Raw genomic sequence first — 68,826 nt, forward strand, 5'->3', positions numbered from 1 at the left:
CTGTGGCAACTTCTTACTTACCTTAGTAAGATGGCCGCCGGGATCTTCACCCACGATGCACCGCGGGTCTTCTCCCATGGTGCACCGTGGGCTCTGTGCGTTCCATTGCCAATTCCAGCCTCCTGATTGGCTGGAATCGGCACACGTGAAGGGGCGGAGCTACGAGGAGCAGCTCTCCGGCACGAGCGGCCCCATTCACCAGGGAGAAGACCGGACTGCGCAAGCGCGTCTAATCGGGCGATTAGACGCTGAAATTATACGGCTCTATGGAGACGGGGACGCTAGCAACGGAACAGGTAAGTGAATAACTTCTGTATGGCTCATAATTAATGCACAATGTACATTACAAAGTGCATTAATATGGCCATACAGAAGTGTATAACCCCACTTGCTTTCGCGGGACAACCCCTTTAAGGTGTTAAATATGGCGCCTCCCACTACTGGGAAACACATAGAAGGACTAAGATAGAAGTGTGGCTCCTCCCACTACAGAGTGACGGATAGAAAGACTAAGTTACAAGGATGGTCCCCCCCTACTACAGGGTGGCACTTACCCTCCTCACTACTCCAGGAGAGACTGCTGTGCGGAGATGCAGCTCACTCCCATCATCCTCTGTCCCGATGCGATCTGCAGAAATAAAGCACAAAGGTCATCCCTATCGTGACCATAAAGTCATTAGGAAAAGAAGACGTTTTAACCCCATAGATGCTGGACATCCAGTACTCCACGGAGTACGGAGACCTCTGGGAACGCGCCTAGGGAGTACGGAGACCTCCGGGACCGCGCCTAGGGAGTACGGAGACCTCCGGGACCGCGCCTAGGGAGTACGGAGACTTCCGGGACCGCGCAAAGGGAGTACGGAGACCTCCGGGACCGCGCCTAGGGAGTACGGAGACCTCCGGGACCGCGCCTAGGGAGTACGGACACCTCCGGGACCGCGCCTAGGGAGTACGGACACCTCCGGGACCGCGCCTAGGGAGTACGGAGACCTCCGGGACCGCGTATAGGAAGTACGGAAACCTCCGGGACCGCGCCAAGGGAGTACGGAGACCTCCGGGACCGCACCAAGGGAGTACAGAGACCTCCGGGACCGCGCATAGGGAGTACGGAGACCACCGGGACCGCGCATAGGGAGTACGGAGACCTCCGGGACCGCACATAGAGAGTACGGAGGCCTCTGGGAGGCAGCAGACAATCATCACAAAGTATCAGGGAGACAGTAAAATATGCAGAGGATTCCCCATATTACTGGGTACAGAAGGCGGGGGCCATAATGATACAGCACACTGAGATCCCCTTTTCTACAAAGGCCAGAGATAGAGGAGTTGTGCGGATTTACAATGGTGGAGGGAAGGGACTATAATGGTTACGAGCTGACCCAGAGAGGACAAACATGAATGTAACGGCTGGAAAACAGATGTGACCCTGGCAAAAAGCAAGATGGAAAACAAGGTGTCACTAAACAGTCGAGCTTTATCAGGGATCATCGCAACACCCAAATAAAGACCAGCCACAAGAGCAAAAGGATACGCTACTGGTCCATCACACTCACCCCAGTCACTGGAGCAGACGTATCACAGAGGAACTGCTTAGATACAGCAGCTCAGTAGACGTATCTAAGTCGATCGTGTGTGATACATCTACTGAGCTGCTGCATCCAATAGAATCGGCTTAGATAGAGCAGCTCAGCAGACAGTATCAAACATGATAGTTGCCCCAGTAGTAATACAGCCCCCCCAATGGTTGCCCCAGTAGTAATAGACCCTCCCCAATAGTTGCCCTAGTAGTAATACAGACCCCCCCAATAGTTGCCCCAGTAGTAATACAGACCCTCCCAATAGTTGCCCCAGCAGTAATAGACCCCCCCAATAGTTGCCTCGAGCAGTAATACTGACACTCCCAGTAATACTGACCTCCAATAGTTGCCCCAACAGAAATAGTCACCCCCCCATAGTTGCCCCAGAAGAAATAATGACCCCCAATAATTTCCCCAGCAGAGATAGTGACCCCCAATAGTTGCCCCAGCACTAAAAGTGACCCACAAAAGTTGCCCCACCAGTAATAATGACCTCCCATAGTTGCCCCAGCAGTAATAGTGACCCCCAATACTTTTCCCAGCAGTAACAGTGACCCCCAATACTTTCCCCAGCAGTTTTAGTGACCCCCAATAGTTGCCCAAGCAGTAATAGTGACCCCCAACAGTTGCCCCAGCAGTAATAGTGACCCCAAATAGTTACCCCACCAGTAATAGTGACCCTCAAGAATTGCCCCACCAGTAATAGGGACCCCAATAGTTGCCTCACCAGTAATAGGGACCCCAATAGTTGCCCCAGCAGTTGTAGTGACCCCCAATAGTTGCCCTACTAGTAACGGTGCCCCCCCCCAATAGTTGCCCCACCAGTAATTGGGACCCCCAAAAGTTGACCAGCAGTAATAGTGACCCCCAATAATTGCCCCAGCACCAATAGTGACCCGCAATAATTGCCCCAACACAAATAGTGACCCCCAATAGTTGCCACAACACAAATAGTGACCCCCAATAATTGCCCCAGCGGTAATAGTGACCCACAATAATTGCCTCAGCGGTAATAGTGACCCACAATAGTTGCCCCAGCAGTAATAGTGACCCCCCCACTGTTGCCCCAGCAGTAATAGTGACCCTCAATAATTGCCCCAGTGATAATAGTGACCCCCAATAATTGTCCCAGAGGTAATAGTGACCCTCAATAGTGTCCCCACCGGTAATAATGATCCCCAATAGTTACACCGCCAGCAAAAGTGACCCCCAATAGTTACCCCAACACAAATAGAGACCCCCAAGAATTGTCCTTGCACAAATAGTGGCCCCCAATAATTGCCACAGCACTAATAGTGGCCCCCAATAATTGCCCTAGCACTAATAGTGACCCCCAATAATTGCCCCAGCACTAATAGTGAGCCCCAATAATTGCCCCAGCACTAATAGTGACCCCCAATAATTGCCCCAGCACTAATAGTGAGCCCCAATAATTGCCCCAACACTAATAGTGAGCCCCAATAATGGCCGCAGCGGTAATAGTGTCCTCCCACAGTTGCCCCAGAGGTATTAGTGCCCCCAAATAATTGCCCAAGCACTCAGTGACCCCCAATAAATGCTGCAGCGGTAGTAGTGACCCCTAATATTTTCCCCAGCAGTATTAGTGACCTCCCACAGTTTCCCCAGAGGTAATAGTGACCCCCAATAATTGCCCCAGCAGTAATGACCCTTAGTAATTGCCCCAGTAGTAATAGTGACCTTAATAATTGCTCCAGGAGTAATAGTGACCACCAATAGTTGCCCCAGCAGTAATTGTGACCCCCAATAATTGCTCCAGCAGTAATAATGACCCCCAAAAGTTGCCCCAGCGGTAATAATGACCCCCAATAATTACCCCTGAATTAATAGTGACCCCCAATAATTGCCCTTGCACAAATAGTGGCCCTCAATAATTGCCCCAGCACTAATAGTGGCCCTCAATAGTTGCTCCAGCACTAATAGTGGCCCCAAATAATTGCCCCAGAACTAATAGTGAACCTCAATAATTGCTGCAGCAGTAATGTTGACCCCTAATAATTTCCCCAGCAGTAATGACCCTTAATAGTTGCCCCAGTAGTAATAGTGACCCCTGCAGTTTCCCCAAGCAGTAATAGTGACCCACAATAGTTGTCCCAGCACAAATAGCACTTATAGTGGCCCTCAATAATTGCCCCAACACTAATAGTGACCCCCAATAATTGCCCCAGTAGTAATAGTGACCTTAATAATTGCTCCAGGAGTAATAGTGACCACCAATAGTTGCCCCAGCAGTAATTGTGACCCCCAATAATTGCTCCAGAAGTAATAATGACCCCCAAAAGTTGCCCCAGCAGTAATTGTGAGCTCCCACAGTTGCCCCAGCGGTAATAATGACCCCCAATAATTACCCCAGCATTAATAGTAAACCCCAATAATTGCCCTTGCACAAATAGTGGCCCTCAACAATTGCCCCAGCACTAATAGTGGCCCTCAGTAGTTGCCCCAGCACTAATACTGACCCCCAATAATTTCCCCAGAACTAATAGTGAACCTCAATAATTGCTGCAGCGGTAAGAGTGACCCCTAATAATTGCTCTAGCAGTAATAGTGACCTCCCACAGTTGCCCCAGAGGTAATAGTGACCCCTAATAATTGCCCCAGCAGTAATGACCCCCAATAATTGGCCCAGCACAAATAGTGACCCACAATAATTGCCCCAGCAGTAATGACCCCCAATAGTTGCCCTAGTAATAATAGTGACCCCTAAAAATTGCCCCAGCAGTAATGACCCACAATAGTTGTCCCAGCACAAATAGCACTAATAGTGGCCCTCAATAATTGCCCCAGCACTAATAGTGACCACCAATAATTGCCCCAGCACTAATAGTGACCCCCAATAATTGACCCAGCACTAATAGTGACCCCCAGTAGCTGCTGCAGCACTAATAGTGACCTCCCACAGTTGCCCCAGAGGTAATAGTGACCCCTAATAATTGCCCCAGCAGTAATGACCCCCCAATAATTGCCACAGCACAAATAGTGACCCACAATAATTGCCCCAGCAGTAATGACCCCCAATAGTTGCCCTAGTAATAATAGTGACCCCTAAAAATTGCCCCAGCAATAATGACCCACAATAGTTGTCCCAGCACAAATAGCACTAATAGTGGCCCTCAATAATTGCCCCAGCACTAATAGTGTCCCCCAATAATTGCCCCAGCACTAATAGTGACCACCAATAATTGCCCCTGCGGTAAATGTGACCCCCGGTAACTGCCCCAGCAGTAATAATGACCCCCAATAGTTGCCCCAGCAGTAATTGTGACCTCCCACAGTTGCCCCAGCAGTATTAGTGACCTCCAATAATTACCCCAACATTAATCATCCCTAATAGTTGCCCCAGCAGTAATAGTGATCCTCCACAGTTGCCCCAGTGGTAATAGTGACCCCCAATAGTTGCCCCAGCGGTAATAGTGACCCCCAATAGTTGTCTCAGCTGTAATAGTGACCTCCCACAGTTGCCCCAGCAGTAAGTTACCCCAGCAGTAATAGAGACCCCCAATAACTGCACCAGCACTCAGTAACCCCAAGTATTTGCTCTAGCAGTAATAATGACCCCCAATAGTTGCCCCAGCAGTAATAGTGACTCCCAATAGTTGCCCCAGCGGTAATAGTGACCCCTAATAGTTACCCCAGCAGTAATAATGATCCCCAACATTTGGCCCAGCAGTAAAGACCCCCAATAATTGTCCCACTAGAAATCCTGTCTTTAAAATGAAATTTGATTTTTTTTCTCCTCTGAATTGCATTAATTCCTGAAAAGAAACTGTGGGGTCAAAATACTAATGACACTCCTCAGTGAATACTTGAAAATGGGGTCATTAGTGGGGGTATCTAACATTCTGACACCTATGAGCCTTTGCAATCTTGGCTTGGCGTAGGAAAGCAAAATGCTCCTTAAAATGTTAATAAATGGTACATTTGTACGTCTCTCAAATAGTTTTTCCAATCTGCGTCCAGAATAAAGTAAACAAATGGAAATATATATCTCCTCAAAAATTTGTACAGTATGCTTGCACATGTTCGAGATATTGCAGTTGAAAAAGTGAACAAAATGACAATTTTTTCAAAATGTTCCTAATTTTGGCGCTTTTAATAAATATACACAAATTCTATCAGTCTATTTTTACCACCTATGTCTGCAAAAACTTTCCGGATTTATTCTGTGTTCAAGTAACACGTCAGATTTCCAAAATTTGGCCTGGTCATGAACCGCAAACGCTTGGTCAGTAAAGGGTCAAGATCCAGGGTAACAAGCAGTGAAGTATTGGATTGCATCAAACCAGGAACATCGCTAGAAGCTGGAGTCACTACGCTGCGACTGACTTACTTTGGCCACGCCATGCGCAAAATCGTTAGAGAAGTCAGTAATGTTGGGAATGACCAGTGGAACTAGAAGAAAAGGCCAACAAAGAGCACGTTGGTTTAACAGCACCAATATGTGCATCAAGCAGTTAAAAGCAGCAGTACTTGACAGGGAAGCATGGAGAATGTTCGCCTATACAGTCACCGAGACTCAGACACGACTAAAGGGATAAATTGATTGATATATGTGCATTTTATATCAGGATATTACATATAGGGTTATTTACCGTATATGGGACATTATATAGATATATATGGATAATACATATAAAGATGTTACATGTTGGGAAATATAAGGATTGTGTGTGTGTGTGTGTGTGTGTGTGGATATCATAAAGATATTACATATAATTATGTTATATTTAGATTTAGTATACATCTGGCTATTATATATAGGATATAATATACAAAGATATTATATAGAGATATCTGGATGTTACATAAATTGATGTTATATCTAGTTTTATTATATAAAAAGATATGCTATATAGGGATATTATATACTGCAGAGGTCACTCTATACGGGTTTACAGAGGTGTAAGCGCATTTCGGTCATGCAAATACGCTCCATATTTTTGCTTATGCATGCGTTTTTGACAGCTCCTGTGTGTATTTGTGTTCCCAAGTATACTGCGTATTTAGTTTACTTTCACCAATAAGAGCTGTGTAGAGAGAACACAGGAGAAGACCGAACCGAGAAACCCCAACAGCAAGAGGAGAAGTAGAGCCGGTAAGTGATGCACTGAGGTCAGAGAGGAGGAGGGAAACCCTGAGAGAGCAAGACGGAACCAGAGGGCAGAGGAGGAGACGGGACGTGTACAATACACAGATACATACTGGACAGAGGAGGAGACGGAACACGTACAATACACAGATACATACTGGACAGAGGAGGAGACGGGACACGTACAGTACACAGATACATACTGAACAGGGGGAGGATACAAGACAGATACTCCCCAGACAGAGGAGGATACGGCACAAGTACAGTACAGATACACGGGACAGAGGAGGCAGGACACGTACAGTATAGATACACCCGGGATAGAGGTGGAGATGGGACACGTACAGTACAGATACACCCAGGACAGAGGAGGCGACGGGACACGGACAGTACAGATACACCCGGGACAGAGGAGGAGACGGGACACGGACAGTACAGATACACCCGGGACAGAGGAGGAGACGGGACACGTACAGTACAGATACACCCGAGACAGAGGAGGAGACGGGACACGGACAGTACAGATACACCTGGGACAGAGGAGGAGACGGGACACGTACAGTACAGATACACCCAGGACAGAGGAGGAGACGGGACACATACAGTACAGATACACCCGAGACAGAGGAGGAGACGGGACACGGACAGTACAGATACACCTGGGACAGAGGAGGAGACGGGACACGTACAGTACAGATACACCCGGGACAGAGGAGGAGACGGGACACGTACAGTACAGATACACCCGGGACAGAGGAGGAGACGGGACACGTACAGTACAGATACACCCGGGACAGAGGAGGAGACGGGACACGGACAGTACAGATACACCCGGAACAGAGGAGGAGACGGGACACGAACAGTACAGATACACCCGGGACAGAGGAGACGGGACACGTACAGTACAGATACGCCCAGGACAGAGGGGGAGACGGGACAAATACAGTACAGATACACCCGGGACAGAGGAGGAGACGGGACACGTACAGTACAGATACACCCGGGACAGAGGAGGAGACGGGACACGTACAGTACAGATACACCCGGGACAGAGGAGGAGACGGGACACGGACAGTACAGATACACCCGGGACAGAGGAGGAGACGGGACACGGACAGTACAGATACACCCGGGACAGAGGAGGAGACGGAACACGTACAGTACAGATACACCCGGGACAGAGGAGGAGACGGGACACGAACAGTACAGATACACCCGGGACAGAGGAGGAGACGGGACACGGACAGTACACAGATACACCTGGAACAGAGGAGGAGACGGGACACGGACAGTACACAGATACACCCGGGACAGAGGAGGAGACGGGACACGAACAGTAGAGATACACCCGGGAGAGAGGAGGGTATGGGATATTGTACAGTACAGATATACAAGGGACAGATGAGAACACGGGATATGTACAGTATAGATGTACACAGGACAGAGGAGGATACGGGATATGTACAGTACAGATATACATGGGACAGAAGAGGATACGGGATATGTATAGTACTGATACACCAGGGACATAGGAGGAGATGGGACAAGTACAGCACAGATATACAGGGGGCAGAGGAGGCTACGGGATATTGTACGGTACGGATATACACGGGATAGAAGAGGATGCGGGATGTGTGCAGTACAGATATACACGGGACACTAACGGGGACAGAAGAGCTCGCTGCACGCTGCAGTCGCCTCACCTCTCCAAGCACCACGTGGCCGACAGCGCGCGCTGTGATTGGCTGATCCCGCCCCTGATAGTACCTTGTCCTCGCTGTGAGATAATTCCCGCGGGTTTCGTCGACTGCACGAAGGGCGGTGAGTGTGGAGCCCTACCCGAGCTGCGATACGCGGTGATACCTGAGGAAGTTATAGCCTGACCACAGCGTCCTCACAGCAGCCCAGAGGATACAATGCCCCGTCCCCGCGGCAGCCCGGAGGATACAATGCCCCGTCCCCGCGGCAGCCCGGAGGATACAATGCCCCGTCCCCGCGGCAGCCCGGAGGATACAATGCCCCGTCCTTACAGCAGCCCGGAGGATACAATGCCCCGTCCCCGCGGCAGCCCGGAGGATACAATGCCCCGTCCCCGCGGCGGCATAGGGGATCCAGTCAGAAGTGTAACTTGAAGCTCCTGGGCCCCAATGCACAACCTGTAACAGGGCCCCCAACTATAATGCTTTATTCATAGTACTGGGCTCCATATATGGAGAACAGAGGCCTTAGGGGCCCCCTAAGGGACCTGGGCCCGGGTGCACCCGCCTCCCCTGTAGTTACGCCCGTGGATCCGGTGCCCTGTCCCAGCCCGGAGGCTGTAATGTGATTGTTATCCTCCTCACTGTCCTGTATTTCAGGTTGTGTCCCCAAGTCCCACACTGTAGCCGGCCTCATGCAATCAGGTTTGAATTGTGGAACCCGCTATTATCACTCACATGGATGGTCAGCGGGGTTCCGCACACATTGAAACAATAGAACCCTCACACGAACGGACAGCGAATGTGACTTCTGCTCGCACAAATAAAGTTGTAGCATGTTTTTTTAGTGCGGATATTAGCCGCCCCACCCGCGGCCCTTCTGCGGGGAAAAAAAGATGTAAAAAACAATCTGTACCGCACATGACCGACGGCGAGTGTCCGCAGCATAGGATGTACCAGGGTCGCCGGCAGGGGACAGGAATCCGACCAGCCGAGATCTGACTGCTCTATACTCCACGTATAACAGCGGGGAGGATATGGAAGCTGCGGAAGAATGCAGTCTGCCTGTTTCACAGTCGCTTCCTACAGCGGAGTATTGTTATCACATCATTAGCAGAGGCGGGTAGACCCCTTTAATATAGTATGTTCTGAAAAAAGCCATATGTCCATGCAGTTCAGCCTATTACCCCCCAGTGTTGATCCAGGGGAAGGCATAAAAACTCCAATGAGATAGAAGCCAGTTTTCCTCATTTTAGGAAAACAAATCCTTTCAGACTCCAATCTGGCAATCAGAATATTCCCCGGATCACCGACCCCTATGAAGTAATCAGTGTTATACCATGTAATATTGCATCGCTCAAGAAAGATGTCCAGGCCCCTCTTCAAGGCTTTCATTGAATTTGCCATCACCTCGTACTCAGGCAGAGAGTTCTCACTGCTTTTACAGTAAAGAACCCCTTCTATGTTGGTGTAGAAACCTTCTTTCCTATAGATGTAGGGAGCGCCCCTTGTTACAGTCCTGGGTATGAATAGATGATGGGAGAGATCTCTGCATTGTCCCCTGATATATTATACATAGCTATTAGGTCGCCCCTCAGTCGTCTTTTTTTCTAGACTCAGTAATACCAGATGGCAGCCTGGCGTGCCTTCTATGACCGCAACAACGTGGCTAGCAGCGGCTAAAGGAGCCCCGAGGGGAGCTTACATGGCAGAAGGCAGACAGCGCCGCTACCAAGCACGCCGCTTGCAGCTGAAAAAGGAGGGCATTGGGGAGCTTGCATGCCAGGATTACGACAGCGGAGAAAGGAGGACAGCGGCCAGCCGAAACAGGAGCCCAGCCAATCGGCAGCTGCGGGTGTACCCTATACCCTCCCTAGCATAATCCTAGGTCTCCACCTATTGTTTTGGTGGAGACAAGATGCACCAATCCTTCTACCAGGTCATTATATTAGAATAGAGCCCAGTACTGCCCCCTGTGATACCCCACTAGTACCCAATCAGAGTATGTACCATTTATAACCACCCTCTGCTTTCTGTCAGTGACCAGTTACTTACCCACTTACACACATTCTCACCCAGACCAAACATTCTCATTTTATATACCATATTTTTAGGTGGCACAGTATCAAATGCTTTGGAAAAGTCCAGATAAACAAGATCCAGTGACTCTCCCAGGTCCAGTCTAGAACTTACCTCCTCGTAGAAGCTGATCAGATTTATTTGACAGGCGCTATCTTTCATAAACCCATGTTGATACGGAGTTGTACAGCCATTTTCTGCAGCTTAAAATGCTGAACGATGATCATTCAGTGTAAACAGCAGCAGTTTAGTATTAAACAGCCACTGCTAAAGTGAATGCAGAGGGGCGGGGGAGAGTGAGGAGTGAAATCTCCAGCCATCTCGGTCCCCTGCTGGCTGCTCTGTGAGTGAGCCAGCGATACTTGCTCCTGTGCAGCAGCATGGCAGCGAGTACACACATGGATGAGTGTTGGGCATTGTTTGCCCGACATTCGTCCAGTGTAAATGAGCCTGAAGTCTTTTATATGTGTAAGGTATGAACCGCTCCCAGTAACTATTTAGAAGGTCTTTAAACGTTTCCCATTTATTGTCTCTGCTGCTATTTTTGAGGACATTATCCCAGTCAATAAAGTTAAGAGCATCACTAAGCTGATCGAACTTGGCGTTCCTAAAGTTTTAGTATTTTCATTGCTCCCCTAAAAATCTTTCTCTTGAAAGACAATTTGAAATGTGTTATATTATAGTCACTATTTCCCATCTGCCTCCCAACCTGCACCCTTGTTATACTGTCAGGTCTGTTAGTTAATATTAAGGCCAAAATGGCCGTCCGCCTAGTCGGGTCCTGTGCAAGTTGGGTAAGGTACCGTATATACTGGAGTATAAGCCGAGGCACCAAGTTTTACCCCCCCAAAAACTGGGAAACCTTGTTGACTTGAGTATAAGCCTAAAGTTGGTTTATACTTGAGTGAGGTCCGTGCACCATTGCTTTCAATGGGGCCACCACTGCTGCAATGGGCTGTGTGCAGTGATTTTGGGGGAAAGGCTTTAAATATAAGCCCTTTCCTAAAAAATCAGCCCTAATGTGTAAAAAATACTCACCTCTCCACCGCTGTCGGGGCCCAGGCACGTCCAGCACTTGGTCCTCCGGCAGTGTAGTGAAGTTCTTTTAGGAGGCGGGGATTTTAAATTAAATCCCCGCCTGCTGGAAGGGCTGTATTTGATTGTCTGAGTGCTCAGCTAATCACAGGCAGCGCTCAGTCCTCCCAGTAATATGTCAACGCGATCCGTGATGTGTTGAACTTGAGCGCCAGGAACTCTGTCTCCCAGTACCCGTCTAGCCTGCCCTACGCTCCTATTCCCCTTCTTACTGGAGCAGTCATTTCCCTGGCGGTCAGAGGGCACGTCGTACTGAAGGAGTGCTAACCATGTAATGGCACCCCCCTCATCTGCCAACTTTACAAACTTGTTGAGCTGTGCCAGTTCAGGACTAGCCTCCCTGCATCTTCTCCCTCTACCCCTCCTCCTGTCACCGAGCTAGCTGCCTGCTCATCCTGCTCTCCCAAACTAACATCCACCCCCATATCTACCCCAGCGAGTGCCCGCTTAATGAGAAGCAAACTCCTTTCCATGGTGCCAGTGGATCTCAGTGTTGCGAGATGCTAATTTAGATCTAGGATCTGGGCTTCCAAATATGCAGCACACTCACATCTCGTACAACAGTGTGCACCCTCGCATGGGTGTTTAAGGACTGCATACCACCTCTAGCTTAGATACAAGATGTGATACTGGCGGGCTTGGAGGCATACAGGTTCTGTATGGTATCCTGCAGCATATTGGTCCACATTTACTGTAACTGAGCCTCTAAATCGTGTAAACTTGTAGGCTGTGCAAGTTGGTGTCCCAGATGGTCCCAAACATGTTCTATTGACAGTAAATCGGATGACCAGGCAGCCACAGAAGTGTGACAATGTTGTGGGGACATTCCTGTTACCCCCTTGTATGTACAGCCGAGCATTATCCTGCTAGAAGCCGCCATGAGAGGAACACATGTGGCTGCAGGATGTCCTGAACATATCGCTGAGCTGTCATTGTCCCTCGTACCACTACTGGGGGTGACTGTCTGTCGTATGCGATGGCCCCCCCAGACCATCACACCAGTAGAAGGCAGTGTGCCGCTCCACAGCAAATCCAGGATTAAGGAGAAAACCCCAAGGTCTCTGGACACAAACCCTGCCAGTCGTCAGCACCCAAACTAAACCTGGATTTGTCGTCCACTCCGTTGCGTCTGGTTTCATGGTTCACAACATCACTGCAAACGGAGGTGACGGTGGGTGTCAGAGGCCGTACATGTAATGGGAGTCCTGAGATCAAATATTCTTACAGCCAGGCTTGGAAATGGCTCTGACAGACACAGAGGCTTGTAACGATGGCGCCACCTGTCTCTGGATGGCGGAGAACTCACCAGTTGGAGCTGCCTATGCTTGTCAGACAATCAGACAGTCCTCTCTACTGGTGGACTGTCGGGCGTCTCGAGCCCAGTCACCTTGTGTGCCCTCACATATGCGCTGGTCCCAACACCTCCTACCAGTCTGATCAGAACGGTCGGTGGGGAACAATTCATGGATACGACCATCCAGCTTCTCACATCCCAATAATGCGCCCCCCTCAGACTCTGGTAACGGGTGACATCTCTTTTCTGCGTCATATAGGCGTCTAGTGGTCAACAAGCTCTACACAAGCAGAAGACGAGGTCACTATACACAAGGAGCCTTCGAGAGCCTTTTATAGGCCATGGGGGGAACTCGCATCAGGAGCACCTGATCATCTGTTTTCTAACCCTCAGCAGCACCACAATTCTCAGCATTCTCCAGCAATCCCCACTGATCCCTCTTGTCTCTCAATGTAAATGATCCGAGCAGTTAACTGACTATTAATCCTCTGTACCCCTCACTGTTTCCAGTCATTCTACTGCTCTGCTTCTTTCTATATTTCAGCTGCTGTCAAACCCATCATTTATCCACATCAGCTCTTCTCTCCTGCCCTGGCAGCACTCCCCTTACCCCAGAACGCTGTCTACATTCTTCCTCTCTCCTACCCACAAATCGTTTAATCTGTGTTCCTCTATCTCCTGCCTACAGACACTCTATCCATATTCCCCACTTTTTTGCTCCTCAGAGCACTCTATCTACATACCTTTCTCTCCTGCCGCCAGAAGCAGTCTATCCACATCCCCCTTCCCTCCTAACCACCAGACAAAGCGCTGCTGCACTCACCTTCTCTCCTATGTATGATGCACTTTATCCACATCCCCCATCTCTCCCAACTCAGGAGAACTCTCTCCACATCCCTCCTCTCTCCTGCCCCCCCGAGCGTTTTGCCACATCCCTCCTCTCTCCTGCCCCCCAGAGCGCTTTGTCCACATCCCTCCTCTCTCCTGCCCCCCAGAGCGCTTTCTCCGCATCCCTCCTCTTTCCTGCCCCCCAGAGCGCTTTGTCCACATCCCTCCTCTCTCCTGCCCCCCAGAGCGCTTTCTCCGCATCCCTCCTCTCTCCTGCCCCCCAGAGCGCTTTGTCCACATCCCTCCTCTCTCCTGCCCCCCAGAGCGCTTTGTCCGCATCCCTCCTCTCTCCTGCCCCCCAGAGCGCTTTGTCCGCATCCCTCCTCACTCCTGACCCCCAGAGCGCTTTGTCCGCATCCCTCTTCTCTCCTGACCCCCAGAGCGCTTTGTCCACATCCCTCCTCTCTCCTGACCCCCAGAGCGCTTTGTCCACATCCCTCCTCTCTCCTGACCCCCAGAGCGCTTTATCCACATCCCTCCTCTATCCTGACCTCCCCAAAGCGCTTTGTCCACATCCCTCCTCTCTCCTGACCCCCCAGAGCGCTTTGTCCACATCCCTCCTCTCTCCTGGCCCCCAGAGCGCTCAGTCCGCATCCCTCCTCTCTCCTGCCCCCCAGAGCGCTTTGTCCACATCCCTCCTCTCTCCTGCCCCCCAGAGCGCTTTGTCCGCATCCCTCCTCTCTCCTGCCCCCCAGAGCGCTTTGTCCGCATCCCTCCTCTCTCCTGACCCCCAGAGCGCTTTGTCTGCATCCCTCTTCTCTCCTGACCCCCAGAGCGCTTTGTCCACATCCCTCCTCTCTCCTGCCCCCCAGAGCGCTTTGTCCACATCCCTCCTCTCTCCTGACCCCCAGAGCGCTTTGTCCACATCCCTCCTCTCTCCTGACCCCCAGAGCGCTTTGTCCACATCCCTCCTCTCTCCTGACCCCCAGAGCGCTTTGTCCACATCCCTCCTCTCTCCTGACTCTCAGAGCGCTTTGTCCACATCCCTCCTCTCTCCTGACCCCCAGAGCGCTTTGTCAACATCCCTCCTCTCTCCTGACCCCCAGAGCGCCTTATCCACATCCCTCCTCTCTCCTGACCCCCAGAGCGCCTTGTCCACATCCCTCCTCTCTCCTGACCCCCCGAGCGCCTTGTCCACATCCATCCTCTCTCCTGACCCCCAGAGCGCCTTGTCCACATCCCTCTTCTCTCCTGAAGCCAAGAGCGCCTTCTCCACATCCCTCCTCTCTCATGACCCGCAGAGCGCCTTGTCCACATCCCTCCTCTCTCCTGACCCCCAGAGCGCTCTGTCCACATCCCTCCTCTCTCCTGACCCCCAGAGCGCTCTGTCCACATCCCTCCTCTCTCCTGAACCCCAGAGCGCTTTGTCCACATCCTTCCTCTCTCCTGACCCCTAGAGCGCTCTGTCCACATCCCTCCTCTCTCCTGACCCCCTGAGCGCTCTGTCCACATCCCTCCTCTCTCCTGACCCCCAGAGCGCTCTGTCCACATCCCTCCTCTCTCCTGACCCCCAGAGCGCTTTGTCCACATCCCTCCTTTCTCCTGACCCCCAGAGCGCTCGGTCCACATCCCTCCTCTCTCCTGACCCCAGAGCGCTCGGTCCACATCCCTCCTCTCTCCTGACCCCCAGAGCGCTCGGTCCACATCCCTCCTCTCTCCTGACCCCCAGAGCGCTTGGTCCACATCCCTCCTCTCTCCTGACCCCCAGAGCGCTCGGTCCACATCCCTCCTCTCTCCTGACCCCCAGAGCGCTCTGTCCGCATCCCTCCTCTCTCCTGACCCCAGAGCGCTCTATCCGCATCCCTCCTCTCTCCTGACCCCCAGAGCGCTCTGTCCGCATCCCTCCTCTCTCCTGACCCCCAGTGCGCTCTGTCCGCATCCCTCCTCTCTCCTGACCCCCAGAGCGCTCTGTGCACATCCCTCCTTTCTCCTGACCCCCAGAGCGCTCTGTGCACATCCCTCCTTTCTCCTGACCCCCAGAGCGCTCGGTCCACATCCCTCCTCTCTCCTGACCCCCAGAGCGCTCGGTCCACATCCCTCCTCTCTCCTGACCCCCCAGAGCGCTCTGTCCACATCCCTCCTCTCTCCTGACCCCCAGAGCGCTCTGTCCACATAGTTTTTTCTATCCTGATTCCGAAGCAGTCTGTTAACATTACTCCTTTCTCCTGGCCGTGGAGCACTCTATCCACATCCCTCCTCTTTCCTGGTCCATATGGCTCCTGGCCCTGTGGTGAGCCCTGTCTCCTAGTGGGGATTTTATGGAGGAAAACGATATAACTGAGCCCCCACTGCCTCTCCTAGAGCCATTTGTGCTCTTTCCTCCAGGACTTCCTGTGTTGCTGTAGGGGCAGCTGGTTGTACTGACACTACAGGTGGGGCCTGATAACTTGCAGTGTAATCGTGCTGCAGGTGATCTGTAGAGGACACTTATAAGTGGCGTCTGTGCCCATTCTTCTCACCTTATGTTTATTCTCCACAGATGGCATCATGCAGCTCTCGAGGACGCTGCACAGACGAGCGAGACAAGAAAACGGGTAGGAGGCGCAGTACCCAGCAGGGGCAAGAACATTATATCGAGCACAGATATAAGGACATGCTATTCCTCATTCTCCCTGACACGGATGAAACCGACACGGAGGAAACCGACACGGAGGAAACCAACAGCGTGGTGAAGAGAGTGTGCAAAACAAAGGTCACCCATCCCTCCATCACCACAGACTGGGGCTGGGGCAGCGCGATGCCACACGAGATCATCCACAAGATCTTCCAGCTGGTGGTGGATAGTGAGGGAGCAGTGCCCACCCTCTGCAGGTGAGTTCACCTGTGCGTGATGTGTCATGCTGATGGTGGAGGGGGTCTTTAGGGTCCTTGGTATTCTGAAAGCCTCTGGTTTCTGTCAGAGAATGAGAACACAGGCCAATAAGCAGTCCTGAAGTAATAAGTCTCACAGCTGATGGCTACAGTGTTCCAGTCCAAGCAGTTTTCTGGCCTGCAGAGTGTTCCCATCACTGACAGCAAACAGAGATCCTGAAAAAACAGCCTGTTACCACCTATTAGAGAAAGGAGTGGCCATTTATAAGGATCCCATCACCTCATCTGAGGCTAATTATATTTCTAGCCTAATCTGTCTATATTTTTGGTTTTGTATATGTCTTCTCAAGATGAGCTCATTATGCTGCGTCCCTTCCATGTGTAGAACCCCCATGCATACGGCACTATACGTATTCCTAGTATCACCTTCCCACCCATAATAATCCCTTCTATAGTTTACTGTCCGATGTCATTACCAGGCTGGCACAGGTGTGTCGTCTCTGGCGTCAAGTGGCCTCTAGCCCGGACCTGTGGCAGCGAGTTTCAGTGAGCCACTGCTGGAAGATCCCAAACAAGAAGTGCCCACCCAAAATCAAAGACAAGATCAAGAAGACCATAAAGGCTGTAATACAAGAGAGGTGGGTTATATACGGCTATCCTCTAAAGTTATCACAAAGGTCAGTGGTCCCAATACAGTACATGGGGTATGTATATAGATAGTTACAAGAAAAAGTAAGTGAGCCCTCTGGCATTACCTGTATTTCTGCATTGATTACTAATAAAATGTGTCTGATTGTATGTTAAGTCACAATTATAGACAGACACAATGTAAGTAATAACACACACATATTTGTACCTTTCATCAGCCACAGTGCAGGGCTGTGTTAATGACTTCTCTGAGAGCTAATTGGTAAAGGTACTTCAATTTAGTAACATGGTGTGTAAGGCTGACAAAAACTTATTATCCCACAATGTTGACCTAGAGGAAGCCAAAAAAGAGATAGAAGCTAATTTCCCTCGTTTTAGGGGGAAAATTCCTTTCCGACTACAAATCCAACAATCAGAATAATCCCAGGATCACCGACCCCTCTGAAGTAATCAGTGACTATTACATGTAATATTGTTACACTCAAGAAAGCTGTCCAGGCCCCTCTTGTACTGTTTTAGTGAGTTCGCCATCACAACGTCCTCAGAGTTCCATAGTCTTGCTACTCTTACAGTAAAGAACCCCCTTCTATGTTGGTGTAGAAACCTTCCTTCCTCTAAATGTAGAGGATGCCCCCTTCTTACAGTCATAATCTTTGGACCAAATATATGGTGGGATAGATGTTTGTATTGTCCCCTAATAGATCTACAGATACGTAGATATTGGGTGACCACTCAGCCGTCTTCTTCTTTTTTTTTTCTAAACCGATTAACCCAAATTTTGATAACCCCCTCTGGGTATTGTAATCCACCCATTCCATTTATTAGTTGCCTGTCTTTAAATCCACTCAAGCTTCGATATGTCCTTAAGTACCGATGACCAAAACTTTAAAAGAGATGAGATTGGAAGTATGAGTTCACAGGTATTTTACCTATTAAATAAAGGCCTGGTTACTGACAGATGTGATCTTCTCAATGACTAATTAGTGTGAACCGTGCTTTGATGTAAGCTACTTTCAAAAGACGTGTTATAGCGATAGATGAAGCTGGAAAAGGCTACAGAACCTAAAGAGCTGGGTGAACATCAATCCATGGTGGTTATCAACAGCTGGAGAACTTTTAGGACTATTCTACTCTTCTCAGGAGCGTACTGTTGTCACCCCAAGAACACTACGGGCAATCCAGAAAAATGTAAGAAAGCACTTGAGGGTAATGACACAAGACCTACAGAAGACTATATACAGATTGCAGAAAGCTCTGTTTTTGTGTCCACTTTTAGAGAAACACTGATTAAGAATGGTGTTTATGGAAAGACACCACGAAAGAAGCCACTGCTGGCAAAAATAACGTTGTGGCTCATATCAGGTTTACCCAACACCACCTGGATTTCACACAATGCTTCTGGAAAATGTCCTACGGACTGACGAGGCAGTAGTGGAAGTTTATAGTACAAATACACAACACCGTGTCTGGAGGAAAGAGAACACTGCAGACCAAAACCACATACAACTGTGAAGCGTGGTGGTGGAGCCATCAGGGTTTCAGCTTTGGTCAGTCAGTGGACATCAAAGTTTGGGTCTGCTTTGCTCCTTAGGACCTTGGACACCTTGTGTTCACTGAGGGAACAATGACCTCTAAGGTGGATCAGAACATCTTACAGGTAAATGTAAGGGAGAAGTCTATGACCTGAAGCTGAAGAGGCTTTGGGTGATGAAACAAAACAATCACCCAAAGCACAGAAATAATCACACTAAGGAGTGATGAAAAAGATTTTGTTTGTTCTGGAATGCCCAAGTTAGAGTCCTGACCTTAACCCTACGGAAATGCTGTGGCATGACCTGAAGAGCGCTGTGGTACACCAGACATCCTAGAAATACTGATGAAGTGGAACACCATTAGCAGGAAAGTAAGGTCCAAAATTCCTCCTCAGCGTTGTGTAAATCATAGTTGCAGTTCCTGGAAATGCTTGATGGAGGTGATTTGCTGCTAAGGAGGGATCTACAAGTTATTAAAGGGAACCTGTCGCTTTCCTACAGCACCATAAACTAAGTTATGGTTTCGTTAGAGGAGGTGGCAGGAAGGTGGGTGATGTATTTTAAGTACTTGCCCGGTCCCTGGTCCTGAGCTGTCACCCGCCAAGAATCATGCACCGTTGTGGCTGAACATTATAGCTGCCTCGCTGTAAGCAGCTTCTAGGTTGTGCTGCTGGCAAACCCTTTCTTGTATTTGCTGCACAGCGCAGATATCTGACTCCTTTCAGATTGCTGTGCAGGCACTCTCCCATACAAGCCTATGTGAGAGCATGCGCCCGGTCATCCGTAAAGAGATTTCCCTGTGGCACGCAATATTTGGCAGGTAACATAACAGGAACCAGAGAGCTGGGGGTTAGTATAAAAAAAAAAAACACCCATCTTCTTGTCACATCCCCTATCAGCACCATGACAAGTTCCATATAAGTTCAAAGGTTCACTTTATTCCCGCACTGTGGGTGATGAACGGTACAATTATCTGTATGTTATATTTTATCCAAGTGACAGTTAGACAAACACAATCGGACCACATTTTATTAATAATCTGTGCAGAAATCCAGAAAATTCCCAGCAATGCCCCTGCACGCACTATGTAAATCAATAAATACTCCTTCAGATCCGATGTCATCCAATGTATGAAAAAAATTTAAGGGAACAATAGTGGGGGATCTACAAGCCCATGCTCATAAAAAACGCTCAGATACTGGAGGCTCTCCTCCCCCAGCACCCTCTCTATTGTACAGAAAGCTCATATCACGAAAACTATAGAGAAATTTCAGAGAACATACAAATCAACTACACCCAGGACCAGTTTCGAGGGAGCCCTGGGGGAGAAGGAAGCGGATCAGAGGAAGTTAGCTAAAATAAAGAAACGTTTCATTGCCCCAGTCACCCCCATTAAATCAGCCTTTCTCCTATCATGGGAAAGAGAGCTGAATATTACCCTCACTCCAGAAGAAACGAGAGTTATTATGAAAACGGCATTCGACTTCTTCCCCTGTGTGCTAATTCAGGAAAGCCATTATAAACTATTAGTAAGATGGTACAGGACCCCCCAATGGTTATACGCATACAAATTGACACCCCACAATAAATGCTGGAGATGCGACGCCAATATAGGCTCTTATATACACATCTGGTGGGAATGCCCAGTCATCACCTCCATCTGGAAAGAAGTAGAGAGAGTCCTCAAAAACATTACACCTAACCTTGTCCTCACAGCTGACATCTTCCTCTGGAGACCAACAGCTAACTTTCACCCATTTAAAAATAAACTAACAGCACTACTGATAGATGCAGCAAAAGCCTTGATTCCTCTTCTCTGGCTCCAGAAAATCCCCCCTACTTTAAAAAAGTGGGCAAACAATAGACATGATGGGTTTGTGGAGATGTGGACCCCCTGGAAGGCCTTGGTCTGAGTCTCCTGTGGGGATTGGAAGCAGATGCTAATGTATTCTCGTACAGGTATCAACACGGTGAGTCCACGGGCGGTGAACCGGTGAAAAGGATGGGAAATGCGGAGCAAGTATCATAAGATATACCGCCTCTAATTTAACTCACCCTTTCCTGCCTCAATCCCTTCCCCCCCCCCCCCCCCACATGTTCGTTTACCCGCGATTCCCCCACCCTCCCTGCTCCCTTGTCTCTATACCATGTGTTATAAGTGTTAGTTAAAGGGGTGGTCTCGCGAAACCAAGTGGGGTTATACACTTCCGTATGGCCATATTAATGCACTTTGTAATATACATCGTGCATTAAATATGAGCCATACAGAAGTTATTCCACTTACCTGCTCCGTTGCTAGCGTCCTCGTCTCCATGGTTCCGTCTAAATTCGCCGGCAGCTTGCTTTTTTAGACGCGCTTGCGCAGTCCGGTCTTCTCCTTTCAGCACGAGCTGCTTCACTGTGCTCCCCGCTGCAGCTCTTCTGCGCATGCGCAGATGAGCTGTCACTGCTCGGGAGCGCGCTGGAGCGGCCATTCTGTACCATCCTCTGTTAGAGGAAGGTGCAGAGCCGCCCAGCTGTCCGGAGAAGCCGCCCAGCTGTCCTGCCGTCCAGGTAAGTGATGGGCCGGGGGGGCTGTCGCTGCGCCGGGGGGGGCTGTCGTCGCTGTCGCTGCGATGGGGGGGCTGTCGCTAGGCCGGGGGGGGCTGTCGCTAGGCCGGGGGGGGGGGCTGTCGCTAGGCCGGGGGGGGGGCTGTCGCTAGGCCGGGGGAACTAGCGCTGGGCCAGGGGGGGAAGTGATGGGTCGGGGGTGATGTTCACTGACAGGTGAAGGCCCCGGAGCCCAGCGCTGGGCTCCGGGGCCTTCACCTGGGCTCCGGAACCTAGCGCTGGGCTCCGGAACCTAGCGCTGGGCTCCGGAACCTAGCGCTGGGCTCCGGGGCCTTCACCTGGGCTGAGGGTCTAGCGCTGGGGAGCCGGGAGCGTAGCGCTGGGGAGCCGGGGGCTAGCGCCGGTTACCTGCTGCCTGGCGGTGGGTGACTGGTCGGCGGCTGCGGGGCGTCTGGTCGGCGGCTGCGGGGCGTCTGGTCGGCGGCTGCGGGGCGTCTGGTCGGCGGCTGCGGGGCGTCCGGTTGCCATGGAGACACAGCTGGCAGCGTCTCGGGAGCGCGCAGGTCGGGCTGCAGCGAGCGACGGGGAAAGAGCCGGCGGCCATCTTGGGGAAACTTTTATAAGTTGCTGGAACGGTAAGTACAAACCAGCTAGGAAAGTAATTTACAGGGGTAATTAGTAATGTATGTTTAATTAGGGGGACTGGGCAAAAAAAAAAAATCACTGCTTCCTCGAGACATCTCCTTTAATGCCTGTACCCAACGCGCTGTACCTTAAGTTAAGTGGGAATGCGATTATTACTGGAGGTAGAGAATCTCATAGTTCTAAGTAGTTCGTTAATTGTAAGACTATCTGTAGGGATCTTTAGACAACTCTAGCCTTATCCAGAAACACATCCCCTGAAATTGTAGTCACGTACTTTGATATGTTCTAGAATTTATGTTAGTAAAGACAACATTGTCTTTTTTGCTCATTTTATACAATTTTTCAATGTATGGAACTAATAATAAAAGCTAATAAAAATTGATTTAAAAAAAAGAAATCCAGAAAATTCCAAGGGTTCACTTACTTTCTCCTATAGCCATACATAGAGCTATCCTGTAATGTTCCAGGTGTCAGCAGATGGGGTGTATATGGATGAATAGGGCTCACCATAGATATCAGTGGTCCCAACTTATGTGTGCGTAATACATAATATAATTGGTATGGCTTTCCTATAATGATGATATACTGGAATGAGAAGGACCTCATCATTATGGCTCTTGCTCACAGCAGCACAGAGGATATGTTGTGTCCTGATAATGATTCTCCTCTTTCAGACTCTCTCAGGTCTTGGACTTCTCCCTGCATCACTGGAATGATAACGTCCCACTAGTTCTTGAGGTAATGACTGCGGCCCCCATCACTGGCACACCACATGCCGTCACTAATTCTGTATATGTTACTGTATGTCTCTTAGCGCTCACTCACATGGGCGTATGTGGCCCATATATTAAGCACTGCTAAAAGCCCAGTGATTTCTATTGGGCCACCTACACCTGCATTTTCTTTTCACGTACTTGGGGGGGAAAAATGCAGCTTGTCCTATTTTGGTGCATATTCTGCGTCAGTATTGGCTATGGGTATTTAACATGCGCAGCAGATACACAAGTTACATGCATATTTGCTGTGTATACTGCTTGCTACATGCTTAAAAAATACGTACGCCACATACACCCGTGTGAGTGAGCCCTTAAACACATCACCTGTCTCTCTCTCTTTCTGTCTTTTACTCTTTTACCTGTGCTCTATCTCTCACTCTGTCTCTTACCGCCGCCACATGTCCCTCACTCTTATTGTCTGTCTCTTGCAGAGTCTCTCCTCCTTCTGCCCGTTGCTGACTTCTCTGACACTGTCTCACTGTAGTAAAGTGACAGCGGACGCGCTGGTGTCTGTGGGCGAGTGCTGCCCACAACTGACCACCCTCAATCTACAAGACTCTCAGGTTGGTGCTGTGGGGTGTGTGGCACTCTGCCCCAGCGGTTGTGACATGTGACTGTCTCCACAGGTGTGCGGTAACGCTGTATCACCTTTCTTGCGGGTGCGTGGTGCCAGTCTTCGATGCTTATACCTATCTTACAGCTCGCAGACCAATAACATCATAAACCTGCTTGCGGTGAGACCAGTTATCTAGAGAACCATCACTCCCATCCTCATCCCCTGGGCCATCTGTATTATTGATGATGTTTCTCCAATGTCTCAGCGTGGCTCCTGCCCTGAATTGCGGGTCCTGGATGTGAATATCTTGATAAAGGAGAGAGAGACAAAGCTGCGTCTGCCTGTCGAGGGTCTCCAGGCGGCATGTCCAAAGTTGGAGGTGAATGAGAACAGGGTGTATCCCACAAATCGTAACAGTCCTCCCCCTCCTCACCTCTGTGTCCTCTCTGCTCTCAGGTGTTGCGGCTGCTCAATGTCTACTTCTCTCTGACCTCCAAGTTCTCCTCATCTACGGGTGGTCTTGGATTTAGATGTCTCCAGGAGCTGTGTATAGCCACCTGCACCGATTCCAGTATTCATGACAGCATGTGTAAGAGACTGTTGAGAGACTGCACCCAGCTGAAAATACTGGACCTGCGTGGCTCCTACATGCTCACCCCAGAGTGTATCAGTGTCTTACCGTGCCCAGGTAAGGGGGGCTTCTATATTATCTACGGGGGTCTTTACTCTATACCCATCATTATTATACTACACTTAGATGTCAGGACGGAGTAAAGGCCCATTTAGACACAATGATATCTCTCAAAATTTGCTCAAAAGCCATCTATTGAGCGATAATTGTTGTGTTTACCATCTTTCAGTTTTCTGCCGAACAACAGTTTTCAGTTCTACTTGAAAACCATCCTTTGGCAGAACAGCTGATAAGCAGGACCACACCCCGTGTCTGCTATCTATGGTACTGAATTTTCCATGGGGAGCTAGAGATTACATTGTTTTCTCTTAGCCGCCCCTGGCTGAACAATGGAGCTAATTACAGAGCTCAGATCTCCTACTGAGTTCTACAACAGCTCACAGAAGCTCATTTGCATGCAAATGAAGCTGATAAAGTACTAATAGCAATTAGTGCCTATTAGTACTTTATCCAAAACAATCTCTGATCTTTCAATCTTTTGAAAGATTGTCTGTGTGTGTAAATGGGCCTTAACATTGCCTCAAAGAGCTTACAGTCTCAGGAAGGAAAGCTGCAAGATGACTGTAAAGTGGCACTGTGAATAGATTACAATAATTACCCACACTGCCTTAGAACTGATTGGTTATTAAGTAGTTAATGCATTCATTGCCACCCACCACCAAACTACCCCATGGGCACTGTGTTGGTGGCAATCCCATGACACTCATCTTCATAGCCTGAGGTTAATATTTTTGCTCCACAAGCTGTATGCTTATGTTGAATACAGGCACACGTACCCACTAGTGACAGTGGGCGCGGTATATTCCACATTCACTGCAGCCGACCATGGCATCTCTTCTTATATCCATGCAGATCTCGAGTGCCTTTACCTGGGTATACACTGCTCCTCAGTATGGGTTACCCTGCCCTCCGATGGCTGCGGTTTATTGACTAGACGATGGCAGCACAGCCTGCAGGAGCTGGACCTGACTGCGCAGCGCTACAGTGAGAGTGACATGAGCCAAGGCCTGGAAATCCTTTCAAGAAATGGAACCAATGACACGTTGCAGTCTCTCAACCTCTCGGGAACTAAAGTCACAGCCGCTGCCGTCAGGTGATGACTGTCCTATTGTGTTTTATACAGTACCGCCATATCCTGCGCTTACACTGTGTTCTTTGCACAGGCACATACTGTCCAGCTGTCCAGCACTTACACATGTGGACCTCACCTCGTGTCGGAACATCCCTCGGGGCCTAAAGTGCGTTTACCGTGGCTTGGAGGATGTCCGCCAGTGTCTGAAAACATTATGCACCAAAATGCAGGAAATGAGCGGAGAATGATTTGCCACCATCTTGTTTTACACACGTTGTGTCCTCTACTTTTTCAGAGATGATGTTTACACCTTGAAATTTTTTATTGTTGAGAGAAATAGTTTTTCTGAGTAAATTTTCTGTGATTTCCATCACCTTGTCTCAGTTTTCCTCGTGTCTGCTTCCTTTTGGTCACATATGTAAAGAAAATTGTAGATCAGTATATCAGTTAATTGTTTTTGCTATTAGATTGTACATTAGAAAGATATAGCATCCTGCTAAGTAGTGAAGGGGTTAAATATAATTTCTATATACCAGTGAGTGTATGGAACAGAGATAAACTAGTCCTGCAGACCCCCTCCCTTGCATTCCTTCCTAAAGAAATAATAACGTTTTCTTTGTCTGTTATAGGCCGCCTGCAGACAGCCGGGTCGGATCCGGCTGCGAGAATTCTCGCAGCGGGACTTGACCCGAGCGTCTGCAGAGAGCAGCGTGACACTCACCTGCTCCCGCGGCCCCCAGCTCTTTCACGTGCCGCCCTGCACAGGAATAGAGCATGCCACGATTTGTTTGCCGCACGAGATTTTGCACGGCCGTCTGCATAGAATTGCGTTTGTTAACGCAATCCTATGGCAGCTTCCAGGGGTGGAAATTCCGCAGGAAATCCCGCTGCGGAATTTCCGCCTATCTGCAGGCGGCCATAGTCACACCTTAAAAGGTGTGAACTTATGTTAAACATTTTGGTTTTAGCCTATCATGTATTCTTGTTAGTTTTGGAGGAATATACTTTTCCAGTGATGTCACTTATGATATATAAACAACAAGCAACTTTGAATACATTAGAAATCATTTGTGTGATTTGCATTTCCCCTAGGGGCCCATGCTTCTACTCGAGATCTGAGATTGTCTTCTCTTTGGTAATTCTAAAAACATAGTCACCTGCAGAAGAACAGGAGAGTCGCAGGTACATTGTAATGATCCCTGAGCTGCATGAGCATGGCAGATATTTGACGCAGGTTCCATGGAAAACCTGCATCCTATTGCATTTAACGGAAATATGCAGTGTACTCTATACGGCGTGGGTTTTTTCCACACGTGGATTTCAAATCCTCTTTTAGGAAAAAAGTGATATATCACTTTACACAGAAACTGCCTTGAGAATTCTGTTTTTTACAGGTGAATTCCATGCTGAAAAAATCAATATAACCTGAGGGTGCCTTTACACACCCTATGTTTGGGTTATATATTGTCGAAAATCCGCATTGACTAAATACTCACCTAAATGGTGCGGATTGTGATGCAGATTTCAAACTTTGTATTACTAAATCACAGGAAAACGGAAAAATTTACAAAATCACAGAAACGTATGGCCAAATTCACTTGCCAAAATATTAGTAGGACACAGATAGGGAGGCAGGATATATAACCTCCCACTAGATCAAGATAGACCAAATGCTAAATAGCTAAAAAAGTGCAAAGTAGTAATAATAATCTTTATATAGCGCCAAGATATTCCGCAGCGCTTACAACACGGGGAAACGAAAACAAAACCACAGTTACATGTAGTAATCAATTGAAGGAAACTGTAGGGGTGAGGGTCCTGCTCCAACGAGCTTGCATGCTACAAATAATGGGGTGATACAGAAGGTAAAGAGGCTGGAGGTGTGGATGCTATACACATAGACAACAGTCAGACCTAAAGCCTGGTTTAGACACAACGATTATCACTCAACAAATCTTTTGAGCGATAATCGTTGTGTGCTTTTACAGTGCAAGGTGATCGCTCAAATGTTGAGCGATCACTTTGCGCTCCGAGCAGGGGATGCAGAAGACAAGTGGGGCCACTAGTCTTTTACATCCAGCTGTTCTCTGTTCAGAGCGCTCCGAGCAGGGGATGAAGAACACAGCTTCATCTTTATACCCCGCCTGTCTTCAGGAAGCAGAATACAGCTGAAACAATAGTATCGGCTGTTTCCCGCTGTAAATTCCTGATAACCGATTACTGATCAGCGATTCCTAAACGAAAAGTGCACAATGTCACTGCAGTTAGACACAACGATTATCGCTCAAAAAATGACTTTGAGCGAAAACCGTTGTGTTTAAAAGGGGCCTTTAGCTATATAGTGGCTGAATCGGTATGACCGCAGGGGGTGGTTGATTGCGGTTAGCAGGGATTGCAGTCGGTAGGACAGGGAGCATGTTATCAGGCGGAGTACAGAAGGGTTTGGTTTAGGAGATGAGGTATGCCTCACTGAAGAGGTGCGTTTTTAGAGCTTTGTGAAGTTTTGTGTGTCAGGGATTGCCCGGATAGTCTTAAGTAGAGCATTCCAAAGGACTGGTGCTGCTCTGGAGAAATCTTGGAGGTAGCATTTGAGGGGTTCAAGTTAAAGGGGCACTTAATCTGATTTCGTGAGCGGAAGGCCTGGGCTAGGTGGTGGATTGAGATGAGGGAAGCAATGTAGGGCTGTGCTGTGGAGAGCTTTGTGGATTAGGACAGTGAATTCTGTATTTGATGTGCAGCCAGTGCAGTGACTGGCACAAGGCAGAGGTGTTTGAGTAGCGGCTGGACAAGAAGATGAGCCTGGCTGCCGTAATCGGGATGGATTGGATAGGGGAGAGTCTGGCGCGGGGAAGGCCGATCATCAGCAAATTGCCTTAATCAAGCCAAGAGTGGGTGAGGGCAATAGTGAGTGTTTTAGTGTGTCCATGGTAAAAAAAAGGGTGGATTCTTGCGAAGTTCTTGAGATGCTGGTGACCTGTTCGGGCAAGAGATTGGATGTAGGGAGTAAAGGAGAGATCGGAGTCGAATATAACCCAAGACAGCGGGTGTGCTGTCTGGGAGTTGTGGTGCCACACACTGAGATAGAGATGTCAGGATGAGGTTGGTTAGTAGAGGGCGAAAACCCCAGTAGGTCGGGTTTTGACAGCTTCAGTTTTAGGAAGAGAGAGGACATGGTATTAGAGACAGCGGACAGACAGTCGGTGCCGTTCTGGAGGAATGTTGCTGTGATGTCACGGGAAGAGGTGTATAACTGGGTGTCATCAGCATAGAGATGGTACTGAAAGCCAAAACTCCTGATTGTTTGTCCAATAGAAATGAACAATCGCTCACATGACCTACAGAGAGGGAAGTGGCCACCCAGTGCTACACCTACATATAGATACAGGATACAAAGAGTGCCAGGCCAAACATGTACCACTCAATGCAGATCCAAAACCTACCATAAGGATAGAACAAGCTGAAACATGACAAACTCTGACCTTGTTTTTATCAATATTCTATTGTCTGCAACAAGCGGTTTGGTGCTGGGGTGTCAATGCCAATGTTCATTAGTACTTTGCACCTTTTTAAGCTCCTCCATTTAGCATTTGGTCTTTCTGCATCTAGTGGAGGTTATGCATCTGCCTCCCTATCTGTGTCCTACTACTATTTTGGTAAGTGAGTTTGGCCATACTTTTATGTATTACTAAGGTAGAAATCTGCAGCATAAATAGACATGTTGCAGATTCAGAATCCGCAGCATAGTACAAGTTTTGGATTCTTTGGGGAAATTTTTGAAATCACGTCCATATGGCTTGTGCTATAAATGCTGTGGAATTTGCATATAAAAATCTGCGGAAATTCTGTAACATTTACAGCATGTGTCACAGCACTCTTCGGCTGGGTTCCCACACGGCGTATTCCCGGTGGAAATCTCACGGTTTGGCCGCAGTGAAGACCATGAGATTTTCGCCAGGAAAGCGCTGCTTCAAGACCCGTGGCACTTGGCCACGGGTTTTGAAGCGGCCTGGCAAAAAAAAGAATGAACATGCTGCGGCCGGCAAGTCCGTGCCGCAGCACCGGCTTTGCCGCGACGGATTCGCCGTTCCATGTGGACGAGATTTCTGAGAAATCTCGTCCACATGGCTGGCTAATCCCGGGATTAGCAGCCGTGGCAAAATTCTGGACGGAATTTCCGCGGCAAATCTGCTCTGTGTGAATCCAGCCTTAAAAGTTCTGTTCACTTGTCGCTGATTTGTTGCAGATTTTGGTGCTGTTGAAGTAGTGCCGCAATTTAGGTGTTACGTAAGGGGTACTAAAGCCTCATCAACCAGGTAATTGTCTGTATGGTGCACTGGAGAAGAACACAACATGGAGCAATTAGGTCTTGTTCTAGAGCTCTTTTGAAGGGCAAGTAGCTCCCACTGAAAGGTTTTATTACAAAAGTTAAAAAATGCGTACTACAAAGCATAACTATGTTAGAGCAAATCACTCGATGACAAAAGGGTGCTGGCTGCGCATGCCACCCAGTCGTGTACTACATTCATAAAGAGTAAGACAAACGGATATAATGACTGAATATGGTCTCCAGGAAACCTAATATGTTAGGCTGAAAGACGACAATGTATATAGACATGTAGTTCAGCCTGTTTCCAACCCCCTTGTTGATCCAGAGGAAGGCAAAAAAAACCCAGTGAGGCAGAAGCCAATTTAGCCCTTTTTGGGGGGAAAGGGGGAGGAAGTTCCTTCCCGACTCCTCCATAATGGCAGTCAGAATAATCCCTGAATCAACATTTGAAAGTTTTTACCTGACTCCAAGATCCGGATCAACAACCCCGCTGGTTATTTAATGTCTATATCCTGTAATATCATAGCGCTCTAAAAAGACGTCAAGTCCCCTCCTAAACTCCTCTTATCGAGTTTGCCATCATCACTTCTTCAGACAGAGTTCCACAGTCTCACTGCTCTTACAGTAAAGAACCCCCTTCTGTGTTGGTTATGAAACCTTCTTTCCACTAGACGTAGAGGATGTCCTGTTGTTACCGTTGCAGTCCTGGGTATAAACAGATCATGGGAGAGATTCTTGTATCGTCCCCTTATGTATTTATACATAGTTATTTGATCGCCCCTTAACCGTCTTTTTTTCAGGATGAATAATCCCAATTTTGATAGCCTCTCTGGGTATTTCAGTTGTCTCATTTTGCTTATAAGTTTCGTTGCCCTTCTTTAAACCTCCTCAAGCACTGTAACATCTTTCCTGAGCACCGGTGTCCAGAACTGTACGCAGTATTCCATGTGGGGCCTGACAAGTGCCTTATATAGTGGAAGGATAATGTCATGGTCCCTATTAGAGATGAGCGAGCACGCTCGTTTAAGGCAGATACTCGAGTGAGCATCGGTCTTCTCGAGTAACTGATTACTTGTCCGAGCAAATGCAGGGAGGGGTAGAGCGAGAGAGAGAGAGTTAATCTATGTCCTTTTGCAGCCATATATTGTCCTCAGTTGTATTAATTATCTTGTATAATTTTGTATTGTCTACAAATATCGCTATTTACTGTGCAGTCCCTCTATCAGGTCATTAATAAATATATTGAACAGAATGGGGGCTAATACTGAACCCTGTTGAACCCCACTAGCAATGGTGGCCCAATCAGAGTATGAACCATTTATTACCACCCTCTGTTTTCCATCTCTGAGCCAGTTCTTTATCCAGCTACACACGTTTTCGCCCAGACTGAGCTGTCTCATTTCATATATCAACCTATTATGCCGCACGGTGTCAAATGCTTTAGAAAAAGCCAGATACATGAGATCAATAGACTTACCCAGGTCCAGCCTAGAACTTGCTTAATTGTAGAAGCTAATCAAATTGGTCCTACATAATTGACTCTTCACGAACCCGTGCTGATGAGGGGTTATGCCGTTGTTTTCCTTGAGGTATTCCAGGATGGAGTCTCTCAGAAACCTCTCAAATATGTTTCCAATTGAAATGAGACTTACCACCCTGTAGTTACTAGGTTCTCTTTTAGATCCCTTTTTGTATATTGGAACCACATTGGCAATACACCAATCTGGTGGTACGACCCCGGTCTCAGTAGAATATAAGAAAGAGCAGGCTATCTATAATGTCACTTAGAACCCTTGGGTGTATTTCATCTTTGCCCTGCGATTTGTCGATTTTAATCTTTTTTAACCGGCTCTGCACCTCCTCCTACGCTACGTAGATGATATTTAGCGGGGTGGGGGTTCCTTTTATTTTTTTGCATCTCGTGACATTTCTTTTTCCTTCGTGAATGTATCTTAGAAGAAACTATTTAATAGATTCACCCTCCCCCCATGATCATCTATAATTTCTCCTGCATTATTTGTTAAAGGCACTGGCATAACTATAGGGGGTGCTGTTGCACCCAGGCTCTGGAGCCTTAGGGGGCCCATAACGCCTCTCTTCTCCATATAGGGAGCCCAGTACTATGAATAAAGTTTTATAGTTGGGGGCCCTGTTATCGGTTTTACATTGGGGCCCAGGAACCTCAAGTTACGCCTCTGCGTTAAGGGGTTAAGAGAAGTTGGGGGGCCCCCCAAAAAATTTTTGCAATCAGGCCCATGAGCCTTTAGCTACGCCCATGGTATTGAAAAATAGTTTAGGGTTATTTTTGCTCTCTTTGGCAATCAGTCTCTCTGCCTCCTCCTTGGCAGTTTTGATCCTTTCCTTAAATAATTTGCTTTTTTGCCTGTATGTTTCTAGCGCTTCTTCACTGTCTTCTTGTTTTAATAATGTAAACACTTTCTTTTACTTCCTGCCCCCCTTACAGTCTTGTCAAGCCACATTGGCTTCTTTCTACTTGTAGTTCTTTTATTGTTAAAGGATATGAACTGCTCACCTGAGGTAATTAGGATGTTTTTAAACTCCTAGTTGTCACCTGTACTGTTATATTTGAGGACATTGTCCCATTTAATGTTGACAAGAGTAATTCTGAGCTGATCAAATTTAGCTTTACTAAAGTTTAGTTTTTTTCTTACTCCCTGATAGGGCTTCCTATTGAATGACAGCTGGAAATTAATCATATTGTGGTCACTATTTTCCAAGTGTCCCTCAACCTGCACCCCCATGATTCTGTCCGGTTTGTTAGTTAATAATAAGTCCAGCGTGGCCCTCCCTCTAGTTGGCTCTCGCACAAATTGGGTAAGGTAGTTATCTTTAATTGTTCTCAAGAACTTATCACTCTTGTGAGATTCACAGGTTTTCTCTTCTCATATTATATCTGGATAATTAAAGTCTCCCATAATAATTACTTCATTGCGGTTTGCAGCCTATTCAATTTGTCGTAGTAATAAGTTTTTAGTTTCTTCTAGTATTTGTGGTGGCTTATAGAAAACACCTATCAGGATTTTGTTATTTTTCCCTCACTGTATTTTTACCCACAGAGATTCCACGTGATCGTCTCCTACACCTATATCTTCTCATAGCCTCTGCATTAAGTAGGGTTTAACATACAGACATACCCCTCTCCCTTTCTGATTTCCATGGTCTCTTCTGTAAACCCTGTAAATTCACCGCCTAATCGCACTTATCATCAAGCCATGTTTCAGTTATTCCTATTATATCATGATTTTTTTCAGACATTCTTGCTTTAAGCTCACCCAATTTACTGATCAGACTTCTTGCATTCGTTGCCATACAATTTATATAGTTCTTTATATTAATTATGCTACTTATGGTCCTATTAGCTGTTCTGTCAGTTCTAACTGTACTAACCTCGACCCCCATTCCCATTACTTGGTCCCAGGTCACTGTCTATACTGCCTTCCCTCCTATTGCTTTTGTTGCCCTCCTTCTAGCCATCTTCTCCTCCAGCACAGCTGCACAGATACAGCCTGTCCCTACAATAGAACTTGTAGCTGACAGCAAAGTCCAGTTTTCCAGGAACTCAAACCCCTCCTTCCTACACCAACTCTGGAGCCACTTGTTTAGCTCCCTAATCACTCGCCGCCTTTCTGCTATGGCTTGTGGTACAGATAGTATTTCTGAGAAAACTACCTTGGAGGTCCTTGCCCAAAGCTTAGATCCTAAGTCCAGGAAATGTTTTTTAAGGTCCACCATTGACCTCTAACTTTGTCATTGGTGCCAATGTGCACCATGACCGCTGGATCCTCACCAGCTCAAGCCTCCACTAGCAAAGCCAGTTCAGTCCAGTATATATGCTGCTTTACGAGATTTGGACTAAACTGTATTAACCTCTGAAGTGTAATATAGGTCACTTCAATACTTTCATATCTTCCCTACTTTTATTCTCAAACCGGGTATATCCAATAGGCTAATTCCATGGAAAAGACTTTGGTGCTGCTTTGCCTCCTTGGAGCTAACTTCCAAGGAGGACTTGTCTTCACTCCGTTTCCCCAATTTGAGAACTCCTCTGTGGGTGTTCCCTAGGGTGCACAACTTTGGAAACTCGTTTGATTTGTTTCTTACGTGTTGTAAGCAAATAAGCTATACAAGCTATTAAGATTCTAAATGCAGCATAAACCACATGAGGTTTACTGCTCGGCCTTGGTTTATTATCTGCTGCTCTTTTGAAAAGGGTGTGTTTGGGAATACTCGTATATGAGTGACCATCATGTGAGAGTACAAAGGTGGCAGGTGAAAACAGAAGCCATTTATATGTCTGCACATAATATAGATACTTGGAGGAAGAGCAAGGACAGTATGGTTGAGGACACCAGCTAACCACTGAGCCAAGGTGGCATCTATTGCTTTATAGTAAGTTTCTTAGGTACTATGAGGGCCATTTGGAGGGTGTCACAAACACAACATAATCCTATCCCTCCAATTATCGCTGATATCCCTTTGCACTCAGTTTTGGACTCATCTTTTCTCAAACAAGTTTTATGTGTGTAAAAAGTGGGCTGACTAAATTATCATCCCTAATGTCAGGGAACGAACCTGGAACCTCCTGTTCTCCAGACGGTTTCTCTCCCCAGTGAGATATCCAGCTTGCTGGTTCCTGCCTCTCTGTTCTGGCCCTGCCCTGTTGCTAATTAGCACTTCCTATATAAGCCTGGCCCTTCCACCCTCTACTTATGTGATTATTGCGCTCCACAGGCTTGTTTTAGCTCCTGTCCTCCTCCACTACAAGTGACTTCCCCATAATGACTCCTGGCCTCCCTCCTGACAACGCTACCCACCTCATCCTTCTGTACTCCATACCAAGACCACCCATTGCTGCCTTTTGGCTTTCCATTTGACTACGTTACCTACCTCATCCTTCTGTACTGCATACTGAGACCACCCATTGCTGGCTTCTGGCTTTCCATTGGACTACGTTACTCGTCTCATCCTTCTGTACTGCATATTTAGACCACCCATTGCTGACTCCTGGCTCGTCCCTAATTACATCTCCAGATCTGCACAGTTACTACACCCATGGTTCCTACCCAGTATCGGTAAGAAGCTATACTTAATCTGGACACATGTCTGATTTATCGCGATAGGAAAGTATGTCACTGACGTGGTGTCTTGCGAACTAAAAGGTGTGTGACTATTTTCACCTTTCTCATCAAGCAAAAATTGGTTAAGAATCAACCAGGGATTTTGACACCAGACAGCCACTGGGAGTAAAGACTTGTTCCTTCTTAGATGACTACTTACCCCCGTATATCGTGAGGTATTGGATAATGCTCTTAATCCTGATGCATTAAGAGGAACAGCTATATATGGCATGGTTTTTGCAGCTATGGGACTATGTGTAACGATCTGGTGCCAGATCGGAGACTCTTGTTGCAACCGGTGCAAACAGGTAGCATAGTCAGGTGAAGGCAGAGGTCCGTATACAGGAGCAGTAATGATAGCCAAAGGAACAGGCGGTAGCAGAGTCAGGGGAGGCAGAGATCAATATATAGGAGCAGTAATGGTAGTGAAAGGAGCAGTTGATACCGTAGCAGAGCTTGACTAAGGGCTGAAAGCACAATAGTCACACAAGGGAGAGAGGTACAGGGCCAGGTTTAAATAGGAAGTCCAATTAGGAAACTGGGTGGCTTTAATCAGGAACTGGGTTGCGGGAACAAGGAACTTGGACATGATTCAACAGGGGAGCTGTCCAACAGGCTGGTTGGCTCACTGGGAAGAGCTGTTGCCCAGAGCACAGGATCCTGGGTTCGAGTCCCGACACTATGTACATATAACAACATTTTTTAAGTTTCTCTGAATTATATAAAGTCTTAACAATAATCTCAAAATAATAAACAAACTTATTGTCTCAGTATTCCTTTAGTGCATCCTTGAGTACTTCTACACTGAAGATTGTTCATGACAATAAAAACAGCCTTCCAAGCATTTCTCAGGCACTGGAGCCAAAACCTTTTTCCAATGGCTGGCGTGTATCCAGGTGTCCTTCCAATTTGACTGAAGAGGCAGTTGTCAGATGGATCTGGTATGGACCATCAAATCTGGGTTCCAAATGTTCCTTACATGTCTTTTGAAGACACCCCAGTCTCTTGAAAGCCACCCCTTTTATGATTTTGTTTTTGGAATTGAGGAAAATATAAGTTTATGAGTAGTAGTCAGTTTCTGGTGGAAAGCACTCACTTAGAAGATAAGGTCCCTATGCTGAGCCTGGAGCTCTTGAGGAAAATATAGGCTTGTTACAGGGGCTGTGCCAAATAAATTTCATATGGGGACAGCTTGGTCTTCCTGATAGTTATGGTTCTTACTTAGTAGAGAGTCAGTGGAAAACACTCTAGCCATAGTTTCCCTGCCTCCTCCATGGCTTTCTATATTTTCAACTTCAAAGTGCCATTTAATCTTTCTACCTTACCACTACGGTACTCTGTGGGTGATAAGGAGTGTGAAATGCTTGAGTGATTCCTAACCTCTGTAGGACCTCCTGAAGTATTTGGCCAGAAATGTGTACTTCTATCAATTTCTATGGCTTCTGGTACACCACATCTACAGATCATATTTCTCAGTAACCTCTTTGCTGTAGTCTTGGCATTGGCACTTTTCACAAGCCAACACAAACTCCCACACAGCTATCATAGGCAATTGTATGCAGTCGATTTGCAGTCGCTGGAACGTGAAGTTTGGCCCTAGAGTACAGCAAGGAGTTACTTTGGCAACTTTCCCTGGGTTGTACTAAGCACAAGTTATACATCCCTGCACAAACCTGGTCACAGCATTGTTGAACCCTGGGGCAAGCCAAGCAGAAGACACTACACCACACATTACCTCCTTTGACTGGTGCGTTGGTCCATGCTTTTTTCCCATTCAAAAAATGGAAGCCTAACGGAATGGAAACAAACTGAAGCCTTTCCCCTTGCTTTTCATTTTTTAGAAACTTCATTGAAATCGATGGGGAAAAAAACGGATTCATTTTTATTTGTTTTATTGAACTGTAATGCAGGTCTTAAAGCAGTTTAAGGAACCAATACAGATACAATGACTTAATATGGTCTCCAGGAAGCAATCAAGCTCCCACTCGCAAAGCCAGTTCCGTCCAGTATACACCACTCTATGAGATTCAGACCAAACTGTATTAAACCCTGAATAACAAGTGTAACATTGGTCATTTCAATACTTTCACAGTGCGGATCTGCAGCAAATTTCACCCTTTCAATTACATTGAAATTGATGGGATGAAATCTTCTGCAGATTTGCACTAAATTCTGCAACAAAATCAACAGCAAAGTGTGAACACACCCTTAGGTGCGCACGAACAACTGTTGTTTGTGTGCTTTTAGACAGAGTGATTGTTATTCATTTTCATGGTCATTAGGCTGCCTGTCCACGGGCATTTTAGCATTGCGTTCCCTGCGGTGATAATCCGGCCACGGGGAACGCAGTGCACGCTTTCCGTAGCGTTGCTATGGAAAGCGCATCCCCCCCTGTCCATGAGCGGAGAATCATAGCGGTTCTCCACTCGCAGGCAGCAAATCGCAGCATGCTGCGAATTGCCACGATTTTCCACGGTGAGCCTATCTGTCAGATAGGCTCACTGCGGAGATCTGTCTGCTGGCCCATCCTCCCGGCAGCGGCTCCACCGCAGGATTTCGCAAGGCTCGTGGACAGGCAGCCTTAAGCGCATACCTCTCTGCAAAGTTATTGACTAGTCATTGTCGGATGATTGCCTGTTTATACCAGATGATAATGGGTCAACCAGCGACTATTTTTAGGTGAGCAGCAACAAAGTAACTAGTGAACAAATTCTCACTCATCACCCAGTTGTTAGCCGTGTTTACATGGAACAACTATCACTTACATTCACTCTATCGAGCGACTATTCAGAAGATGGTTGTCCCATGTAAAGCCACACTGAGTCAGGATGGGTGAGAACGTGAAACCCAGAGTTTCTTAGAAAGCAGAATTGAAGCAGCAGGGAGCCGTTTTATGTAGCTCAGACAGCCCCCTATACAGCGGTTCATAAACCTCATTTACTCGTCCTGTTATTCCGGCTTCTCTGCGTGTGTCCCTACAACTTTTCCAGGCTCTGAAGTATGGAGAGGTTGGCTTCAGAATAACTAATCAGAACCCAACTTTTAATTTTGTTGTACAGGTTGCTGTGTGACTCACCATTCCTGGGAATAAGGAAGATGGAACAATACCTCTGCAGCGTCACCTATTGGATGGCAGCATTCCTGCAAATCAATGCTTATTTGCATATTACCCAGAGGAGCATGAATGGCCTTATAAGTCTCCTCACTCACCTTCTTGGTGCTCTCCCTAAGGAGAGAGGTTACCCCTCCTGACTATTCCTGGGATAACACTGAATTGCCAGGTCAAACTGCAGGAAGTATTGTCATGTGGACCTTGTAGTTCACAACTGGCGAAAGATTTGCATCCAGTGTGGTTTCGTTTGGCGAGACCTGTGTTTTATACTAATGGAGATAAGAGGACTTGTGGTCATGATAATAGAAATTGGGGTCACAGAGTGAGGAAATGGGCCAGGAGAGCAACTGTCCTGTATACACCTCATCCTGTGTGTTGGTGCAGGCAGAGGAGCTGCGTACTAAATGCTCCTTTGCTTCACTGACCCTTCCACCCTTCATAGTAGCTGGAGCTGATGTAAGCGAGAGTAAAGATCGTCTCACCAGTTATCACATCATTGACCTTTCTTCAGGGGTAGAATCCAGATGGGATGTACATTAGGAAATTGTGCCCTCATGCCAACCCTACGTTCCGCAGCCCCTTAAGCCAACGTAGATTGGTGACATTTTCTAACAGTATTATGTCCAGTATAGCAGATGCAATGTGTCAGCCATTAGATGATCACCGGAGGAGCCATAGAAAATAGTGTGGATGATGTTCTGTAGATCCCTACATGCCCTGATACCACATACAGGTTGTCCACCCTTAGGCCACTCTCACACATGCATTTTTTACAGCGTTTAATGCTGCGTTTTCAGCACAACGCTAAATGCTGTCTCACACTACTATGGATTTGAGTTTTTAATGCCGCGTTTTTCAAGTGCTGCCTGTTCTAGTTTCATGCATTTTTAAAATGTGATGCTTTGCTCATTGGAATAAATGGGGTGCGTTTTCAGCACTGCTAAAAACACGGTAGAATGTGGTTACCACGTTAAAAACGCAGCTGAAAACGCAGTAAATGCTTTAAAAAATGCAGCGTTTTTTAGAAACGCATGTGTGAGAGTGGCATTAAGGTGCGTTCACACATAGCAGAAATGCTGCAGACTTTCCTCAGTGGAAATGCAGCAAGACCCCAGGTTAGAATTATAATAAATGCAAATAAGGAAGATGGAACAATACCTCTACAGCGCCACCTACTGGACGGCAGCATTCCTTCAAATCAATGTCAGACCCTTTAAAGAAGTCTTTAAAACAATGATTAGAAATTGAAAACCAAGCCAGAATATCAGAAACAGACCGCTGTTCCAGGGTTTTTGCCCCTCATCAGTGTGCAGGAGGATTCTGGCATGGCTAGTGAGAGGCATAGGTCAGATGTGGGGTACTATTGTATTTTGTTACCACCAGCAGAATGGGTGGAGAGTAGAGATGAGTGAGCGTACTCGCTAAGGCACATTACTCAAGCGATTATTGCTTTTTGCGAGTACCTGCCCGCTCGTCTCAAAAGATTCGGGTGCCGGCGGGGGTGAGCGGTGAGTTGCGGGAGTGAGCAGGTGGTAGCGGGGGGGGAGAGAGATCTTCCCTCCGTTCCTCCCCACTTTTCCCCCGCCGCTGCCCGCCCCCTGAATCTTTTGAGACGAGCGGGCAGTTACTCGCTCGAGTAATGTGCCTTAGCGAGTACACTCGCTCATCTCTAGTAGAGACCTAGTGATGGGCTGTTTCCACCCAGTGGGAACTTGGCATGCAATACCAAGCCTAGCGACTACAGTGAGAACAGAGCTGTCTGCTTCCTGCATAATTCAGTCCAGTACAGGAGTGTGAACAGCTGATCGGCACTGGGCCCGGGCAACAGTCTTCAGCCAATCTACTACTGATGACGTATCCAGAGGATAGACCATCAATAGTTTACAACCCGGAAAACCCCTTTAACCTTATAATAAGTTATGCAATTTAACTGAAAACAAATAGGACATGGCTCAGGATCATGCCACCCCTTATGTTCAACGTATATCTGGTTGGTGAGGGACTGCACTGTGTCAAGGATTACTAACCTGATTGACCTTATTGCAAAATGCATCAAACTTTGGTGCATTTTTGGCACATAGTATTGCATCAACCTTTGGCAGTCCTTCACACGAGCGACACGACATCACCGCGAGAAAATCGCAGCGATATCGCATCGGTGGTCCGTGCGATATTGCTGCATTTTCTCGTGGTGATAACGCGATTTTGTGGTGCTGTGATGCTTAGCCAATCAGAGCCAGCGCTTAATGATCCAATCACAGCCATTCAATGATTCATCAATCGCTGGCTCTGATTGGCTAAGCATCACAGCGCTTAGCCAATCAGAGGCAGCGCTTCCAGGAGGTGGGAATTTTTCAATCCCTGGTCAGAAGAGATGATGAAGAACAGTTCCGGGGACCGGGAAAAAGTTGCAGGAGGATGTGAAGGAGGCCTTAACCTTATTTATGAAGCAAATGCACAGAAATGAATAATCAAGTGTGGCTTAAATTCTACAAAGTGTACTAAAGTGTTTGGCACAAAGTACGCCAGCCAACAGGTGGTATAAAGTTGGACAGAAGCGTCTAAAGGAATGTTGCGTTTATCATCCAGCATGAGCCATTGTAATAAACGTGGTGCATTTTTAGACTGTCTGGTCTAAGTTTACACTGTGGAACTATTAGGCTCAATCAGACAGGCGTATTTTAGGATGATGTGCTGTCCATGCATTCCACGGACGGCGCACGCACTTATTATAGCCAATTAGCCTGTTAAGACTAATGTTTTTTCATTTGCACTGATGATCCATGTGACAAAAAAAGGGTCCTGTAGAGCCTCGTGTGGCGCAGAGTATAAGCTCTCGCCTACGACCTGAAGGTTACAAATCCCCGCATGATTCAGGTAGCTGGCTCAAGGTTGAATCAGCCTTCCATCCTTCCGAGGTTGGTAAAATGAGAACCCAGCTTAGTGGGGGGTAATAAGTAATAATTACCTGAAAGTGCTGCGGAATAAGTTGGCACTATACAAATAACAAGATTTATTTATTTTTTTTTATTTTCCTGTAATATTCTAGGCCATTTTCAAGGGCTCGACTAAGGCACGCAGTGAAACGGGGTCTGTGTGCCGTCCACTTTTATGCGCGCCTGAGAACTTGTATACAGCCTGAAGATTCACAAATCTGCCCCTCTGTCTATTGGAAAGTTGCAGAATGTTTCATTGTACAATGATCAAGATTTATGTACCGAAGACAATGGCCGTTTAATTCAAGTGTTATTACCATTATGATGGACCCTTGGGGGGGGGGCACGTTTTACCCGGCTCTGTAAGGGCAGCCTGTTGCCTTATGTTTTTATATGGTCACAGGACCCGTCAGTGATGTGTAATCCTTTATATACAAAAGACAAGGCATATTAGTGAAGACTCGCTTCTTAAAAGTATGTGCACCTCCCCAAAAAATTTGCTTACCCCCTCCTGAAACGTTCTACTGCTCCTGTATATGAAGCCTTTGTGTAGGTTCATGCAGACAGCCCCCGGCATTCTTCTTACATGTGTTGGCGGGACCCCGCTGTGTGATTAATAAGTCATCTCATGAGGGTCTCATTACAGGACAGGACTCATGTGGGTGCAGTCGTCTGGAGCCTCTGAGGGTAATAGTGTCTTGTAGTCACATCTGCTCCCCGGTTCTTATTGCAGCCCCTCCACATTCTGACTGACACCTCTCAGGAGCTGGTGCAGGACCATATGAGGCGGGGGAGAGATTATAAGGTGACTGGTACATTTTATATAAGATTCGGTGCTCACAAAATCAGAACCTCCCGATACAGATGGTGAGCTCTGACTTATTTACCAGAAACCCCAAGAGCATTGTTGCCTCTTAGGGCTCTTCAGTGTTTACATCTGAGTACAATCCTGTTCAAACTTTCACTACTATTATACTACTATTTATAGTGGCCATTCTGTGTACTGCAGGCACAGCTCCTATTGAAGTAAATGGGACAACATTGCAGTATTCAGAATCATAGAACCATAGAATTGGACGAGACCTCCAAGGTCATGAGGTCCAATCCCCTGCTCAATGCAGCATTCATTGAATCATCCCAGACAGATGTCTGTCCAGCGTCTGTTTGAAGACTTCTATTAAAACAGAACTCACCATTTCCTGTGGCAACCTGTTCCACTCATTGATCACTGTAACTGTTTAACCTCTTCCCTCCATATGACCTAAGGGTATGTCATGGCAGTGGGGTACTTCCCACAACTGGATATACCCTTATGTCATGTGGATAGCATGAGATCATAAGAGATCTCACACTATCTGGCAGCGTGAGCTGGCTGTCACTGATAGCCGGCTTCCCGCTGCAACAGCGGGGATGCATCGGAGATGCCCCCCACTGTTAACCCCTTCCCAGCCTTGATTTATGTAGGTTGCGGCATGGTAAGGGTTCACAGAGGCAGCGCGCTCCCTTTGTGATGTTTAGGGCTCTCACGTTATATAATAGCAGATAGCCTGGCTGGTTGCCATGGTAACAGGACGCCAGATACCAGCGTCCTGTATTGCCATTGACTATGATCGTTTTAATAAGCGATAAGGCATTGCAGGAGAGAAGTCCTGCAATGCCTTATCATAGCAATCATAGGTGCTATGGTGTAAGTCTCCCAGAGGGACACAAATGGCGTAAAAAAAAATGTTAAAAAAAACCCTTTTTTAGGCTTTTTCTCATATTAGCATTTTAAAAAACCACATATTTGGTAGCGTCGTGTCCGTACACTTACAATAAGTTGAACATGCTTTTTATCCTGCACAGCAAAAACTGAGGCAAAATGCCAATGCATTTCTGAGGGATCTTAGCCTATTCCTCATGGACAATGACCTCCACTCCATTAATGTCCTTGGGTTTACATGCTGCAACTGCCTTCCTTACATTCCACCAAAGATTTTCTATGGAGTTCAAGTCAGGCGATTGTAATGCCACAACAGAATCTTCCAGGACTACTTGTAAAACCAAGCTTTGGTGGACTGTGAGGAATGCTTGGGAACATTGTCCTGTTGGAAAGTCCAATGACGCCCAAGCTTCAGCTTCCTCACAAAAGGCATGACGTTTTCCCTTAGTATTTCCTTATACATGATTGAATCCATGTTGCCCTCCAATGCTGCAGGTTTAGGCTAGGTGCACATATTTTGGGGCCGTGTGCTGTCCGTGTAATTCCATGGACAGCACACGGCTCCATTGTAGCCTATAGGGCTTTACACATGGTTTGAGTGAAAAGACTCAGAGCATATGTCATTCCAATCCATTTCATATAATAGGACATGTCAATCTAAAGTGTCTGTATATTGGACAGCGCACAGACTGATGTCCATGTGCTATCTGATGCGAGTTGTGTCCAAGTCTCTCGAGAACAACTCGCACTTACAGCTAGCATGCACCTAGCCTTAAACAGCCAGAGTGTTGGGTTGTGATCCTGGGTACTGTAGTTCTATGGGTTTCCAGGAGCACTCATTCATAGGTGTCTGGTTCAAAAAGGTAAGACTGTTTAAACTGTTACATCCAGACTGGATGTGCTAGTTCCATAATCGAAAATACTGTGGAAATGCACACACGGAACACCAAAGATAGTGAACTGCGAAACTGGACTCATGGGCAGACATACATAATGACTGACAAATGCCCAAAACACTCACTTAGCATACCTGCACACATAAACAGGTGGAATAGATATGGTATGAGGTATTGGTTTGTATTTTGGCCAAGACACTGAAGCCCATGAGCCCACGACAAGGGTCCTCGTTGTCTCATGGGTCCCTACTCTCACAAGACAATTTAGCCCAGGAGTGCTGCCTGCAAGCAGAGCGATCGTCTCAATAGGGAACGCCCCATGCTGTAACTTAAGGACCTAACTCGCCCTGGATGGAAAATGATCCACGCAGACAGGACACAGTTCACACCAACACACCAAGTATTGCATACCACACAGAACAGGGCTGTCCATACACCATGGACAGCCACTTGCACAGACACACAGAACTTGTCACTGTTCACACCATACTGAAAAACATACATGGATGCAACCACAAGGGAAATAAGGAAACCAGCATCCTCTAGCCAGGTTGGCTGGTATATTGACGCAGAAGACCAGTGGGGATTGGCTGGCTGGAGAAATCCACACCCAGCCAGCTCAATTATCCCACAGCTGCGAAGCTATGCTGCTGAAAATCCATAGAACAACCGGTTCTAGCAGCACAACCTAACAGAGAAAGCAAAACAGCCCCAGAGCATCACCGAGCCACCACCATGCTTCACTGTAGGCAGGGCATTCTTTTCAGTGTCTGCTTTATTATTCCTCCTCCAGACATACCGCTGAACTAGATGCCCAAAAAGTTTCAGTTTTGTTTCATTGCTCCACAGAACAGAATCCAAAACGTTTGGTGCGGCACATGCCAAGGAAACATATTACATATATTTTGGGAGTGCCCGGTGCTAGCAGGTTTCTGTCCCGAGGTATGGTGTATCTCCTCCAAATTCACGGACTACACACTCACAAATTCTCCTGCATTCTTTCTCCTACATCTCAGTGAGATTCCCTCATACTCCTATAAGCGTTCTGTGGTGAGACATCTGGTTGATGCAGCAAGGACATGTGTTTCGAAACTTTGCAACAATCATTACCTCCCTCTAATTTCAATGCAATTTCGTAAAGGTGCATGAGCTTATAGAGATGGAGGACCTTACAGCATCTATCAAATACACACAGGACAAGTTCTCAAAAACATGGCATTATTGGATTGAATTTCAAAACTCAGAGGAGTATAAGAACCTATGCACTTAATGAGTTCGTTGGACCCTGCGCCCGAATCTGAGCCCTAATCGCGCCGTTCCCAGGTCCTTCCTACCTCATCTAATAAAATAATAATAATACAATAAATTATAGGGGGTGGTTGGGGATTGTGTTTTTTTTGTTTGTTTGTTTTGTTTTTTTGCTCCCTGCATGTCTCTTGCCCTTTCCGTTTCCCTATCCTCGTGTGTCCCCCCCCCCCCTCTCCCCGATCGTATTCTACCCCCCTCTCTTCTGGCTTCTGGGAGCCAGTGGACAACTCCCAAGTGAATTGGATAGTTTGGTTAAATAAGTAATTCAGTTTAAGTGTTGTAATTTGGTCAAATTCCACAATGATTAAGCAAATAACCTGCTACAACTCGTCAGTTGACAGAGTTTCTGAAAATTTTGAAGCATGATCTTTGCGCTGCTTTCTGACAATCTTTAACTGTTTTTCTATTCTGAAAATAAAGAATTAAGGGGGGAAAAAAAGAATCCAAAAAGTTTTGTAGCCTATTTACTGTATATGGTTTGAACACATTTTTGTGCTTTTGGATCAGTAGAGATAGACGTCTTGGAGTTCAGGTGCGAAGATCTTGAGCGTTTAGTATGTGTTTTACTGTGCAAACAGAAATCTCACCGCCTTCCGCCACATCTTGTTGCAGGTCTTTTGCAATCACTGGAGGGCTTTTCACATTGTGCCTCCTCAGGACTATGGTGGCAGCCAAGCCAATCAACTATAACAGATTGCTTCTGCGTTCCAGTAATAGATAAAAGCACGGCAGTGATTATAAACACAGTGATGCAAGTGGTGAAAGAAGATGTCCAAGGATATTCAGAGGATTATGATGGTGCAACATGCATATTTCAGATGTAGACTATGGAAGGTAAAAGTCCTCAAGACAATGATTCTACAGTGACTGAACTTCACATAGCAGGTAACAAGAAGGTGACCAGAGAAGGTCTGGCTGAAAAGCTTATGAAGGGTTGCCATTATATAATGTATACTATAAGAGTTGATACAAGTGATAAAGCACCATGGCCTTCATCAAAAGATAAGGACATGTGGCAGGGGAGCCACTGTAGTGACATGTTTAAACTACTAAGGGGCCATATGTCAGAAAATGATTGGTAGAGAAGGATTGTTCTCTCCTGTGGACCTGCCTGAGAGGGCTTGTTAAAAAGAGGAGTGAGACCCTCATTTGAGGCCCCCATTCAGAAACTGGATAAATACAAGGACTGGCTATGCAAAAAGTCTGTGGGAAGAGATGCATCCTGCACTCATTTGTGGCATGTAAAGTTTTGGGCACTAGGCCTGATGTTTGAGAAAGACACTGATAGTGTTTAGTAAGAGGCCAGACGGTCAGGATTTTTTTTTCCGCACGGAAACTGTAAAATATTTGCAGTGGAGAAGCATAATAAAACTATCAAGAGCCAGACTGAAAAGCAGCTTCAGCGTGGAAGTGAATTTACTCTGTGTGCCAACCATCTTGGGTAAAAAGTTGGCAGTCCCGAGACATGACTAGTCCCTCAGATGTTATAAGGGTTAGAAGGATGTATACTGATTATATCACGAGTATGGGGTTATGTCAGGCAGGCAGATGTGGATCCACCTTGCCACACACCAGTTTGATTTTGGGCTATCTTGGGAGGCAGCACCTGGGGTACCCTAGTTTTCACCCTTAACACCTCCAAGTCATATACAAACGAGGGCTTTGAGACCAAATTTCTTATGTTTACAGTGTGGATGTCTAATATAGCAGATATTGTGACAGGATTGGAAGGGGACAGGTTTAGTGAGCATGCACTGGTCCTTTAAGAGACTGGGTGAAAGCATGTGTGGTCCCTATGGGCATAGGTCAAGGAATGGGCAAAGGAGAAGGAAGGAGCTGGAGGCAGGAACTAACATACCAGAGAGCGAGCACAGCGGCAACTGCCCACTACTGCACGGGTAGGTGAGCCACGTCGGAAGTGCGTCGTAACAGATTATATACATCTATACTGGTTAGATGGTAGTACGTGTAGTTATATAAATGTATACTGCTTATATGGTGAAATATGGGGTTATATGGATGTATACTGTTATATGGTGAAATAGTTGTATGGATGTATACTCATATCTTAATGTATATGGTGATGTATGGGGTTATATGGAGGTACACTGGTTTTAAAGCCATGTATAGGGTTATTTTAAGATTCGGATTTCAGCCTATATAGGGTTGAATTGGTTCAGGTCCATTCATTTTTCCAGGACATGGGAGGTGACATAAATTCACAGCAGTTGAAATAATCAGTCATTACCGTCAGTTTTGATTGGTCATTGGCGTGTGGTGAATCTCCTGACTCACATCAGTTCCAGCTCTGCAGAACTTTAAAGGCTGTCTCACATGAGCATATGGTCAAAACATATTACAAACATGGATTTTGCATGAGCAATACGCTGTACTGATATCCCATAGTGGCTATGTTTCTGCTCAAACGAATTAAGTAAAATACACGTGCAAGAAAAGTCACAGCATGTGCTATCTTGGCATGTATTATGCGCTCATGCACGCCAAGGTAGTACATGGCTGTGGGTGGCACGCAGCCAGTATTACCTGGTCCAGGTAACCTCACATGTGCCAGGCCCCTCTGATATCTAGGTGTGGAGAGCTCCACTACTTGTACAGTCAAGAACCCCTGACTATGGACTGGCCTCCAGAACTAGGTGTGACCCATGACCTCATCCCCTGAGATGTGATATCTAGAACTTTGTAGAGACTGGAGGATGGTGTGATGAGGGGGGACATCAGCAATGGGAAAGGGACTAAAAATACACAATGACACAATGGAAGAATAGAGAAGACACGAGAGGAAGGTTTGGGGGGTTCTGCCCCTGCAGGCAGCAATCACTCCCTCCGGCTCTGCTTCCCCTTCTGTTTTCCAGAGAGAATCCGACTGCAGAGATCAGGAAGATGAGCTGAACAGCAGTAATAAAGATCTGGGGCCCCCCTGGGAATTCTGGGATATTACACCCAGCCGCCCCCCAGCAGCTGATCACATCCCTTTAAATCGAACAGCTCGAGTGTTCACACATCCTGAGCCCTGGACCAGGAAGGTAGAAGGAGGGATGGAGAGGGGATGATGGGATGACAGCTCAGGGGGAGAAGACTGGAAGGAGGAGGAGCTGAGAGAGACAGAGGACAAATGATGCAGAATGGATGAACGGAGACAGAAATAGCCATAGACTGCCAATGATACAGGCTGAAAGAGACCACCAAGCTACAGAGAGACAACACGAGAATAAAACCCACGGTCTATGAGACAGCCAGCTCTCTGCAAAGAAGGTGAATGAGACCTCCACCACACAGACCAGGCTGAATGAGACCTCCATCACACAGACCAGGCTGAATGAGACCTCCACCACATAGACCAGGCTGAATGAGACCTCCACAATGCACAACAGAGGAAGTGAGACCTCCATAATACATACCAAGGTGAATGAGACCTCCACACCATACTGAACGGAGGATGTGAGACCTGCACAATATAGAGAAGAGAGAGAGACCTCAACAATACTGACCAAGGGGATTGAGACCTCCACAAAACCAACCAGGGTGAATGAGACCCCCATATCATGGTCGAGGTTGAATGTGGCCCCCACATCACAGAGCAGGGGGGCCAGGACCCCCACATCATAGAGCAAGGTGAATGAGACCCCCACATTATAGAGCAGCATATGCAGGACCCCCACATCACAGGTCAGTGTGTGCAGGACCCCCACATCACATAGCACAGTGTGCAGGAACTCCACATCATTGGGTAGGGTGGGTGAGACCCCTACATCATAGAACAGGGTGTGTGAAACCCCCACATAACACAGCAGGGTGTGCAGAACCCCCACATCACAGAGCAGGGTGTGTGGGACGGCCAGGAGCGCACAGCTGGAGGGAGATGCAGCCGCCCCTGGTTTTGGGAACTGTCCAGTGCTGAAGTCTGGAGCCTGCACTGAGGACTGAAGCTGCCGCTGTCCAGTGCTGAACTCTCTGACCTCATGGTGCCCAGCAGAGGATCCGCTTCTCCTGAGGGCTTGGACTTCACCCTCTGCCCCCCTGAGTGTCTCTGACCTGCAGAAGAACATTGTGCCCCCTTGGAGGGCAGCTGCAGGTTGATGTTCCTCCTTCACCTCTCTTCGCCCTGGTTGTCTTCTCCTCCCTGACCCTGCTCCGACCTTTCACCTCTGAAGGGGAAGAGGAACAATGCCAAGGTCCTTTCTGGTCAAGAAGGTGAAGGATGGCTTCTGCTCTTCCGACGGTGAGAATGGGTATGTCCGACACCGGGCCAACTTGTCGGCACATCTGTCCGATAAAGGTAAGCACAGGGTTGGGGGTGGTGCAGTGCCCAGTGCAAGGCTGGGTATAACTATTTACAGTGCAGGATATAGCTGTGTGCAATGCCTAGTGCAGGACAGGATATAGCTGTGTGCAGTGCCCAGTGCAGGACAGGATATAGCCGTGTACAGTGCCCAGTACATGACCAGATATAGCTGTGTGCAGTGCCTAGTGAAGGGCACGATATAGCTGTGTACCGTGTCTAGTCCAGTGCAGAATATAGCTGTGTGCAGAGCCTAGTGCAAGGCAGGATTTATCTGTGTACAGTGCCCAGTGCAGGACAAGATATAGCTGTGGGCAGTGCCTAGTGCACGGAAGGATATGCGGTAGCTGTATACAGTGCCTAGTACAGGGCAGGATATAGCTGTGTACAGTGCCTAGCGCAGAACAAGGTATAGCTGTATACAGTGCCTAGTGCAGAACAAGATATAGCTGTATACAGTGCCTAGTGCAGGGCAGGATATAGCTGTACACAGTGCCTAGTGCAGAGCAGAATATAGCTCTGTATAGTTCCCAATGCAGGACAGGATATAGCTTTGTACAGTGTACAGTGCCCAGTGCAGGACAGTATATAGCTGTGTGCAGTGCCCAGGTGTAGGATATAACTGTGTACAGTGCCCAGTGCTGGGCAGGATACAGCTGTATACGGTGCCTAGTGCAGGACAGGATATAGCTGTGAGCAGTGCCTACTGCAGGGCAGAATATAACTGTGTGCAAGGCAGGATTATCTGTGTACAGTGTGTAGTGCAGGGCAGAATACACTGTGTGTACATGTACAGCAGGGCTAAGTGTATACAGATGGAGCAGAGACGACTTTGTCATTGGATCCTGATGCGTTGCTTGTAGACTGCAGTATGTGGTCGGATCTCTACAAGGTTATGTCCGAGTCTCGTCGTCCAGTACACATATTCACCTATAGAAAAACAATCCCCAAACAAATGTACCTCCCCCCGCACAATGTTCACTGCAGTACCATCGCCACCATCCAACACATGCACATGATCTCCCACGTGATACAGATGAGTGGCCCCCCAAGGAATCCTGGAGATCACAAGACTTGTACTGCAATTCACTAACAGGTGCAAAAGTGCAGCATCCCAACCCGACCACTCCGGCAGCCGATCACAGGCTGGCAACCTGGCCCACTGACCTCCTGGGGTCGCACTGTTAGTAAACAACCTCCAGCTGCACACATGTTGCCTCCAGTGGTACACACTACACTGCAGCAATCACTGCACATCCTATTGCAGAGCGACCCAGTGTTCACCCATACACAGAGTTCTGCAGCTGCTGACACCCATACACAGTGCTCTGCAGCTGCTGACACCCATACATAGTGCTCTGCAGCTGCTGACACCCATACACAGTGCTCTGCAGCTGCTGACACCCATACACAGTGCTCTGCAGCTGCTGACACCCATACACAGTGCTCTGCAGCTGCTGACACCCATACATAGTGCTCTGCAGCTGCTGACACCCTTATACAGTGCTATACAGCTGCTGACACCCATATACAGTGCTATACAGCTGCTGGCGCCCTTACATAATGCTCTGCAGCTGCTGACACCCATACCCAGTGCTCTGCAGCTGCTGACACCAAGCTAAAATATTCTGTAGATGCTGACACCAATTCCACGATGCTCTGCAGCTTTAGGCACCCTGCACAGTTGGCGGCACACAGGCTGAATGCTCTGCAGCTGCTGCAAGGCCTGTTTTCTACACAGAACTATATTTAGAGTCGGGGGAAGAGGTGGAGGGAAATGTTCTCTGCGGCTCCTGCCATTGCTGCATCCATTCAAGGGCACAGTGCCAGGGGGTCCAGAGCCAGGCCTGGATCATGAACGCCCCCACTACTGGCAGGTTACATGGGGGTCCCTGAATCCATGCTGCTGACCTTGAGAGATTCCCGGAGGTGGGAGGGGGCGGGAGCCTGTGGCTGCAGGAGGAAGAGGGGCTGACAACCGCCGTAGCCTCATTGTTATGGATGGAAAGAAGAAGTCGGCTTCTATTCTGGGAAATCCGCTGAGTGTGCAGTTTTGGAGTAACCCTTCCCAGCCTGGAGGGTGCGGAACAAGAATTAACCCTTTCCTGCCTGGAGGTGCAGAACCCTGGAGTAACCCTTCTCTGCCTGAAGGGTGTGGAGAAAGAAGTGACACTTCCCTGCTTAGAGAGTACAAAGCAAGAAGTAACCCTTTCATGCCTAGAGGTGCAGAGATCTGGTGTAACCCTTAATTGTTTGAAGGGTGCGAAGCAAGAAGTAACCCTTCCCTGCGTGGAGGGTGTGGACTAAGAAGTAAACCTTTTCTGTATGGAGGTGCAGAGCAAAAAGTAACCCTTCACTGCCTGGAGGTGTCAAGGGAGAAGCAACCCTTCCCTGTCTGTCTGAAGGTGCAGAGCAAGTAGTAACCATTCCCTGCCTAGAAGGTTCAGAGCACTTGAAGTAACCCTTCCCTACCTGGAGTGTGCAGAGCAAGAAGTTTCAGGGCTAGAGGGTATAGAACAAGACGTGTAGAGGGTCACATTAACATGTAAAGTGTGATTGTTCCCCCAAAGTTTGCTGTTACATCATGTATTTTTGTTAGCATATCTACAAGATTACCTGGTTTCTCTTACTGAGAACAATCACACTTTACTCTACTGGCTAACAGGGTACCAAACCTTTCCATATTGACATGTAAAAGATGCTCTTTGCAGGGCAATTCAGATTTATCTTTGTGCCCTTGCTGGTCTTGAAAATTGATGTAGGGCGAGTAGGAGGGTGTCCCCCCAGCAGAACTTGACTGCCCAAAATAATGTGTCTCAAATCACCCCAAACAAGTTTCTTGCCAAGGACATTCAGCCAACCCCATGCCAAAACCTGAGTGCTGCTGTGTCACCTAATGTCAACCTGAGTATAGCATGACCCCATGCCAACCTGAACACTGAGTCACCAATTGCTAAACAGCATAGCGTTATTCCATGCCATGCCCCATGCCAACCGGAGTAATGCAACACCTCATGCCAACCTGACCATAGCAACACCCTGGTTCAAACTAATTATAGCATCACTCCATGCCAATATGGGCACAGTGTGACCCCATGTCAACCTGATCATAATGCCATTCCATGCCAACCTAAACATACTGTCAGCAAATGTCAACCTGAGCATAGTATCATCTCATGATGTTTTATTGTAGTGTCATCTTTCCATGCTTTGGCTCGCTGTCCCTTTAATACTGAGGCCATCCAACTCCTTGGTGCAGCCCAACACCTTTCTGATAATGGAGTCACTGACTCTGTATCATCCCAATCCCCCCACCCTTATACTGGGGTCACCCACTCCTTTTCTTAGTGTCATGCCCCCCCCCCAGTTAGTGGGGTCATTCATTCCCTTACCTCAACCTAATGTCCCCCTGATATTGGGTCACCCACTCCTTTTTCTTTGTTCTGTATCCCCCTGTTACTGGGGATCACCCACTGCTTACCTCAGCCTAATGCCTCCCTGTTACTGGGGTCATTTACTCCTTGTCTCAGCCCGATATCCCTTTTATACTGGAGTCACCCACTCCTTGTTTTGGCTAAGTGCACCCTTGGTACTGGGGTTACCTACTTCCTGTCTCAGCCCAATGTCCCTCTTATACTGGGGTCACGCACTGTTAATATGATGGAGCACTTCACATTGATTATCCTTAGTGGCCTGTTTTTCTTTATTACATGAGATATTCTGACTTCTGCTGCATGATGATACATCAGGAGTATAATGGGGTGCATAGGGCAGGATCTGGGGGTGACTCCTGCACGGGGAAAATCAGAACTGGGTCACAGAGACTCACGTTTCTATATAGCTAGTGGGAACAGGGAGGAGGAGATGCTGACAGCAGCTGGATCTGGGGAGGGGAGAATCTGCTGAGGTGAGGGAAAATGAGAAGCAGAAGAGAGAACAGGGGGCTGGGATCTGCTGACAAACACAGGAGAGGCACAGACAACCAGGAGAGGGCAGCACTGGGTGAGAGGAGGAAACATTCAGGCAGTGGCAGGCCTAGGGCCTGCCAGTAACATTTATCCGGGGACTCACTGAATATGCAAATATTACCTGTATAAGATGTTGTACTGCACCTATCAGCATGTACTGCAGTGGGTGTACAGTGCTGTGCGCTGTTTGTGTGGGGGGTTGGTGGCCCACTCCATGACTCACTGTGGGCCAGTCTGAGCCTGCATTCAGGAGACCAAATCATCAATATTATCAATTGCCATAAGTCTATAGAGCTGAAGGTTCTGACCACAGGAGCTTACAATCTACACGATGATGCATGGATTCTCTTCGTCCGAATCTTCAGTATGATGTGCGCTGACAATTCTGATCACCTGCCAATATGGGTATAGCAGAGCAGGAGCAAATCTGGGGTGCCATACCCCAAACATCCAGGGTGTCCTCCAGACCACACGTACTATGGAGGGTAACTGAATTTTGTATTCAGGGGGCACATAACAAAGCCGCACGCACACAGTCATCAGTCCCTGATTTCTGGGGTCCAAACAGAGAGTCGAGAGACAGTCCAGATGGACAGTCCAGTGACTATCCCGATAGCCTGGATAGAGAGTCTAGTGATGGCCCAGACTGAGAGTCTAGATGGAGAGTCCAGAGATTGGATTCTCTATTTGCACTATCTCTGGACTCTCCATCTAGATTCTCAGTCTGGACTGTCAATGGATTCTCTTTCCAGGCTCTGTATCGGGATAGTCACTGGACTGTCCATCCAGACTGTCTCTGGACTCACTGTTTGCATGGAATATGGACTCTCTATCTGGACTCTATTCAGACTGCCTCTCAACTCTCTATTTGCGCTGAGACAGTCTGAATAGAGTCCAGATAGAGAGTCCAGAAACCGTGCAAACAGAGAGGCCAAGGACAGTGCAGACAGAGTCTGGATACACTCCAGATAGATGTGTCTAACCTCTCTTATTTAGTCCAAAAATGAGAGGTACAGTATTGTGCAGAATGTCAGATGAGCGCCAGCCGTCTGGGTGCTGACTAAACAGTACATTGGTTATTGCTCCAAGCATTTCAAGAGGGCTAGAGGAAATAGCCGAATACAAGCGATCGACTATCCCTGGCAGTTCCATTGAAGACAAATGGAGTGGCACCTCACATGCTCGACCACCGTTCTATCAATCTCTTCACTGTGGGGGGTGCAGTGAGCCCACAGTGAAGAGGAGAGGGGGTCACGGGACCCCATTTTCGGGATTGGTGGGGATCTCAGTAATGAGACCCCCGCCAGTCAGATTCTTATCACCTATTCTGTGGATAGGTGATAAAAGTCAATCTTGGGAATACGCCTTTAAATTCAGGACAGTGGTCACTCATTAGCATTGTTGAATTGTGATGCTGGCATCTTGGATTCAAATCCAACCAACCCCTAACATCTGCATGGAGTCTGTATGTTCTCTCTGTGCTCTCGTGGATTTTCTCCAGGCTCTCCACTTTCCTTCTATAAACATCCTGATAGATTAATTGGTTACCTGTGAAATTGTCCCCATATGGAGAATCGACTGTGAGCTCCTGGGGGCACAGACTGACGTGAGTGGTGACAAGCTCTATACAGTGCTTCAGAAGATATTGGCATTATTTAAGCAACAAGAAATAGATCACTAGACACCTCAGGTTGATACTGACATCATAGCCCCTCCACCTACCCCTCGCTCTATCAGGAGTCAAAGATGTCACAGATCATTTCCCAATGATGTCCTCAGGGTGATGGTCAGGGATTAAGTATAAAATGAGTATAGCTAGATTGAGGGATTATGGACTAATTGTGAGACTCAGATATGTAAAACATCTTTCCTTATTACCTGGAATGACACAGAGCTGATGTAGCATATGAAGAAGAAGCAGCAACAGTCATAGATTCAGATTATTTCCAGAGCAGATCTGTGCAGGACTGGCAGTGCCAAACTGGTCACTCCGGAGGGCTGCACAGGGAGGTGACATCTCTGATCCCTCAACCCAGAGATTCCACAATGCTCATCATTGTATGCAGGATTCTGGATATGAACGCATGCAAAATACTTGGTGGTAATATCAGCTGGGGCAAAGGTCAACTCTACCTCCAGAGGGAGCTATAAAAGCTTGACCCCATATTCTCAGTTCTCTGGTTTTGCTGTTGTTTCCATGGTTAGCTGTTGTAACAATGCCAGCTGGACTCTAAGGGTTCATTCACACAGGCGTTTGCAGTTTCGTTGCTGTGAAATCGGTCCATTGTTATGCATGTGTACGTGTGTTTTGTTGCATATCTATGGGGTTTTTTTATATCTGTGTGCCATCCATGTGTTGTCCATTTTTCACATGTCCAAAAAAGGTTAGTACAGTGTTAGCGAGTAGAACAAAGTGTGATTGTTCTTAGCAAGAGACACCAAGTAATCTTGTAGATATGATACCTTTCAATGGCTAACATCATGTATTTTTGTTAGCCATTAAAAGGTATCATATCTACAAGATTACTTGGCTCCTCTTATTGAGAACAGGGGTCAGGAACGCTATCTTTTCTCCTTAGGGAGAGCACCTAGAAGGTGAGTGAGGAGGCTTATAAGGCCATTCATGCTCCTCTGGTTAATATGCAAATAAGGGAGATGGAACAATACTTCTGCCGCGGCACCTATTGGAAGGTAGCACTCCTGCAAGTCAATGTTAGACTCTTTATACAAGCCTTGTAAGAATGACTAGGAATTGAAAGCCAAGCCAGAATCCATACACAGCTGTCCGATAAACTGCCGGTCAGCTGGGCGGGAACAGAACAGGCTCCATTATAGTCAATATGGTCCAGTTGAAACTATTCGGTTCCATCATAAGGGCGAGCACCCACTGGCGTTTTTTTACCTGCGTTTTGCGTTTTTCCTGCACAGGCATAGAGATAACATGTGTTCCTGTCCACTGGCGTTTTTTTTGCGTTGCGTTTGCGTTTTTAACATAGGAACTGTCAGTTGCATATGTGTCCTTATTTTTCTCCTAATGCACCCATGAAAGTCAATGGAAATTAATGGAAAAGCCGCGAAAACGCCACGAAAAACGCGCGGAAAAATCGCGGGAAATGCGGTGAAAACGCTGCGTTTTTTTCCCGCGGAAAACGCAAACGCCAGTGGGTGCTCGCCCTTAAACGGATCTGTTCGGCCAGGAGAACACTATAGATGTGAAAGCAGCCTTAATCATAAACCTATAAGAATTGATGCTGTTTTGAAGAGAAAGGGCGGTCACACCAAATATTGATTTGATTTAGATTTCTCTTTTCTTCAATCACTCTGCATTTTGTTAATTGACAAAAATACACTATTAACTCTTATATTTTTAAAGCATTCTTACTTTGAAGCATTTTACCACACCTGCCTAAAACTTGCACAGTACTGTAGATAGTGACATTGAAAATAAATAAAAAAATTCCAATTTCTGATAACGCTCCCTTTAAAGTGGCCATATGCATTAGATAGAAGTAGATTAATCAACCTCAGGCTACTGTGTTTGGATACCTTTAGGCTGCTTTCACATGGGCGACAAAATTGCACAATTTTCTCAGGATGTGACACTGCTAAAAATCGCATGTTATGTGAAGCCCATTCTTTCCAATGGGTTTCAATGCAAATGAAGCCTTTTGCTGAATGTAGGTAACAGCTGGAGGTCTGTTATCTACATTCTGCTGCTTTGTTCTCGAGGGGGACTGCAGCTGAAAGAATGTTATCAACGCTATCTCGCTAAGAACTCAGCGTGCGGTCCCGATAAGACACTTGAAGTCAGCAAATAACAAATAGTGCATGAAAAGTGGGCACACATTTAGACGCAGTGATTATCACTCAAAAAACGGCTTTTGGGCCAATTTTGAGTGATAATCGTGTCTAAATGGAACAGTCTCCTCAGGTCCCAGGCAGACTTGCTTGTAGTTTTCCCTCAGCACTTCCTGGTCATGAATTTGAAAAACCCCACCTCCAGGAAGCAGTGGCTGTGATTGGTGCTCAAGCGCTGCGTCTCAGCCAATCAGAGCCAGCGCTCGATGAATCAATCACAGCCATTCATTGAAGTGCTGAGCGAAAACTTCAAACAAGTCTGCCTGGGACCTGAGGACAGCTCCTCTTAGGTGATGTTTTTTTAAATCTTTTATGCAGTTAGGGCTTATTTTCAGGGTAGGTCTTATATTTCAAGTCTCCCCACCCCACGAATATCCCAGCTAAAGAGTGCTACAAAAGTCTTGCAACTTTGTAGCGACACAAAATCACAATATCGCCGCCAGAACACCGATGTGATACTGCTGCAATTTTCTTGCTGCAACATCACTGTTGCCCGTGTGAAAGAGTGTTGGAAGTCTTGAGATTATATTGTGAGATCCCCTTTACAGATGTCCACCTACAGAGACTCCTGTACATGAATCTCAGCCGTGAATACCACGTATGTAAGACTTGTGCTCAATATGAAGAATGTGTAACAGTAAGAAGGATTCGTATATGGTATGATGGGAGCAAAAGTGTTAGCTATACGGGGCTGGTGTCAGGGTTGTCCAGTGTTTGATGTCTTTATATTAATACCACATTTAGAAGTTTTGCATTCTTGATGCTATTGTTCAGCATGCAGTAACCATGGGTACCTCTTTTTTCAGGTTACATCAGTGACTATATCACCCCATCTGTATATGATGGGGACAGCGATGGAACCATCAAAGTCCCCTCACCAGACACTCTTTACACAGCAGTACAAAGCGAGTATGGTGCCCCAGACTCCGAACCACCTGATAGTCCACGGTCAGAGATCACAGGTGGCTACATCAATGGGGACACCGCAGTCAGCGAGGGCTACTCAGTGGATGCCTTCTTCATCACAGATGGGCGCTCTCGCCGCAAGGTTTTAGCCGGAGGGCGTTCCATTCAGCGGCATAGCTGCAGCGAGTGTGGGAAGAGCTATGCCACATCCTCAAACCTAAGTCGACACAAGCAGACTCATCGCAGCCTGGATAGCAAGCTAGCCAAGAAGTGCCCAACCTGTGGCAAGGTATATGTGTCCATGCCGGCCATGGCCATGCATCTACTTACACATGACCTCAAGCACAAGTGTGATACCTGTGGGAAAGCCTTCAGCCGACCGTGGCTTCTCCAGGGCCATATGAGATCCCACACTGGTGAAAAGCCCTTTGGCTGTGCCCACTGTGGCAAAGCCTTTGCTGACCGCTCTAACCTCCGCGCCCACATGCAGACACACTCCGCCTTCAAACACTACAAGTGCAAACGCTGCAGCAAGACCTTCGCTCTCAAGTCATATCTGAACAAACACTATGAGTCTGCCTGCTTTAAGGGCGTGGTGCCTCCACTCAGCCCAATGGAGGACTGAAACTGCTTCTTCCATGGAGAAGAGGACATCGCCACCTTCTACATCCTTGTACCTAACCCCTAGCCACCCGCTTGATCTTCTCCGGCCATTCCGGTGCTGCTCTCTTCAGTATCTGATGCTGATGATATTTTCTCTTTTCAACATATTTTCTTGCTCTTTCAAGTGATGTCACGACTCACAGGAGATTCTGATGACCTGGACGGAGCTTCCTTTTTATTACAGTGTTATACTGGCCCTTGGGGGTCTTACTATTTGCATTCACAGCATCTACTTTTAACTTTTAGTTATAGACATAATCATGGGACCTCAGAAGGTAGCAGGTCTGAGTTTGTAGCCATAACGTGAAGTTGCAGTTCGAGGGAAACTTGGTTCGTGTTCTTCCTTTATATTTATCCTATTGGTCTAGGATCCTCCATTTGTGAAGGACACACGAGGGAAACATGGGATGAGTTCCTCAGACAAGTTCAGCCATTACCAGTTTCTGATGTTAATATTGGGAGCTTACCTCCAATACTGTAGAATTAGGAAGAGGGAAACTTGTTTGTGCCAGTAGCAATTTATTATAAGGAGCAATAAAAGAAGACCCGGGAGGGGGGGATAATTAGAGGGTTTGTCCTTTGACGTTCTGTAATGTGTCCATAAGGTCACAGCTCATTAGGAGGAGTTGGCCCATTGTAGGAGGCATCACTGGATGTCCTCTCCATGTGCTTCCAGTACATCTTTGCCTTCATCGCTCCTCCTCAAGTTTTACTACTCCACTTGAGGGTTTCATAAATGATTTTCAAGATATTTTTTTCTTTTTAATCAGAAATATTTTCATTGAGATCTAGTTATGAGTGGACCCAGACAATGACCACAGAGGATACACCCTTTCACTGCTGCCAGAATATAATGACCACAAGATTATATAAAGCACTTGGGGGGAGGGAGTTATTTCAGAAGAATTTATCCGAAAGTTCTCATAGGACGTTTTCCGGTCTCATACATCCTTCATCTTCTCGGTCATTGCACTACCATTCATAAGGAGTTGTGTGGAAGGATTTTGGTTTTAAGGGGATATCCAGTAACAATAATCTTCTGCTCATGTCATAATTTCATGTTAAAAGATCTCATTGATGAAGTGTGTGATCTTCAATCTCTGCTGATTTGCAGATAGACAAAGACCAACAGAGAGATTGCACCCTCTGGCACTGAATGTTGTATTAATTTTCCTGCTCCCCTTATCATTGGTTGCCAAAGGTATCAAACTTCATCTTTGTGGTCTTCTCACAGTAACTCCTTGGTCTGTGGATACATTCCATGTTCTTCATTCTGCAGTATTGAGGTCCTGGTGGATTATGGATTCTAGAAGATGGTTCTCATGGTCTTCTCTCCATAATCTTCCCCTTTGATACCTTGTCATCATTTCGTCTTCCATTGCAACTTGGATGTATTTTTTTTATCATTAGTCCTTTTAATAATGTCATCGGTGCTCATGGCTCTTCTATCATTGCCTCATCATCTCCTGGTCCACCACCTCAGCATGTTCCTTCCAGGATATGAGTTTCTTGACGCCTCTTCATTCATTTGTGGAAAGCTGTGGAGACTGGAGGGCAAGTTAAATTGTTTCTCCTAGTTGTAGAACAGCTTCGGGTCCCACCATGGACATTTCAAGGAGGATTCATGTTTGAGATATTCATTAGGAATATTTGGGATATCACATGCCACAATAATTCTGTATCATTGGTATCTAGTGTTAAACAAACCGAAACAGTAAAACCCTGTTTCAGGTCGAACTTTGCTAAAAGTTCAGTTGGGTGAGAACCCGATCCTTGGACAGTTTGCCTCAGCTGAAATTGCTCAAATAAGAAGGAAAAAGGAGAATAAAAAAAAGAAAAATGAGAAGAAAGAAGGAAAGAGCGGAAAAGAATCTTATTCACTTTGCATTTTAATTATTCTTATTTTTCCCTCTTTTTCTTTCTTTAACTTTGCCTTAAAACAGCTCAAAAGTGCTTAGATACACTTCTAGGTAACCTAAAAGTGTTATACAGAGCTTTTATGGCTCTTAGACAGTGTTATACACCAGTTTGAGGGCTACTGGTGAAGTTTTGGTTTGGTTCAAACTAATTCAAACCAAACTGAACTCTTTGCCGAAATTCGGCGAATCAGCCAAACAGAACTTTTGAAAAGTTTTCTCATCAATGTCACTTGTTTTTTTACCTCTATCCTATAATATAACTGGTCCATAAAAGTCAATGCAATACCATAAGAGGCAGAACAATGAGCTTGTCTTTTGACCAATATCATCTACCTCCACCTTGAAAACTCATCACCCTGACCAGCTTTGGTCCTCACAACCACCCCCATGAAAACCCTCCATACTGAGAGCTCATCACCCTGACAGCCCTTCACCCTCACAACTCATGACTCTGACAGCCTTCAACTCAACACATACTTGCAATTTACCATCCTAAGAACCTTCGATCCTCACAGTTCACCATTTCAACAGCCCTCCACTGAGAAATCACCATTGTAAAACCCCTCCACACTCACAACTCAGCATCCTCACACCCGACCACTCTAACAGCCCTCCACCCTAAAAACCCACCACCCTAAAAACCCACCACCCTCTTCCATGTTGACAACCCTCTATCTTCATTCAAGATTCCATGGGATCTATACAACCTGCAATAACAAGATGGCAGCATTGAAACAGTCCTGTATCCTTTGTGATCACTTCATTAATTCCTTCATGATAGAGCCACCTAAGGAGAAGGACTTATGGAGCCTTGCTTGGCCGCATGTCACATAGCTAGCAATAATCGCTGGAGACTGGCAGCTCCTGCTTATCTCTACACGTGCTGCTTGCTCTGGGAGTCTGACCAACTCCAGCAATGAGCGATGTTTGACCATTATAATAGATGTTTTGTGACTACCTGAGCAGTTGACGAGCCTTGACCAACTTTGTAAGGGTCAGTGTCCTAGGCTGAACAGTGTGACCAGTATTCTTGGCATTGGTGGTCAGGGGTCAGTGAGTGGTCAGTTGTTGGGGGGTTAGTTACTGACCAATATTATAGGTCTGGGGAGATTTTTCCAGTTTTCTATAACTATGCCAAAGCATAAGTCACTTTTATGTTCATAAAATATAAGATTTTGGCAAAAAAAAGCCACCTGGTCACATGGTAGAGCAGAGATGACGTAATAATCGTTGCACAATCTTAGGGAGAAGGCGTGGACTGCGGACTGGTCCATGTCACCTTATTTTCTGGGGTTTTGCATGCCAGAGTTTGGAATCTATGCCAATTTTGTAGGGTTTGTGGGGGGAGGGGGGTAGCGCTTAGTTGCAATATGTTCCCGTGAGGAATCTATACTGAAGATGAAGCAATAATAACCACAGTTACTGCATGCTCGTTCGGGGAGTGCGGGGATTCTGAGCAATCAGGTTCTGCCTCAATTATTCTTGTATCAGGGATTTATTGAATGATCTTGTATTTTGGGGATAATGCTTTAGATCAGCGCTGCATGGATCATGTAGAAGGGATCAGCTGCCAGGTGCACTACAACCCCCAGCATCACCTATTTATCGGACTGACTCTGTTTCACAGGAGCAGCTCACCTAAAAGAGACATTGACTCAAGATGTGGAGTGAGAGGAGCCATACTGGGCCCAACCACTGAAACAGAGGGCCACTGGGATACTATCTCCTCTCGCCAAACAAACTGGAACCTTCTAGACACCAACAAGTTTACTGCAAGCAGGTGTAGCAGAGCTGAATTTGTCATTTCATGGTTACAGCTTTGTGGCTGCTGCATCAAATTACAGATGATGCAGTATGTATTACCTTAATTCTTATGTAACGCTACAGATAACACAGTGATAACTATGACTACAGATAATGTAGTAGATGTTAGCAGCAGTCCTATGAAAGAGTACCTTTACACAGGATGACTGTCGGGCGGGCGCATACCAGCCATCCCATTGATTATCGCTCCAGTGCTTTCATACAGGAGCGATATTTGTTCTGTGAATGGAGGTAGAGCGGGTCGGAGATCGCTCCCGCCGCTCGCTTCTATTCACTGCAAACAGGCAGTCGTTCATAGACAAATGGTGGCTGTTAACACGGCTGATAGTCGCTTGGTTTATAGCTGAGCTAAAAACCAAGCAACTACGACAAGTCAGCGATTTATCGCTCAATGGTGGCTGCGTGTACATGGGACAACTATCTCCCGAATTCGCAGTTTCCAGTGATTATTGAGGTGAAAATCGCCTTGTGTAAATGTACCCTAATAGCACAGATAACACACTGATAACCCTTTGAGTACAAATAATAATGTAGGTGGTATGGCCCTTTTACATGGGCCAACAGTTGGATAAACGACTGCAGGGTCGCTGACGTCACTGCTAGGGTCGTTAGCGCTTGTGTAGAGCATTAACACTGCAACTTGGATCACTGGCTTCTCGCTCAGCTCTTCACCTTCTATGTGAAGCGCTGAGTGTTTACATGGTATGACAAGCCTGCGATCCAGCGATGGTTTTTAAGCTGACTGAAAAGTCAGTTTAAAAACCTGTGGATGAAAAGTGAGCGATTTTTGTGCATTTACACTGCACCATTATCGCTCAAATTCGTTTACTTGCAGTCCTATGTAACACCACAGATAACACACTATCTCTCAGAGTACAGATAACGTGGTAGATTTTACATGGGCCAATAATCCTTCAAATTCTCACTGGATCGCAGGAATCTGAATGATTATCATTCAGTGTAAACGCAAGCAGCAACTGAACGATAATTCATTCAGCTTACACATGCATAAAAACTGGCCGATGATTGGCCCGTGTAATTCATTTATAAGAAACTGCCTGTTTACTGTGAATGGAGGTGGGCGGGTCGGAACAATCCCCGCCTGCTCTGCCTCCATTCACTAAGCCATTATCATACCTGTGTAGAAGCACAGGAACAATAGTGGGGTGACTGTCAGGTGCATCTGATGTAATTAGATGCAGAAGCGCCCGACAGTCGACCCAGCAATGATCGCTCCTGTGCTTTTACAGCAATCATCACTCAGTGAATAGAGGAGTGGGATGGGAATCATTCTAAATCCCTACCCCTGTCTTTAATCATAGTAAACAGACAGTTGTTCATAAATTAACAACTGCCTGTTTACACGGACAGATCGCTGTTTGATTTTTCTTCGCTGTTCCGTCCTGCTGGTATGTACACTGAATGATTGTCTTTCAGATTCCTGTGATTCAGTAAAAATCTGAACAAAAATCGGTCAGTGTAAGGGCTTATTTACAGGAGCGTATATCAGCCCTCTCTCCTATACTCCGGCGTTTGCAATGGGAGTGGGAGGGACAGGGCGGAGCTAAGCTCCAATCTGCCCCGCGCACTCTGATTGCTGGCTATGGGCAAGGGGCGGGAAGGAGGAGGGAGCTTTGCTCTGCACCCGCCCCACCCACTCCCATTGCAAACCGCTCGGAGGAGAGGGAGACAGGCAGAGAGTCGGTGAGAGAAGGGGGGGAACTGCTTAGATGGAAGCGTATATCGGCCGGCCATGAAAACACCGGCCGATATACGCTCGTGTAAATAAGCCCTAAGGTGTGGTCCACATAGGGCAAAAGTGCTGCAGAATTTCCATGTGGACTCTCTGCACGGAAATTCCGTGGCACTTACAGAAGAAGCAAAGCTGCGAAAATAATCCACCCAAAACCAATGCGGAAATTGACGTGCGGTCAATTTGGCTGCATATTCATTTAATTGCCGTCTACGTTGTAGAATTCACCTCATTTCAATGAAGGGGTGAATTCTGCACAAGAATTCACGATAAAACCTGCTTCAAAACCCGCACCAAATGGTGCGAGTTTGGAGGCAGCTTTTCCGCTGCTGATCAGCCACGTGTGCACCCAGCCTAAGGCCTTCTGCACACGGGCGAGATTTCCAACAGAATTTCGGCACGTACCCGCTTGCATAGGATTGCGTTAGATAATGCAATCCTATGCACACAGCCGCGATTTGTCCGCGTAAAAACGCACGCGGCAAACAAATGGCATGTTCTATTTCTGTGTGGGTCTCGCAGAGCCCCCCCACAAAAATGTCAGTAGAGACGGACTGGCTCCGCTCTGTGCATGTGCCGGCTGAGTGGCAGCCGGCGCATCACAGAGCAGAGGAGACGCAGGGAGCGGGTGAGCCGCAGGTCTCTGCAGGGGCACAGGTCCGCATGCCGCTGGCGCCTAACAGGGCCCTAAGACCAGTTCAATGTAATACTATAGACAACACAGTGATGACTCTCTGAGTACAAATAATGTAGTAGATATGACCTGCAGTCCTATGTAACACCACAGATAACACACAGTGATAACTCTCTGAGTACAGATAATTTAGTAGATCTGACCTGCAGTCCTATGTAACACCACAGATAACACACAGTGAAATCATAAGAGATGTAAGAAATGATAAATCCAGCTCTGCTACATCTGTGCTAGCACAGAGCGCACTGTGTAGTGTGGGAGTAGCAGCCATTATTAGTTTGTATCAGAGGTTTCAGCCCACTCGAGGCCCCTTGTGCGGAGGCTGCGCAGTGATCTCCTTGGGCCCCTGTGGCCCAGTGTTTGCCTGGTGAACATGCAGCGCTTTTCTACCCTTTCTCTGACGACGTGCTCACAGCTTGAGGCCACCTGTCATACAGAGAAAGGGGCAATGTTTTCTTTTCTCTTCCATGTAATGCATTGCCTGCAGATTAGCGCAATTTAGATTTAGGAACATAGAATTTCTGACTTTCTGGAGGATGATGCCAATGCAATCGGAGTCTTGTTATTTTTCAAAAAAAAGGGGAAAAAAGAAAAAATTTGTTTCCAGTGGCGGCGGCATTGGCGGTAGAGATAAGCCATGTGATGACCTTTCTACAGTAGCACTTGCTTTAGCGATGACGATATTCATGACAATGTGAAATCAGCACAAGAACGATTACTAAATCGCCTCCTCCCTCCCGATCCCGAGCAACACCGCCTCTTCCCCCGACGTTCCAGAGGTGAAGCACAGGATCAGGGGCGGAGCTCAGGTAGGGAGGGGGCGGGGAATCCTTCAGGTATTTCTGCACTTGTTTAGTTAATTAAAAAATGAAAAAAAAAAAAGAAATAAAAATTGGACGCTGCCAGTCGTGTCTGGAGATGGGAGGAGGTCACGGCCTCTCTGTACATTGCTCTGTGGCCACATCCTCGCTGTACATCGCCATGTTCTGGTCTTCCTGTGCATCGCCCTGTGGCCTCAGCTTTTCTGTACATCGTCCTGTGGCCTCCATGTACATTGCTCTATGGCCACAGTTTGTACATTCTCTTATGGCCGTGGCTTTTCTGTACATCACCATTGGCCACAGTGTGTACATTGCCCTGTGGCTGCAGCTTGTGCATCGCTCTATGGCCATGGCCACAGCCTGTACATCACCCTGTAGCCGTGGCCTCTTTGTCCATTGCTGTGTGGCCGCAGCTTGTACATTGCCCTGTAGCCGCAGCCTTTATATCGCCCTGTGGCCGCAGCCTCTCTGTACATCACCCTGCGGCAATGGTCTCCGTACATAGCCCTGTGGCCACAGTGTATACATAGGCCTTTGGCCCAGACCTTGGTACATCCCTCTGTGGTCGCAGTCTGTACATTGCGCCGTGGTCTCTCTGTATATCATCATGGCTACATGTTGTACGTCACTCTATGACCTTTCTCCCAGCGGAAGTTGCAGCGATTTTTTTCATGGAGGGATGTTTTGGACTCCGCCCCCTTCCCCCGGGGGTGGTGTTATTTTTATGTGTGGACAGAGGGGGCGCTCTTAGTAGAATGAAAGCACAATGTACAATTTATTATAGGCCTTTACTGCACCTCAATAAAGCAATCAATAAAATACGTCCGGCCTCTTATTTTATCCTAGTAAGGGGGGAGGGGCGAAAACTGTTATAAATTCCTATTCATTGACAAGTAACATCTGGATGCTACAGTAACCGGAACAAAGAAGACACACTAAATGGTGCATGTGGTCCTGTGTACACAAAGCGGCATCTTAGAATGAGAAGCAAATGACTTTCTAATAGACTTTGTGGTTCACTTCCTCATCATTTTCAAGACATCTGCTCACTGTCAGTGAACAGAAACATTGCTTTTTTTTTACATCCTGCTTCCTCCTCCACTGAGGGATTGTTGCAATGTATCAGTGTAGACAATTCTCTATGAGCTAAAGACAGCAGCAGCTCAAATCTCTCACCTATTCTTATCTGCACTGCTGCATTGTAACAAACTCCCAGCTCTTCAAAAAAGGCAGGGCTCACAGGAGCGTAATTTAATTGCGTATTATGTACGTGCGCATAATACGCTGTGGATGGAGTCAAAGTAAGAACATTAATTTTCATTGATCCATTCACACTTGCGCATATTCATTGCATATAATACACACGTTCCATTTTGCCACGTATTACATGCGATAGAGCCATATTGTTTTCTATGGCTTCGGACAAAAACGTTGTGCGTACGCAATTACATTACGCAGCATTTTACTATATGGGCCTGCCAAAGGTTCAGGGCATTGCAGAATGACGAGCTCTGTTCATAAATCCATTCAGGAAGCCCCTTCAGTACTACACTTTCAGTAGTTTTCAGACATAATCCATTTCCTCACCATAGTCAAGTTTTTTGCTGTCAGAACGCTCAGCGGCAGTAACCCTGTCCACAGCTCTCCCTGTGCTCAGCGGCAGTAACCCTGTCCACAGCTCTCCCTGCGCTCAGCGGCAGTAACCCTGTCCACAGCTCTCCCTGCGCTCAGCGGCAGTAACCCTGTCCACAGCTCTCCCTGCGCTCAGCGGCAGTAACCCTGTCCACAGCTCTCCCTGCGCTCAGCAGCAGTAACCCTGTCCACAGCTCTCCCTGCGCTCAGCGGCAGTAAGCCTGTCCACAGCTCTCCCTGCGCTCAGCGGCAGTAACCCTGTCCACAGCTCTCCCTGCGCTCAGCGGCAGTAACCCTGTCCACAGCTCTCCCTGCGCTCAGCGGCAGTAAGCCTGTCCACAGCTCTCCCTGCGCTCAGCGGCAGTAATCCTGTCCACAGCTCTCCCTGCGCTCAGCGGCAGTAACCCTGTCCACAGCTCTCCCTGCGCTCAGCGGCAGTAACCCTGTCCACAGCTCTCCCTGCGCTCAGCGGCAGTAACCCTGTCCACAGCTCTCCCTGCGCTCAGCGGCTGTAACCCTGTCCATAGCTCTCCCTGCACTCAGAGGAGGGTTTGGTGCAATTGTATCCAGTCTAGACAACACAAGTTTCAATGCTTCAGTCTGGAGTTCAGGATGATTATGTCATAGAGCGTTGTCTATGCTGGATACAATTGTAACAAAGCATCTGCAGAAAGCTGCACTTGTTATGTACATTGTTACTATTATCTCTGGTTATATAAGATTTGATTAGTTGTGCTGGATATATACACTCTTTGTCAAGAAAAAACAAGAAAAAGTTGTCGTTTTGCTGCAGACTGGTCCTGCAGTTCCATCTCAGGCAGATATACAAATGATTAGAGTTGTGGTGTGATTAGATGAATTGTCTTGTCACCTGAGACCCTAAGGCCTCATGTCCACTGGCACACACGGTTTCCAAGAGTGGAATCCCGCAGCGGTTTCCACCCGTGCCCGCAGCCATGAGGCCTAAAAATACATTTTGTTATGTGTCCGGCTGCCATGCAGGGCTTCTCCATCGTGGCCAGATCATCTTTCTTCTGCACGATGGATGCGTCCGTGCCTTTTTCTAAAAAAAGTCTCCTCCTCTCCTTGGATCCGCGGCATGGACGCAGTGTCTGTGCCGCAGATCAGATGGCTTCCATTGACTTCAATGAAAGCCGTCAGTGTGGAAAACCACAGAAAATGGAGCATGCTGCAGGTGTTTTCCCACGTGTGCGATCCGCATGCCAGAAAAAAATGACAACGGCAGGTATTTAGTTACCTGCAGATGCCCAATGAATGTCTATGGGCATATTGAACTGTTGATCATCCGTGCGGATTCTACAATTCAATTTTGCCCGTGAACTGAGGACTTAATGTGTTTCCACCCATGGCTTGTAAAAGGCTCTCAGAGGCTCCTTGTGTGTAGTGACCTCTTCTTCCACTTGCATAGAGCTTGTTGACCACTAGACATGCCGTACCACCCAGTTAAGGGCTTATTCACATGAGCGATATTCTAGAGGAAGTTTTGTGCAATGTGATGCGCACAAAACTTGGGTGAATATGAAATCCATTCTTTTAGTTTGGGCGCTGACGACAGCCGTGTTTGTGTCTGGAGACCTCGGGGTGAATGCCCCAATCTTGCCTTTGCTGTGGAGCAGCACATTGCCCCCTGCTGGTATGATAGTCTGGGGGGCTATCACATAGGACAGTCGGTTACCCCGAGTATTGGTATGAGGGACAATGACAGCTCAGAAATATGTTCAGGACATCCTGCAGCCACATGTGTTCCTCTCATCGCGGCTTCCAAGAGGCTTCCAGCAGGATAATGCTCGGCCGCACACACAAGGGGGTCACAGGAATGTCCCCACAACATTGTCACACTTCCGTGGCCACCCGGTCACCAGATTTATTACCAAAAGAACATGTATGGGATCATCTGGGACGGCCAACTTCAGCAGCCTACGAGTTTGCACAATCTAGAGGCTCAGTTACAGCAAATATGCACTGATATATTGCAGGATACCATACAGAACCTGTACGCCTCTATGCCCGCCCAGAACACATCTTGTATC

At 47.2% G+C, this 68,826-nt stretch overlaps 2 protein-coding genes across 2 annotated transcripts; both read left to right on the plus strand.

The window, feature by feature from the left end:
- Window positions 1-8,449: 8,449 nt before the first annotated feature.
- Window positions 8,450-25,388, plus strand: LOC136578815 (F-box/LRR-repeat protein 6-like). Its single transcript, XM_066578988.1, has 10 exons — window positions 8,450-8,505; window positions 16,217-16,548; window positions 17,028-17,186; window positions 22,598-22,661; window positions 23,131-23,262; window positions 23,326-23,433; window positions 23,521-23,634; window positions 23,712-23,943; window positions 24,799-25,039; window positions 25,110-25,388. The coding sequence occupies exons 2-10, from the start codon at window positions 16,217-16,219 to the stop codon at window positions 25,264-25,266; spliced, it is 1,539 nt and encodes a 512-aa protein (XP_066435085.1). The 5' UTR covers window positions 8,450-8,505; the 3' UTR covers window positions 25,267-25,388.
- A 23,103-nt stretch (window positions 25,389-48,491) lies between these two features.
- SCRT1 (scratch family transcriptional repressor 1) lies at window positions 48,492-58,854 on the plus strand. The gene is made up of 2 exons (XM_066578989.1): window positions 48,492-48,734; window positions 57,370-58,854. The coding sequence occupies exons 1-2, from the start codon at window positions 48,623-48,625 to the stop codon at window positions 58,092-58,094; spliced, it is 837 nt and encodes a 278-aa protein (XP_066435086.1). The 5' UTR covers window positions 48,492-48,622; the 3' UTR covers window positions 58,095-58,854.
- Window positions 58,855-68,826: the final 9,972 nt, after the last annotated feature.

This window comes from Eleutherodactylus coqui, chromosome 9 (genome assembly GCF_035609145.1).
Source record: "Eleutherodactylus coqui strain aEleCoq1 chromosome 9, aEleCoq1.hap1, whole genome shotgun sequence".
In the NCBI taxonomy this organism is placed as follows: Eukaryota; Metazoa; Chordata; class Amphibia; order Anura; family Eleutherodactylidae; genus Eleutherodactylus; species Eleutherodactylus coqui.

Excerpts from the sequence above, each read along its gene's own strand:
- SCRT1 (XM_066578989.1), top strand. The coding sequence starts at position 48,623 with ATGCCAAGGTCCTTTCTGGTCAAGAAGGTGAAGGATGGCTTCTGCTCT. Across the intron at positions 48,735-57,369 it reads GGCACATCTGTCCGATAAAG|GTTACATCAGTGACTATATC; the intron begins GTAAGCACAGGG and ends CTCTTTTTTCAG.
- LOC136578815 (XM_066578988.1), top strand. The coding sequence starts at position 16,217 with ATGGCATCATGCAGCTCTCGAGGACGCTGCACAGACGAGCGAGACAAG. Across the intron at positions 22,662-23,130 it reads ACGTCCCACTAGTTCTTGAG|AGTCTCTCCTCCTTCTGCCC; the intron begins GTAATGACTGCG and ends TGTCTCTTGCAG. Across the intron at positions 25,040-25,109 it reads GTCACAGCCGCTGCCGTCAG|GCACATACTGTCCAGCTGTC; the intron begins GTGATGACTGTC and ends TTCTTTGCACAG.